The sequence below is a fragment of the Epinephelus fuscoguttatus genome, linkage group LG7, assembly GCF_011397635.1.
Source record: "Epinephelus fuscoguttatus linkage group LG7, E.fuscoguttatus.final_Chr_v1".
Taxonomy (NCBI): Eukaryota; Metazoa; Chordata; class Actinopteri; order Perciformes; family Serranidae; genus Epinephelus; species Epinephelus fuscoguttatus.
The window spans coordinates 4,514,346-4,584,502 of NC_064758.1; the positions used below are offsets into that span (position 1 = coordinate 4,514,346).

The following is a 70,157-nucleotide window of genomic DNA, read 5'->3' on the forward strand; positions in this document are numbered from 1 at the left end:
AATACATGTACAATACTTGTTAAAAAGATACGTTCATTATCAGTCCAACTCTGCACATGAGATTTGTGACAATAGAGAATTAGAATATATACACATATATAGACCTATCCTCTTAAAGACAGACTCAGAGCATATTTATTTCAGGTTACTGCCCATAAATATAGTGTGAACTATAAGCACCTCAACATAACTTAGTCATTGACCCTACAACTGTATGTTAAAGTTTTAGCGTGGCACTGACCTAATGTTACCTAGCATAATGCATGCTAACGTTTTAGCTTGTTACCTTCTATAGACTTTTTTTTTTTTTACGATGTTGGCTTTGTACTACTAACTTACCACTTCCACTTTTTTATGCTACAGTTTTAGCATGATAACTATCACTACACAGTCTATGCTAAAGTAAGGAGCAGGCTAATGTCTACTGATCCCACTCAGGACTACTGCAAAACTTCACTTAACTAGTCCTAATTCAACACCCAGTCCCTTATACTGGTCTGGTGTGGCTACACATTTTGACAAGGGCCTGTCTCAATTAGAAGCTTGGTCTGGTTGACAAGCAGTTCATTTTTATAAAATAAATGTTTACACTTTGTCAATATGGAGATGCTACATATTGTTAGCTTGATTAGATTTTCCGCGATTCAATTGTTCAGTTCATTTTACTTAAACTACACAAAAAAGTGGCAACTCACTACCTCTGAAGCAGTCATATAGTCAGAATATGTGTGCATTCTTTGATTACCCTCTAAGTTATTCATACTTCTTAATATTCCATCAAAAGAATCAAATATTAATCCAAGTTTTGAGTATTGTTTTAACAGGATAAAGTGTTGTGTCGATATGCCATGTAGCTACTTTCATCTTCAGGTGCAGTAAAACGAGTGTCGTAACTCTGTCTATCTGATGCGCTGTCTCTCGGAGCTAGACCAAATGAATGATTCATAATTGATATGTTTGAAGAAACAATTTCATTGTATTTCCCATCTTTGCTGAGCAACAGTTTTATGTAAAAGGAATTAAAGGCCTGTCCCATATAGACGCCTGTCCCGAATATAGGCCTGTTGAGTTCAGTGATTTAAGTCATTAATAACCTGGGCTATTGATTGAAGTTTTACAGTGTCTTTGAACACAAGAAATATTCACCCAGTTTATTAAAATAGCTGACCAATGGCACAATCTACTGAATACTGGATTTCTGTAATTCAGGTAAAGAATGCACACGCGTTTTGGGGTGAGTGTTAACAGTCTCAGTTTGAAGTGACACTTGTAGCATATCTGTGAAGGGCACTCTGTTGAGTGAATAATGAAACTGCTGTGTGCAAGGTGTTAGGATAATGAGTTGACTGTTGCAACATGGTACACCTGAGTTAAGTGTTGAATATGTTGCACTTTTATTGTATAGGCTAGGTGATCATTTATCATATAGGCCTGATTAAACAGTTTAAAAATTCTGAAAACTGTTACTGTTATGTCTGTATCATTCCCATTATGCAGATATGATTTATTAACTGGATAACCTGATGCTTAGGTCTACATGTACAACAAGATAAATAAAGTGGACATATCTGTGTTTGGGGTGGCACGGTGGTGTAGTGGTCAGCACCGTCACCTCACAGCAACATGGTTAGGGGTTTGACTTGGTTGGTGACTCTAAATTGGTGTGAATCTGAGCGTGACTGGCTGTCTCTGAGTGTCGGCCCTGTGATAGTCCTGTGACCTGTTTAGGGTGTTTCCCCCCTCTTGGCCATTGTCAGCTGGGATAGGCTTCAGCCTCCCAGCGACCCTTCACCAGGATAAGCGGTTATGGATAAAGAATAAATAAATATTTTATTGGGCCTGCTCTCCTCCTCCCCCTCGGCAAGTAAAAAACTGACATTCCCCACCTTCTTTGGAACCAAAGAACTGACCATTCCCCTCCTCCCCAGCATTAGATTAACTCTGATTTTAATATATATGTAAATGATAAAATTGTTTTAACCCTTTTTAGCATTGTGTTGTCTTTTGCCCTTACATTACTGGGTGTCAAATAGTGAATCAGCAGACCCACTGAAAGTATTGCAGTAGGGGTGTTATAACACCCCTAGGAATGAGGTGCCTTAAATAAGGTCTGTGGTTAACACGAGCTGAAGAGACTTTCATGTTTTGTTCCCTGACATAAAATTAGCCATACTGTGAACTGTGAAGCTTTTATGTGTCTTAAAAAAGATGATTGCTAACAAGTAGCTCAATGAGACTACAGAATGTCATCACGCTACGCTGAACACAACTTTACAGTCTTCTTTATGGTGGTGATGTTTATATCTTTTCATGGGACAACACTATAGAAATGACACTTTGATATAACAACAACAAAACATAAGGGACAGTTGTCTTGGTGCTCTTCACCAAGGTGCCACACATGCTGAAAGAACACCAAGACAACTGTCCCTTGCTTACAGTCAAGTATAGTGGTGGCAGCATCATGGTTTGGGGCTGCATGAGTGCTGCCGGCTCTGGGGAGCTCGGTTCATTTAGGGAAACATGAATTCAGAGCAGAGCATGATCGCCCCTCTTCAGAAACTGAGCCTCAATGCAGTTTTCCAACATGATAATGACCCAAAACACACCTAGTAGATGACAACTGCCTTGCTGAGGGAGCTGAAGGTGAAGGTGATGGACTGGCCAAGTATGTATCCAGCCCTAAACTCACCTGTGCACCTGTGGGCCATCCTCAAGCTGAAGGTGGGGTAGCGCAAGGTGTCTTCACATCCATCTGCTCCATGATGTCATCATGGAGGAGTGGGAGAGGATTCATGAAGCAACATGTGAGCTCTGGTGAATTCCATGCTCAAAGGGGTTAAGGTAGTGCTAGATAATAATGGCTGGCACACAAATATTAACACTTTAGGCACAATTTGGACATGTTCACTGTGGGGTGTACTCACTTATGTTGCCAGCTGTTTAGATGTTGATGGCTGTGTTTTGAGTAATTTTCAGAGGAAGGTAAATCTATACTACTATACAAGCTGTACACTGACTACTTTAAGTTATATCAAAGTGTCATGTCTATAGTGTTGTCCCATGAAAAGATATAATGAAATATTTGCAAAAATGGGAGGGGTGTACTCACTTATGTGACATACTGTACAAAGAATCTCTTTTATATCGAAGCCAAAGTCCAAACATTATTTGAAGAGAACAGTTCCTTCACGACAGCTCATGCCTGCACGACATTTCTGTCCACTCTGACAGTCACTATGTCACATTACGCAATTGTGGAGTCATAAAATCGTGCCGTGACTTGGCCGACAGACATGTCACACTACACGATGATCCACACCAATTATCCCTGGTTGTCTCTCAAGACGTGTGTGATGTCACTGGGTAATTCTTTTTTTTTTTTAAAGATTATTTTTGTGGGCTTTTTTGCCTTTAATGACAGGACAGAGAGTGAAATGCGGCGACAGAGAGAGAGTGGGGACTGACATGCAGCAAAGGGCTGCGAGCCAGACTCAAACCCGCGGCCGCTGCAGCGAGGCAGTGCCTCTGTACATGGGGCACCGGCACTATCCACTACGCTACCGACGTCCTGTTATTGGGTAATTCTTGTCCTATTTTTATTACTTTTACTATTATTTCAGTCACTGTGGCTGTTCGTGTTCCAGCGGAAATGTTGTAGCAGTAACGTGCGAAGTGCCACCAGATGGCAGGGGCTACATTTGAAGAACCGTATGCAAACATGCAAATCACTGAATCCTCCACAACAAGTTCCTGCAAATGTTTCACAATAAAAGCCTATTTAGAAAATGAAGGGATTCTCTCGACCGAAGTTATAAGGGGCTTTTAATTTGAAAGAGATACAGGAAGTGTTGAATTTAAAATGACGGCGCGATGTATTAATGCCTGGTACACACTACACGTCATTTCTGTCTGTTCTGAAAGTCACTATGTCACATTACACGATTGTGGAGTCATAAAATCGTGCCGTGACTTGGCCGACAGACACGACACACTACACCATGATCTATACCAATCGTCTTTCACGGCGTGTGTGATGTCATCGAATTATTCTTGTCCTCTTTTTCTTATTATTACTATTATTTCAGTCACTGTGTCTGATCTTGTGCCAGCTGAAATGTTGCCGTAGTAATGTTAAAAGTGCCACTAGATGGCAGGAGCTACATTTGAAGTACCGTACGCAAACAGTCACTGAATCCTCCACAAGTTCTTGTAAATGTTTCACAAAAAAAGCCTGTTTAGAAAATGAAGGGATTCTCTCAACCGAAGTTATAATGGGCTTTTAATTTGAAAGAGATACAGGAAGTGTTGAGTTTGAAATGACAGCACGATGCATTAACTTTATGAAGGCAAACGAGAGCGGAAAAAAGTAAAAGTACAAAATACAGAGGGAATAATAAATAACGGCCCATCTATAATGTAGTCTTCTTCAAATGATTTTCTTTTTGTTATTCACGACTGCTCCTGTCACAGCCATTACTTTGATCAATAAACACACAGAGCGATCTGCTGCCATGGATAACTGTATGACAACACCCCAGCCTTTTCGATATTTCCTGTAGGGACGTTACCACAACAGAGTGAAAAGGGAAAAATGCCGGCGTGAAACAACAGAGGCACTTTAGCAACCTGGTGAGTACTGCCATTAGCGTCAAGCTACTTGCCTGGAGGAGATAAAAGCATGGATGAAGTTAAATTTCTTACAACTTAACAGCTCCAAGACTGAAGCCATCCTTGTTGGCATCCCACACCAGGTCAGATCATCCAACCTCACCAGCATCTCTTTCTCCGGTGAGAACATCCCCCTGTCTACTTCAGTCACCAACCTTGGCATTAAAATGGACCCCCACCTTATATTCGAGACCCACATCAAACACCTGTGCAAGACTTCCTTTTACCACCTCAGGAACATTGCAAAACTCCATCCATCACCCAATCTGGCAGATGCTGAAAAGCCTTTCTACTACTGTAATGCACTCCTTATCGGGATCCCTAGTAAAAGCATCCAGAGGCTTCACTACATCCAGAACAGCGCTGCTAGGATCCTAATGAGGGCGCACAAACATGACCATATCATACCCATCCTCAAATCACTCCACTGGCTGCCTGTTGAACTCAGAATTCAATACAAGGTTTCCCTCCTCATCATCATCCTCACGCACCCGCTGCACTGCCAGCCTCCTCAACCCCCCCCAGGAGCAGACTCTGTACCATGGGAGATTGGGCCTTCTGCTCGGCTGCTCCCAGACTGTGACCTGAGAGCACAGCAGACTATGGACGCTTTTAAACGCAACTTAAAGACTTACCTTTTTACTAAAGCCTTTTCATATATTTTATCTTGGTGTCCGTTTTTAACTCGCATAGCATATCTACACTGCCTCCTGTAGCACTTTGAGATTTGTTTTTATGTAAAGTACGTTACAAATAAAATGTATTATTATTATTATTAAAAAAATATTTTATAAGCTAGCAAACAATGTTACTTCTTCATAACGGAGATGGACATGAAGTAAGAAATTCAAAAATAGTGGTAGGGCTTTTACTTACCACAACTGCAGACGCTACCAGTATAGGAACTGTAGGGGGCAATGTGGTTGGAGGTAGAGTGAGTGTGTGGTGAACTGGCAGAGTTTCTGTCAGAGGACATTAATATAGTATAGAGTGAGGTCGAGAAGGCAGGTTACGATGCAACACAGCTTTTATTTTACTTAAATTGAATGTTTCTTCTCCTTGTTCTTTATATCTTGTGTCTGGGTATCTGCGTGCTGCATTAAAAAGAGAAATAAACATACAATAGAGAGATACAAGTGATCAATTCATTAACGATCCATCTCTAACAATCAAACAAACAAATGAAACAAATCCTATTAAAGCTGATATTCCATATTCACTATTCAAACATTTCAACTCGAAAGTTGCCACAATGCAAATGTACACCATATACAAACAACTAAAGAGGCCATAATAGCCAAAGTCAATCAGAGGTAAATCAATGGTCAGGATCAAACAAATCACATGGCCCATGGCACATGTCTGGAAACAAAGAATATCAGGCAGAAGTGCACAAGAAGCAAACTATATGCAATAGTATCAAGAGTAACCAAAGTAACCAAATGTGATAAATTGAGACTTACGTTAACGTGAAGATGCACACATCAAACACCAGTGGACACACAAGGCTGCAGAGTGAAGGCGAGCAAAGAGTGAGAGATGAGTGAACAAACAATTTATGGTCTCCGGCCCTGCTACAGGGTTTACTGGGCAGGTTAAATGGACGTGGTTTAGAAAGGTAGCCTGCAGTTTCACTCTGGCACTTTCACCCCTTGTGGGCTGGTGAATCAGGAATAGGTGAAAACACATAGGCCTATAAATCGAAGTCTTTTCAAGTCAAGTCTCTTCAACTGGCTTCATTTGAAACAGACTACATTATAAATGGGCAGTTATCTATTATTCCCTCTGTATTTTTATACTTTTACTTTTTTCTGCGCTGTCATTTCAAACTCAACACTTTCTGTATCTCTTTCAAATTAAAAGCCCTTTATTACTATGGTTGAGAGAATCCCTTCATTTTGTAAATAGGCTTTTATTGTGAAACATTTGCAGAAACTTGTTGTGGAGGATTCAGTGACTTGCATGTTTGCATATGGTACTTCAAATGTAGCCCCTGCCATCTGCTGGTGCTGTTTTTTATTACTACAACAGCACTTTGGCTGGCACATGAACAGACACAATGACTGAAATAATAGTAAAAGTAATAAAAATAGGACAAGAATTACCCAATGACATCATACACATCTTGAGAGATAACTGGGGATAATTGGTGTGGACCGTCGTGTAGTGTGTCATGTCTGTCGGCCAAGTCACGGCACGATTTTGTGACTCCATAATCGCGTAATGTGACATAGTGACTGTCAGAACGGACAGAAAAGTTTTGTAGTGTGTACCAGGCACTAGACTTTCTGTCAGAACATCGTGAGGTGTCCCAGAGGTGATGTCGGTTGTTGTTAACTATGACACATTACACAAGATGAAATGATGGATTATCGCTTATGACACTCGTCATTCACGATCCATGCCGACACCGTATGTCACTGCGTCGGGCTATAATCGGGCTGATATCAGGCTGATATCATGTAGTGTGAACCAGGCATAGCCCTGCTACTATTTATAAATTTTCTTACTCTATGTCCATCTCCATTATGAAGAAGTAACATTGTTTGCTAGCTTGATGCTAATGGCAGTACTCAGCAGGTTGCTAAAGTGCCTCTGCTGTTTCACACCAGCATTTTTCCCTTTTCACTCTGTTGTGGTAACGTCCCTACAGGAAATATCTAAAAGGCTGGGGCAGCAGATCACTCTGTGTTTGTATTGGCCAAAGTGATGGCTGTGATGGGAGCAGTCGTGAACAACAAAAAGAAAATCAAACATGCTAGACTTTCTGTTGGAATGTCGGGAGGTGTCCCACACTGTATGTCGCAGCGTCAGGCTAGAATCGGGCTGATATGTATAGTGTGAACCAGACATCATCAGATCACGTTTCAGTTACATACATTACAGTTAATACATGCCAGTACAGTTTTTATGCCCTTTCATTGGTACACGATTTAGGCCTACTAGTATTTGTGTATTTTTTAAAATCTTTATAAAACGCCTCTATATAAAATTTGGCAAGAACAATAAGGAGATTTATGATGTCCGTTCCTCCGATTTCCTGTCATAGTCAAAGAATCAGAATATAACATACTATACATATAAAATAATGCAAAATCTCTATATACAATGTCAATAATACATTTGGAAACATCTTTCCATAATTTTCCAGAGTACTGACAATGCCAGAAAAGATGGGACATAGTTTCTGGATGAGTTGTGCAAAAAGAACAGTTTATATCAATATTCTGTAATTTCTTCAAAAAATACTTTGCAGGGTAAAACGTGTGTATAATTCCAAAGTGAACCTCTCTAATAAAGTAATAAAAGTAATAAAGTATTTATGGGGCAATACTAAACTTTTGTCCAAGGAATATTCTCAGCAAAGATATGCCAGTATGTAGTGGCGTACGATTTTGTGACGACCTCACTCTGTTTTAAGATACTATTTTGTTTCTTTTACATGTGTTGTCATATTACTGTTTTTTTTTTTCTTTACTGGCATTGTCAAAGTAGGGAAGAATCCCAGAATGTTAATCAATCTTAGATTCACGGATTCAATCAATAGTTCTGCGTTTGATTGGTAAATGTAGCGCATGCGCACAGCCTATTCTTCCTTTCTGCTAGCCTCTCCGCCATGGCGCCTGTTGTAAGTAAAGTCGCGTGTTAATAATTCCATTAGAATTGTAGATTTTGCGCTGTGAAAGCCAAAGAAAACGAGCGAGATGGGTTTACAGTGTTGTTATTGCAATCGTAGTCTCAGAACAGAGCATTGGTTGAGTTTTGAAGTGGTAATTTGAGCACGAAGGTAGCAGATTTTCTCTGGCCTATAGCAGCTGCCTTTTAGCTAACGTTAGCCACACAGCATCGGCAGGGACTGTAGTTCACCACGTTGTTCACTCAGTTAGCTTGTCCGGGTGGCTGTCTGACAGCAGATTATTTGTACAAGTTTAACAAATGTTGTCGGCTCGCTGTCGTAGCGGTTGATACGTGACGTGAATGATCCAGTTAGCTTGGCCCACTGGTTATTCTGTAGCTGGACGTTAACCAGCTGGATAAAATCGAGCTTTTGTGTTTGCCTGTTTTTTTTTTTTTTTGTTTGTTTGTTTTTTTTGGGGGGGGGGGGGACTTCATAGCTCGAAACTTCAAACCAGTATATTGGTTTATTATTGACTTCCTAGAAAACATGTTGTTAAAGTAAAAGATTGTGGTTTTGGCTCATCAGCTGTGGTGTTCTGTCAGACCGCTGCGTCTGTCAAGAAGCAATGTTGTTTAAATGGTGTCAAGTGGGGTGAAATGTATGGATTAGCACTGTGAAAGTTCTGTTATTTAGCCAACACTTCTGTACAGTCAGGTAAATGTGTAGTGTCTTCTCAGCAGAAGAAGCAGAACACCGGCAAAGGTGGTAAGAAGAAGAAGCAGGTCCTGAAATTCACACTGGACTGCACCCATCCTGTGGAAGATGGCATCATGGATGCTGCCAACTTTGTAAGTTATCTTTCATTAGATATTGTCAGTGTAGCTGTAGATGTGTTTTAGTCTGTTCATCTCAAATCAGATGCAAGCAACATTACTACTGACCGTCCATAGGCAGAAATGATACTGTTAAATGAAAACTAACTGAGACTTAACATTTGCTTGAACTAAATAATCCATCACAATGAACAGTAATGTGGTATTTGCCACACACTGCAGATCTCAGTATGGTGGCTGTGTGTGAAGTTTCTACAAACATGTTTTCAGGAGCAGTTTCTTCAGGAGCGCATCAAGGTGAACGGGAAGGCCGGCAACCTGGGTAATGGTGTGGTCTCCATCGAAAGGAGCAAAAGCAAGATCACAGTGTCCTCTGAGGTGCCCTTCTCCAAAAGGTAAGAATCAGTCACACACACATTTTAGCAACTGGAAGCGCTTTTTGTAATTGTTTTTAATGAGAATTAAGCTGTTTTGGCGCTGCTACGCTCCTCGTGTTTCTGCGTTCTGGGCACCTGGCATTTTTGCCAGAGCGCTCTGAACTTTTTTCCCATTGCCCAATCTGATGATTTGAGAGGCGGGTCTTCTGTGGTAGTCACGACAGGAGGGGGGAAACTGGTGGTAGTGGTTGCTGGATACCCAGAGCTATATGACTTGAGTTACAAACTGCCCCCATGTCATCCTTAAATATGCCTGGAAACAGCCATCAAGAAGGAGAAGCTCCTGGACCAACTGGTGGTACTCCCACAAAGATCTCCGTTTCCCTGTGCCCAACAAATTATTTGCTGACAGCTTCTCACCCTCAACCAGAGCTACAGCAAGTACCCTCTGCCTGTCCATTTTAGGAACTAGATACTAATTACTGTGAAATAAAATAATTTAATAAATAAATAAACAGTAGATTGATTACACAGGAAGGTTGGGGTAAAGGGTGGTTGCCTGGCAACAATAAAAAGGCACAGTTAGCCTTTTTTGTACTTGTGGCATTCAATTTTAAGAAAAGCAGTGTGGTGCACCTCTCATTTTGTAACCTGCAAAATAGAACACGGCTCGGGCCGCATTTTTCTGACTGAACCCAACCTGAGACAGTTTGTTACCTGACATAGTTATTGTTATCATGGTTACAGCATGTCTGTGTTCCGTGATCACACATGGACAGTGTTATGGCTATATGGCTATATTCACATGATAGGACTTAAAGCTGTAGTTGATCACTTTTATCAAAATTAACTTTTTTTCATATTTGGTCAAACTGTCACTGTAGGGTATGTGTCCACATTTTCAAATGTTCTCAACGAGCAGCAAGCACATGAGGCCGCCTGTAGAAAAGGTGCTGCGCCCAGTGTCTTCTTTTTTTTTTTTTTTTTTCGGAGCGCTTCACCTTTTTTGTACTGCAGCTGAAAATCTCTGAACTTTTCAGAAAGGCGCAGATGACGTCACTGCCATTTCTTTAGCTCGGCTACTGTTTACTTTCACAACAAAGAGAGAAAAGCCCATGTTTTGGGAACAGATCAGCCAGCACACAGTAGATGTTGCTGAGTATTGTAATTTTATCACCGTTCAGTTTGTGAGCTTGAAGTTAACTATGTCACCCCGCTATAGTGTTATGTTAGTGTCAAGATATTGCTGTCTTAGCAACAAAACCTATGCACAGCATATCATTAGCCCTTTTTTATGAAGTGCTGAGATGAAGCGCTCCCCAGCACCTTGCCACCCCTTTTCTGCTGAGAAACAAGAACCAAGTCACACTCTGTCAATGTTTCACAGCATTGATGTGTCAGGGCGTCACACCTAATTATTTTCCCTGATATTGCTACATTGTGAACAACAAATTAAAATCATAGAAACAGTTCAATCTTGTCACTTGATACTCGCAATTATTATTATGTTCATTTTATTGTTATATATTTATGATCCAGCACTGGAGTTCCAACTGGAATGTTTTTTTGACCCAGAACAAAATACCACCCACGATTGACCGGTTTTCTGCTGGGTACCTGTAGGTACTGGACCTGATGCAGCACACTGTCTCTGTTTGATCTGAAAAACAGCTTATTCTAGTTATATAGTAACTCCCATGCTCTTCCATTTGTTTCTTTCTACAGCATATCTTGTTTTCTGACTCACTCTTTGAGTGTTTAGTCAGAGTGGTTATTATTTGGGGTGTTTCCTGTCCTCTCTCTGTCACTCTTTTAAGAGCATAACCATCGTCTCCTCTTCTCACAGCAGTAGCTTTTAAGTTGTTTTCCCGTTTCATTCCCTTGTGCTGAATAGGGTTGGGTACCGAAAGCCAGTGCTTATATGGAACCGGTCCCTATACAACCGATACCTACTGGACCGAAACAAAACACACATTACGGTGCCTCCTGTCGGTGCATTGTCGGTGTATTGGACGTTACACGTAAAGGAATTATTCATTCCTTCATTTGTTGAGTGTATATTATTATTTAAAGGCACGCTAAGCACCGTTGGCGTCACTTGTGTTTACGTTCAACAATGTTAACAATGTTAGCGGCAGTAGCTCAGTCCATAGGGACTTGGGTTGGGAACCGGAGGGTCGCCTGTTCGAGTCCCCGTCCGGACCAAAGTATGGAGCGTGGACTGGTGGCTGGAGATGTGCCAGTTCACCTCCTGGGCACTGCCGAGATGCCCTTGAGCAAGGCACCGAACCCACCAACCGCTCGGGGCGCCTGACCAACGGCAGCCCCCGCACTCTGACATCTCTCCACTTTGTGCATGTATAGGTCCTGTTTGTGTATGTGTGTGTCTTTCAGACCTGTGTGTAATTGACAAGCAAGAGTGAAAACATTGAATTTCCCCTCAGGGGGATTAATAAAGTATATAAACTTAAACTTAAGCTTAACTTAAAAACACAACGGAGCTAGCTCGCCCCCCTCGTCCTCCGTGACTCTGTCATGAACAAGTGATAGCTGCTAGTTACAATGGATTTACACACCTGTTCAAAGGATAGTGCACCCAACATGAAAATTCACCCATTATCTACTCACCCTCATGCCGATGAAGGATCAGGTGAACTTTTAGAGTCCTCACAACACTTGTGGAGATCCGAGGGGAGAGGAGGTAACTTAGCAACAAAACTCCACCCCATGGAGGCTTACAGTGCCCCAGATTCAAACGTCCAAAAACACATAATTGAAACTACAAAATATCTCCATACTGCTCGTCCATAGTGATCCAAGTGTCCTGAAGCCCCAACATAAAAAGCTGTTTGGAAAAATGTCATTTGAACTCTGTTTTTAGCCTCATTGTAGCCTGTAGCTCTAGCTGCCTCTCTGGGCACTGCGTTCACGTTTGCGCGAGACCGTGAGACATGGGCGCTGCGTTCATGTGTGTGTGCTTGCTTTCGCTGGTCTTGCGCTGGTTGGTACAGCCTGGACCCAAATGTTTTTGTTGCCATTTGCGGAGCCTGGGCTTAGGGATGCACCGATCCACATTTTTTCACTTCCGATCCAATCCCGATACCTGAATTTGGATATCTGCCGATACCGATACTATTCCGATACTAGTGCTCTGTTTGCTTTAATATTATTATCATTATTGTTGATTTTATATGAGGCTATAATAAACTCCTCTCTACAGGCATGTATGATATGTACGTATGTATGCATGTATGTCCCAAAAGGCAACCTGAGGTAAGTATAAGGTCAGAAAAGCAGGAAATCCTGTTAACAGGAAAAATCCCATCCTGAAAACAAATATGCAACTGTAAGGGTTTCAAATTGATTGTCAATATTTATTAAATTCCAAGACAGTGTTAGACTACTATATATATTTCAATGGAATAAATTACTTATTGACTTATTCATACTTCAAAAACAGCATCAATAAGTGATTAACATAGGGGGGATCAAAATAAAATAAATAAATGCAATAAAAATCACCCAGCCACCCTCCTCCCCTGACAAGTAAAGAACAGTCCCTGAAGTGCAGTGAGGTTTGTGGAAATGTGAATGGCTCGTTTCTCCTCTGACACGTCACATACCTGTGTGCCGCCACGGCTCGGTTGTTCAGGTACTTTTGGGCAGTCATGACACTAATGAAGGCTTATTGGACCTGGACCCGGGTTTCTCCGTCGCCGGCAAGCCATTATCTTGCGCCGCGGAGCACTATGGCTGCCGTATTTGACAGGAATACGGCGGAGCCTCCACAACCGGCAGGATTCGCCTTTTGTTTCTGCTGCTGGTTGAAATCTGTACTCTCACAGCATGCTCCTGAATGAAGCGCAAAGCACAAAACTATTTTTAGTTGCACATGTGAGTAAAATGCTCGCACCGTAGAGCTCTGTGGAAAACAAATCACTGTAGCATATATAAACAAATCTTTGCCTACAAGTAAAAATAAATAATAACTTCCACTGCTTGAAGATACTCAATAGCTCAGAAATGTCAGTGGAAAACAAACCACTGCAGCCACATATCGAGTGCCAGGTGGCCAGCGCGCTCCGTTATTGGACGGCGCATGGACACTCACCCTCTTGCGATTGGACTTTGAACTTATCCCACAGTAGTGGTACCATGAGGTACTCCAACATTATGGTATCATACTGTCATGTTTTAGTACTGCAGTCTACCGTTGGTACCAGTATACCGTGCAACACTACTATGTAGCAATCATCATATCATTCCAGCAGACAATGTGAAAGCGCAGATAGGGCTGGTGGATCGGAAATTTCCGATCTGTGAATTATGTTGGTATCGGAACCCGATGCCGATACTGGATCAGATCGACCCATCCCTACCTGGGTTGCCTTCACAGACCTTACTTTAATAGAGTTAATAAAAAAAAAAAAAAAAAAAAATAGGTATTTTTTGGGGCATTTTTAGCCTTTATTTGATAGGACAGACAAGCGTGAAAGGGGGAGAGAGAGAGGGAGTGACATGCAGCAAAGGGCCACAGGCTGGAGTCGAGCCTGGGCCGCTGCAGCAACAGCCTTGTATATGGGGCACCTGTTCTACCACTAAGCCACCGACACCCCTAATAGAGTTAATATTATTGTAATCTTAATTTGTTAAATGATTTTTATTTTATTTTAACACTGTAAATAGTTCATATACCTATTTATTTCTATGTATTTATAATTTCCCTCAGCAATAAATAAATAAAAACATTGTTTTTAATATAATTTAAAATTGTTATACAAAATACTCACACATTTCTAGGCCGTAAGGTGAATCAGAAAAAGTCTCACAGAAACTGATTTCCGCTCCGACTTCTGGGGACTACACGATCAACGGGGACGCACGTCAGGCTGACTTTACCTGCTTTTCAGCGAACTCCTCTGGTAATTTTATTAAAAGGCATGGCATATAGGTCCACAGTAACTTATTATCATTATTATTGGGTCTTATAAGAGTGGGCTACAATGAGTACCGGGCCATCAAATCACAGTATCCGCGGTGAGAGGACACGGAATTGTGTGCGCTTTTATGCACGCGGGTCAAGGTGATCACGGATATTTGATGTGGGAAAGATGGAGCCAGATGTATTACCTGTTTTAGATACGTGGTTGTCTGTATGTCCGTCCGTCCGTAGCACGAGTCGTGCACCACTTCACCACCGACCCGTGCGTAAAAGCGCAAACAGTCCCCAAGGAGGGACATCCCTGCAGGCAGGGAGAGAGCAGCCCTCGCGAGCTGCTCTCTCCCTGCCTGCAGGGCTGTCCCTCCTTGGGGCAATGAATGAGGAAATAATTGCCCCGGCGTTTAATACGCAAAATGGGGTCAAACCCCCGGCGACTATTAGGTGCCCGGCGGCTATTAGGCGCCCAGCGGCTATATGCCACCGTGCGACTATTTGGAAATATACGGTATGTGACAATAATCATATGTGTATAATAACAGTAGAAGTGTGACGAATGATAACAGCAGCAGCAGGAGGCATCTGACAGGACCACGGCAGCTCTTGTAGGTTGAAATCAAGACGATCACGTTAACCAGTGTGTAATCATCAGACTTGACAATTATCATGAGAAAACAATCTTTGTTATATCGAGATAACGAGATAATTAATTCGTTATCACGGGAAAACAATCTTTGTTATATCGAGATAGCGAAATAATAAGTCGTTATCATGAGATAACAGTGCACACAAAAAAAATACATGGCCGTTCTCGTATTCCATACTGGACAGCTATGTTGTCTATGTAATAATACGTCGGTTATGCCCAGGTATCGAATCAAATGTGTTTTGACATTTTTGCTTAGTTCACCTCGATCTTTTTTATGAAGTAAAGATCGTGTAGTTCCCAGATGTCGGAACAAGATGAAACGATAACTGTGTTCACCTTATGGCCTATTCTGAAAGGTGGCCCATTTGTGCCACTTTTCAACACCCCCCCAACCGCACTGCTCGGTGGAAATGGGGCTATAGCAACCCTTCAGTTTGTAAGCCAAGACTCTACAGACTGAGGTACTGCTGCCGCTGCCCCTGAAGTTTTTGCAGGACACTAGTGCACCCACAATAGGCTTGTGTTGATGATCATATAGAACCCATTCCCACGTGGTAGTAACATGCAGTTTGCAGTGATGTTGACAGATTTCTGATGTAGTGAGTCCCTGAGATCTGGATGGTCATTTTAGTGAGTCCCCAGTAAAATGTGCTTTTTGACAAATGATAAAGCTGTCGTTATCAACATGAGTGAATACAGCATCTGCTGTCAAAGCAGACATTGCAGTGTAAGACTACAGGGGTGTCTGGAGTATTGTCCTACATATTTATAAATTCAGGTACAATTTATGAACCTAAGACTATAAGGTTATTGTCTGTCAGTGTTCCTTGAGGCCCTCTGTGCCACCCTGCTGACACTGCCGCCTTTTTGCCAGGCAACAGCTTCATACAGAGCTTCAGAGTAGAGCCCTGCTCCCGCTGAATTTCATTGATGCATTGACTTTGTGTCTTCTCTCATCCCGCAGGAGAAAACACGTCAGAGATTCATGGGGTTGTTTGTTTCGTTTCCCTGGCCTGCATGTCTTTTGACGCACTGGTCAGGAATAGCGCTCCTATTTCGTTGTTTTCATTTAGTTTTTAATGAAATAAAGGCTGTCCATATTCTATTCTCCTCCTCTGTATTTTATTTATTTTTCTACCTTTATATAATCATGCAGTGATTAAGGTTAAGGTCTCTTTTCTAAGAGAGACCTGAATAAGAAACATTAATGAGATAAAGATAAAGCCTATGCTCAATAACACCGGCATCATCACGCCTCTTTATGTAATTAACAAACAGCAACGAGAGTAGGCTGTGAGTGGCTCAAATAACACTAATAAATAACATAAAATAAACAAAGTTAACGAATGAAACGAATGAATTTAACAAATGAATCACTTGGCCATAATATTGCTGTGGAGGAAGAGAATGTTGCTGACTGACTGGTCCCAATCCCGTGCGTCTCTCTTCCAAGATGCGCCCACAGACACTAAAGGCCCGCTCTGAAGGCGCACTGGATGCGGGGATACTGAAGATGAAACGCGCCAGCTTTGAGAGCGCTGGAAAGTACAGTAGAGGGCTCAGTGCACCTTCAGACCTTGTTCTAGCTTCTTTTCCACAACATTTGTTAACTCCATCCTGTCGCTATAGGCTATATCCCGATCCCGCAGTGTTTTTTTTAGCCGCCCGTTCCCGCTCGCAGCAAAGTTCAGACTGCCTGCTCCCGCAAGATTCTCAGGCGAGTGGGCAGATGTCAGATCTGTGCAGAGCACCAGGACAAAAACAGACACATTATCGACATTATGATAATAACATCCAAAACACAAGTTTCAATTTTAGCAGTTTCTGTGACATGAGAAATACTTCAAAAATAAGTCACTTGATGCCACTGTTTCCATGATTTTAACACTGATTCTTTGTTGACAATGTAGCATTATTGGTGAAAACAATTTGGTGCAATCCCCTGACGCATCAATGGTGAGTTCACCGCATCCTCTCAGATTTGAATGCGCCAGGGATGCAGGGCACGTGCTTAGCAACATCTCTGGGTTTGTATCTGGATGAGGAAAAAAACACGTTAATACAGCATTGTGATTACATTTCGGCCAAGCGTAAATGACACGTATAAAGTTTGGACACATTGTTAAAGACAGTAACTTAAAAAAAAACAAACAAAACTTTTTCACATCTGCTGAAAGTGTCACTACATCCACACAAAAGTACACAACACAGAAAACTGTGGGGGAATCATGTTCTTCTCTCCTTGTGCTTCTAATTTCTTTTCTGAGAATCTACTGTGATGCATGGAAAACAACCAATCAGATGTCAAGGAACATACTCTAATTTACTGTTGAGCTGTAAATTGATTGTTTGCTGCTATGCTTCATTTTGGCTCGTCTGTTTTGGAGATGGCAGCCAGGACACATAGCAAAACCATGGCGCAAGCATGTTGGACCTAGAGTGAATACACAAAAGACAGCGCTGTGAGTGAGAGGAGACGGGGCTATTGGGGCACTGCAGTAGTGTGTGCCAACTCGCTGTCGAAGAGAAGAGGGCAAGAAAGTAGTGTTGATACTGTGGAAAATGAGGATTGAAACCATTTCAAATATTCAGAATGGATGTATTGATAACTCGGTACACTACACACTACATAAGCAAATAGTTGTTTGCTGCTAGGTATATTAATGCTCTGAATTTGGCATTCAGCTGACATGGGAGGTGAAATGGTGCTACAGCAGCAGAGCGGTCTGTGTCAAAGAGTAATTTTGGATATCCTTATCCCACTGTCCACTCATTCTACCTGTTGTGAAAGTGTGTTTAATCTGAAAGTGAATGTGACACACTGTTTTTGTCTTCTGTTGTGCAGATACCTGAAGTATCTGACCAAGAAGTACCTGAAGAAGAACAACCTGCGTGATTGGCTGCGCGTCGTGGCCAACACCAAGGAGAGCTATGAGCTCCGCTACTTCCAGATCAACCAGGATGAAGAGGAGGAGGAAGATGAAGATTAATTGACAATTCATCAGATTTTGTACATTTAAATAAATGTTGTTTACAGTACAGACGGGTGTGCCGGGTGTTTTCTTTGAGATTTTCTGTCAGTATGTCATAGATGCAGCTGCGGAAGTCAGCTGTCAAAAACCAGCATGGCTTACAGGTTAGCAGTCTGCTCTGATGACAGCTGGAGAACCTAGACTTCACAGTGAGTTCAGCATTGTGATGTTGTCAAGGTTTAATGCTTAAGTTGGCCATAGCATACATCTTTGTTAGCCTTACAGAAAACTTGGCAGAGATTTAAACTCTGCTGCAGTGTGGTTTACTGAGATTTTACAAGCTGCTCAGAGTTGAGACACAAAGCACAGATGACATCCATTCACAGATGAACTGTCCTGCTGATCTGTTGGTTTGTGTGGAGCTCTGCTGTCATCATGTCAACAGTTCAAGTGCAGTAGGAGAAATGCGAGCCTTGTATCTCATACAGGGTTCCCACTAGGGTTGCAGTGGTATATCATTTCAGGGTATACCGTGAAACTAAAGTCGACGATTAGTTTATTTAGTTTATCAAGGGACGGTGTGCAATAGCATTAATCATTTACAAGAGATGAGGAGATGGTTGCACCAGATCTAGCAATAACTGCTAATTTCCATCTGTAGTCCCAACATAATTTACAATATACACAGACCACAATCTGAAAAACAAAGAAACCTAAAATACAGATGAACAGAGGACAGCACAGAGACAGTACAGACATACAATTTTCCACATTTAAAATAACCAAGTTGTTACAGTGCAAGGAGGAACAACTTACAAAACACTAAAAGGCAGTCCAAGTAGCAGCTCCTGATATAAAGTGCAAGGCAGGAATGTGCATAGATAAAGTGCTGGTGTTGTTGGTAGTCAACAAAGTGCTTGTAGCAGCAAAAAAAAGTTACAGAGTTGATAATAGTTTAGAGTACAGCAATAAGAAACCTAGAAACCAACGATGGTAATTCGGGATTACAGGGATGATTAAATACCAGCAATGGTAATATGACAGAATTATATCTTTAACAGAGCTCAGATAAACAGCAGAAGAGAGAAACGCAAAACGAGACATAATGACAGAGAATCAGACAGGAAATCTGACAGCAACACCTAATGTTGGCAACATTGTTTACTCAGGAGCCATTTCTTTGTGGCAATGCAGAAACTGCGATAATTCCTGTTGATTTTCAAATCACTAGGGAGTCTATTCCATTCTCCGATGGCTTTGATGGAGAAAGCAGATTGACCAAAGGATGACTTTCTTTGTGGGATTTTACAGTCTCCTCTCGTCGCAGATCTTAAAGCTCTTGTTCTCTGCTCAGAGCAGGGGACTATGAATTTTTTTAATGGTGGGGGGGCTGCATTATTGATTATTTTATGTACTAAGCAAATGTTTGATAATTTACTAACATTGTCGAAGCTTAGTAAATTGTATTTGGAGAGAATGTTGCAGTGGTGGTGCTGTCTTAGTTTTCTGTCCAGAACCTTCAATGCTTGCCCATAGAGAGATCTGATTGGATTTAGAGTGGTCTGGTTAGCTTGTGTCCAACATGGCATGCAGTATCTCATGTAGGGGAGTATCATAGCATTGAAGTACATTTTTGCAGCATCAGTTGTTAAAGAGTTCCTGATATGACGAAAGTTCATGATGTTGAATTTCAAAACATGAGCCATTTTTTTGATGTGTTTTTTAAAGCTCAGATTTGAGTCAAGAGTAACCCCCAGGTATTTAAATTCCTCAACATTTTTTATCATTTGTCCTTTTACAAGTATTTCAGGATATCTACATTTCTTATTCTGTTTCTGAAAATACATAATCACTGTTTTGTCTGTGTTCAGTGTAAGGCATGACTGGTTGAGCCACTTTAATATTCTCTCCATAGCGTTTGATAATGTAGCAGCGACTTCATCATGGTTTTTCCCATTGGCAAATATAACTGTGTCGTCAGCATAGGTTACTGTTTCAACTTTGTCACAAATCTTCGGAAGGTCGTTGATGTATATACAGAACAAAAGGGAACCGAGAATCGATCCTTGGGGGACACACACTACAATTTTGAAAATATGATATTTCATTTTTGATCTTGACACATTGAGTGCGATCATCCAAGTAGGACTTCAGCCATTTAAGTGTGTTAGCTGAAAGTTTAAATTTAGTTAGTTTAGATAGGAGGACTGAGTGACTCACCGTGTCGAATGCCTTACGTAGATCCAGGAAGATGGCTCCTACTACACCCCCTTTGTCAAGCTTCTCTCTGATTACCTCAAGAAAATAACAACAGGCTGTTGCGGTGGAATGGTTTGTACGGAAACCGAATTGCATTGGGTGTAATAATTTTTCATTGTCAATGTGAAGCTTCAACTGTTCCGTAACCTCCTTTTCAAGTACATGTACAATTCATCATACCATGTACAATTGCTTATCTATACTTTTGGGGGGGAAATAATGCAATCAGATGGAGAATCTCAACTTCATTTAGTTCTTTTCAAAGGGAAGTCTTTTTACACACAATTCCATTTTTAGAAATGTTTCAAGAGGGGTTGCAGCAGTAGGCTAAATCTTTATTTTACTTTTTACACAAACTTTAATTCAAAGATGGTTACAAGTTTCAATTATATTGATAAAATGTTTGTTCAACCAAAAATAACTCCTCTGTTTTTATTCCTTTAAGGGTCATTCAGACTATTTTTTTTAAACTGATACCGTAAAACCACAGTATTTTCTGAGACGGTTATCGCACTGTGAAAATCTCATACTGTTGCAAACCTAGAAAACGTGGGAGAAGGTGATTGTTAAATTGCATGACTCTTCCACATTTTCTAGGTTTACAACAGTATGAGTTTTTTGTGTGTAATGAACTAGTCACATTACATGGAACATTTACTGTTATGGCAAATAAATTCTCGAACTGTTGATGAAATGTAGCTCTAATAGCATCGACTAGTAATCTCTCTCTTCACCTATGTTAGTGAGCTGAAATTATGTTTGAGTAGAGTTTGAAGCTGGTATGGTTAAAAAAAGGTGGGCAAGTGGGGCACGAAGAAACAAAAATATTGGTCCTTGAAAAGTCATTAAAAGTTTTTAAATGTCCATGAAAATGTGTTTGAACCATGGTTACAGCTCCTTATAGTTTGCTACTTGACTTGTCTAAGTGTCAGAGACCCAAAAGGAGAAAATAGAGGTATCAATAACTTCAGTTTGTATTTTAAGACTCCCGGCTGTTTGCTTTAGTTGATATGACAATAAATTTAACAACAATGGAGATGATCGCCTGGAATGCTGCAGATACCTGTTGAAAACCCACTTATGCTCCAAACAAAAAATATATATATTGTAATGGTGGATTTAATCTAATTACCACAATAGTAATGTAACTTGATTACTTTCCATTACTTTTGGAGTACTTCAGCTCTGTCTTCCCCTTTTGTGCAATAATTATATATATATATATATATATATATATATATATAATTATTATTATTATTATATTTTATTAAACATTGTGATATGGGGCATATAGAAAAAAAAATGTTCCAGTGTTTCATTCTCTTCAATCTTTTTTTTTTATTTTTTTTTTTAAGAAACTCTGCACATGGTGATCTGATTTACGAATGAAAGTCCTACAGGGACCTGTCATACCTTTACAACACATTTTGGCAAGATGTAAAGATGAAACTTGGGAACTCAATACTGCTGTTGTTTACCATATGTTGAATAGTTTCTTATTTATGTCCTCTGACCAAATATTCATACAATGATCAAACTAATAGCTATTAATTTAAGTGTCCATTTGCACAAAAGGGGAAGACAGAGCTGAAGTACCTAAAAGTAATGGAAAGTAATCAAGTTACATTACTATTGTGGTAATTAGATTAAATCCAGGTAAGGAGGGCTCTGAGCAGTGAATATGATATACATATATGCAATACATAATGTCACACAGTGCGACATCTGCTGGTCATTTTTGGTAACTACTTTTGGCGTCTTCGCTGTGGGATAATATGGGGATATAGGACATCTATTTTTTTGATAACTAGTGCAGTGCCCGTTGACAGACTGTCATAGTAGGCCTACATCCTGCCGAAGTGTTTTCATCTTCAAAACAGACATAATGCGTTATGGTCACTCAGCTGCACGAACAGGCAATAGCTAAAATAAAACGTTGCATTATATAATCCACGCAGCCAGCGACAAAACAAAAGGTTAAACGCTGATTTATCACGCCATAGTCCCCCAAACACTCCTTTTAATACAGTGGAAAGTCGCTGTTTAATTCTGCTATATGCGCAGCAAACCTAAATATTGAATAGAAAAAGTCACAAAGACAACTTTCTGTCATAATTTTAAAAATGCTACAGTAGTCAATAATGATCAATTATTAAAAGCTTAAGAATCTGCTGTCTATTACAGTAGTAGTGTCTATTTACAGTAATATTTTTGTGTCGACAGTGTCAAACGGAAGAACTTTTATTTTGAAGAGTACAGTGAAAGGAAGTACACTTGTCAATCGGGGGGCCCGCCCACCAATGAAACGAAACATGGAGTGGTAAATTTGTTTTGGGTTTTAGCACAGAAAACAAGGATTTGAGCTGAATTTCGGTTTATTCGTTTTTGGCAAAAAACGAAAAAAAGGAACCGTTTATTCGTTTTTGGTTTTTTTACCCAAAAACGAAAAAACGAAGTAAAGACTCGTTTCTGGGACCAAGAAATTGAGCTGAATTTCTGTTTTTTATTTTTTTTTGCCAAAAACTAAAAACAAAAAAACGAACCGTTTTTTTGTTTTTTGTTTTTCTCCCAAAAATGAAAAAACGAAATAAAGACTTGTTTCTATGTTTCTGATTATGTCAGTTATTCCCGGAAAACAAACGGTTAAAAGGTACCTCCGTCATTATAACACAGTTTCTGATTTGTGAAACCTTTATTCTATTTGTGAAAATGCAATAAAGACACATTTCACTGTTTTTTCGGCATATAGACCACTTTGGACCCGGTCCAGATCAAAAACCACTGTACCTAGACTTCTCAAACCTGGACTAGATTATCCTACAGAGGCTAAACATTCATTATAACACAGTTTCTGATTTGTGAAACCTTTATTGTATTTATGAAAATGACAAAAATGGGACATTTCCATTTTTTAAACATCTTTTTTTTTTTTCAGATTAAACCACATCTCTCCATCTCATTTCTGATGGACATGAAGATCTCTTCTTTCTCACTACAAAACAGTAAAAAAGTAAAAAGGGATACAATACACTGTTAGTACTGTTAGTATTACAACCACTGTTTAATGTCTGTTTCACTGTTGTTGAGTGTGCGTGTTGTCCCAGCTGTTAGTTGAACAGTGTACAGAGTGTAAAAAGACTGGGTCCAGCTGTGTTACCCAGGCTACACTACAGCGTCTATTCACAGGCGCGATCCCACTACTGAGCGGCACGAGGGCTTTGACCTGCTCCGTCTCCGACCTGGGCTGGGCCAGACAGAGCTTAGTGAGCTTCTCCACCTCAGACAGCATGGAGCGGGTTTGGGGCTGCAAGGTTTGCAGGATGGACACAACATCCTGGTTGCCAAGGCTACTGCATGTAGTCAGGCAGGCTGCATATCACATCAAAAGCATAGATCAATGCATTAATGATATGAAAGAGATAAATGTAAGTCAGACCAATTCGAATTTAAATTCAGATTCTTTATTTTTTTTAAAGCGTAATGCAGTGGGCAGGGAGGCAGGGGTGCGGATGGGGGGGCGCACTCCCCGCCTAGTTCCGAGGCTAGTTGAGTTACCAACTCCTTAGGGCATCACTGAAATGGTGAGATGCCACTGCAAAGGATATTGTTTAGGCTGACCAAACATCCTCTTTTGCCCGGACATGTCCACTTTTCACGTCCCGTCCGGGGCGTCCGGGGGTCTTTTATGAACTGATGATAATGTCCGGTTTTCCGTGTGTTTGTGTGTGTGTGTTAGAGTGCGGCACGGGCCGCATATTTCTGTCCGAACCCGAACCGAGCCCGAAATTATTTAATGACCAAAGCACTGAGTTTGTGCCACACAGTGGTTACAGGCTATTTAACAGGCCGGTCGTGCTCAGCGGAGAGGGAGACCTCCGTGTTTGAGACGGGAGCGGGAGGCGGGAGGTCCGACGCTTCTAGCAAGAGGAGAGGGAGACATAAAACAAAATAAGATAAAATAGGAAAAACCTGTCTCCCTCTTTTATTTGGAGGTCCGAGGCTTCCAGCGAGGAGAGAGGTAGAAACAAACAGCCAGTGTGTGTCTGTGTGTGTTATGTTCAGGTGTTGTCACGTAAATAACAGTACCCAAGCAATAAACAGGACAGACAATAGGATTTTATTTATTTTTACACTACATTTTCACTGAAAGCTGACCGAATCCGACCCGAGCGCGAATACAATTTATAGCTACATTTCTGACCAAACCCAGCCGACCCGGGCTCGGATCGCCACACTCTAGTGTGTGTATGTGTCCCCTATTGGGGCCTATCTGAATTTCTGTCTTTGAGAGATATTATTTTGTAATATAACTGAATATTCTATCCATACATATAAATTTTTAATATATTAAAATGATAAGGCATCTTTGAGTAAACTGCGAGTATCATTTAAGTAGGCTATGTCGTGGCCAGCCGAATGTCCTCTTTTTTGGAAATCAAAATATGGTCACCCTAATATTGTTCAACACAAACATGTCCCTGTAGGTCATGAGACTTACAATGCACTGACTCTTTCTTTTGCAGTAAACAATGTGAGAACGACCATGACTCAAGATGTAAAAACCAGGATCAAGATGACAGTAAAAAACTGAAGATGAAGACTGACATTATGAATTCACAGTGTGTGAAAACATGGATGCTCTACACACTGAAGATCTATACTATCAACACAGTTTCAAGATTAGAGTCACCAATTTGACCAAATGTCTCCCCTTCTGTTCCCGAGATATGATGCTGAATAATGGCCAGAAAAGTGCTTTTGCAGAGCATTATAGCTTCACAGTAATGTTAACCTTTGACCTTTTGGATAGAAAATGTCATCACTTCATCATTTTATCTTATTAGACATTTGTGTAAAACGTTAGCAAATTAATTCTTGCGTTACAGCTACGAAGATGTTTTATGAGGTCAAGTGACGTCAGGTGTTTTGAATGTTTGCCGTTTTTAAAATCCAAAATGGCCACCATAGTGAGTTTGAAAACAATGGAAACATCAGTTTTTATATTCTTCATGTTCTAACAATTCCAAAAATGTATAGTTTATAGACTCCCTACGAGTTTTGAACGAAACTACATTAGGAACTGGACTATTTATTAAATGTTGCTGTTGTCCCTGCTTCATGTGAGGAGAGGAAATCTACTCCAGCCTCTAGGCTAATTTATACAATGTAAAATGCCATAGGCTTGCGCTAATAACATTAGCATGTTGTATTTCTGGGGAAAATGTGTCCACATTAAGACAAATTGAGCCGATTTGTGTACTTGTGTTTGAAATTGTTGCTATTAAGCAATGTTTAATGTGTGTGTTTGAAACAATTAAACTTTACAGCACTTCACAGATACTCCATTGCCGACTAGTGTTTTAGAGGTGTAACTGCAGAGCGACACAGACACACCACTGCACAGGTATAAAAGCTCACAATGACATAGGCACAACATAAATATGTATTTAGAGTCCCGAGGGTCAAGTTTAGATTTTGAGGAAGAAGGTGAACAAGGATAATCTCATCACTTTCTGCAGTACTCTAGGCTGGACAGGCATAGACTTAGCTGGTGTTTTAGTGATAAGATATACTACTTGCAATTTAGTATGCAGGAACATAATGGTTTACTTTGCATGGACAGTAATCACAACCCAAGTGGTTGTGCAAGTCTTAGTGTAAAGCCACTGCAGTATTTTCCCCACTGCTCAGGTTGCGTAACATTATATTAAAAACCCTTTTCAATGTTTAATGATTTCTGGTCAGGAAAGTTGTTCTGACTGACCCTTTTTCTTCTTCTTCTTCCTGCTCTTGAAAATGACAGGCCCAGACCCATTGCTGTGCAGCAGCTATAATCATTTCATTTCATTTTTATTCTTAATGTTAAGTAAACTCTGCAGTTTTACTTTCAAATCCTTTATTTTTAAAATCTGGACCTACTGTCACCTGTAATCTACCAGACATATAACAGTGAGAAGAGAATAGTTATAAAAGCCATTTACATGTACTATTAGATTCCTTCAGACCAAGACGCCATACTGACAAAAGGAAACTCTTTATGGGGCCAAGCTGTGGTTTATTTTGTTTCAGAGGGTTAGGGGAGTAAATATATGTGCGTATGCTAAATTACTCTCTATGGGTTTCCAAAAAGCAGGCTAACAGAGTCAGGATTAAGCCAATCTGATAATGGTCTCACAGAACTGCTGGTAGCAGCTAAAAACCATGAAGCAAAACACTTCTCTCAATTTCCAACAAATTATGCATGAAAGGACTCAGCAACTACTAAATCCCACCATTATTTCTTATATTCATCTTTGCTGAGCCATGGCTACCTTTCAGTATTCATCCTACAAAATATTTTCACATACCACATCAAATTAAAATAACATGAAGATCTGAATGATTATGGACTATCTTTGTTTAACATTAATAATATCAATGAACACTAACTACCCACAACCAACCTGTGGCCCCTGGTGATGTGAATCTAATTTCAGACAACCCTCTGACTATTTTCAGGTCAACAACGTGCAGCGAGTCTGCTGTGAAAAAGATCATGCAGGACACGAAAGATGGATAGAAACTTCAGAAGAGCCTGGACAGCTTCACAAGAAGTCACAAATGTCGTTCACTGTCACGCGCTTAGGGTAGATATCGTCTGCATTTCCTGCTACATTCTCATGTTCTCTTGGGAGACATCAAAAGGTCATGGTGATCTCAAATCCTTCAGTGCCTTTAACTCCAGAAGAATCCAGCTCAAGCTATTCAAAGACCCTCATCCTACACTACGGTTTCTATTTGACAGAAAGGTTTTCAGATGTGTGCCGTACACCTTTTGTCACATCCCCTCCGAATTCATTTCTACAAGGCTTGAAGGTCTGCCCATTGCACAAGATATTTTTTCATATTTAATTGTTTCTGAAGGAGGACCATTACTGTCCAAAAATAACTTTGAGAAACAGATTCTATATTTGTGAAAAATGTGCAGTCTCTGCCACAGTGTGAATCCTACTGTCCAGGTAAATCTTTTTCTTACTTTTGTTAGTCATAGATTTTATCTGAGAACAACAGATTATGATTGGTGTTTGATGGAGGAGGAGCCAGTCAGGACATTACTGACAGTCCTCATTCTCTTATAGTTGGATGGAGGTCTGCAGCAGAGGAGGAGTGAGTGAGGTACACATCAGATCTTTGACAGGAAGAGACGGCACAGTGTGGTCTGAGAAAAACTGAGGTGAACATCACTCTTTGTAAATCCACAGAAACCTGTACACTAGTGTACCCCATACTGTTGATAGGCCCACTTTACAACACACACACAGTCACATGATTTTTTTAAAATATTTTATTGTAATTGTTAATTGTTATAATAATTGTTATTTTCATGCACTTTGTGAAGCACCTTGTAACCTTGTTCAGATAAGTGCTATACAAATAAAATTATTATTACTATTATTATTATTATTATTATCACTATTACTTTTATTACTGTTATTATTATTGCTTGTACTCGTCGTCCTCCGCTTATCTGGGTCCGGGTCGCGGGGGCAGTAGCCTCAGCAAAGAAGCCCAGACAGTCTTCTCCCCAGCCACTTCCGTCAGTTCTTCTGAGGGAACCCCGAGCCGTTCCCAGGCCGGCCGCACGATGTAATCCCTCCAGCGTGTCCTGGGGCGGCCCCGAGGTCTCCTCCCGGTTGGAAATGCCCGAAACACCTCAGGGAGGGAGGCATCTGGAAGGGATCCTTACTACATGCCTGAACCACCTCAACTGGCTCCTCTCGATGTGGAGGAGCAGCGGCTCTACTCCGAGTCCCTCCCGGATGTCTGAGCTCCTCACCCAATCTCTAAAGGCTCATTTAAGCTCAACGTTAAATACAAATCCGGATATGGACGGAGCCTTCTGTCTGTGCTCTGCGTTCATTTCGTCCGTATTTCTGCACGTTTTCATAAAGCTGGAAATGGAGGCCAAATGGAGCAGTACCACCGGAAACCGTGGGGGCAGTGTTGCTGTCACTACCCGATATGGAGCTCTAGTGAGACACCAAGAAGAAATAACAATTCAATTTCATTCATCAGCAGTACTAGAGAAAAGAATTCTCCATCCTTCAGTCATGATGTATTTAACGGCCTCACCGACCACCGCCTCCTACAACGCTGCCTCTGTTTTTGTCTTTTATGCAAGAGGTACATTATCAATATCTCCTCCACAGTCGCCATGTTTGTTCTTGAGTTTGTTGTTGTCATAAACTTTTGACGCTGGGCTGCCTCCTGGTGGATATATTGGTTAACATCCATGCCAACGTAAAGGACGCATGGAAGCATGTGGGCAGTGACAGTAACATTGTTTGAAACGGACGTATACATTTTCGTAAGTAAAGGGAGCATAAATGGGCCTTAAGGCTGAGCCCAGCCACCCTGCGGAGGAAACTCATTTCAGCCTCTTCAACTTGCGATCTCGTTCTTTCGGTCACTACCCAGAGCTCGTGACCATAGGTGAGGGTTGGAACGTAGATCGACCGGTAAATCGAGAGCTTCACTTTCTGGCTAAGCTCCCTGTTCACCACAACGGACCGGTTCAGCGCCTGCATCACTGCTGACGCCGCCCCAATCCGCCTGTCAATCTCCCGCTCCATCCTACCGTCACTCATGAACAAGATCCCGAGATACTTAAACTCCTCCACCTGAGGCAGGACCTCCCCCCCCGACACTGGAGTGGGCAATCCACCCTTTTCTGGCTGAGGACCATCGCCTCAGACTCTTCGCCCAGAACCAATCTGCCATGGGAAACCCTACCAGGGGCAAAATGTCCCCGACAGCATAGCTCCTAGGGTCATTAGGGCACTCAAACTCCTCCACCATGATAAGATGACGGTTCTTGGAGGAGTAGGCCTATTATTATTGCTACTATTATTATATACTATTAATATTGCTATTATTTAGCACTGTCTCCTCACAGCAAGAGGGTTGCCGGTTTGATCCCGGGTGTGGGAGCCCTTCTGTGTGGAGTTTGCATGTTCTCCCCGTGTCAGCGTGGGTTCTCTCCGGGCACTCCGGCTTCCTCCCACAGTCCAAAGACATGCAGATTGGGGACTAGGTTAACTGATAACTCTAAATTGTCCATAGGTGTGAATGTGAGCGTGAATGGTTGTCTGTCTCTATGTGTCAGCCCTGTGATAGTCTGGCGACCTGTCCAGGGTGTACCCTGCCTCTTGCCCAATGTCAGCTGGGATAGGCTCCAGCCCCCCCGTGACCCTCAAGAGGATGAAGCGGTTAGAAGATGAATGAATGAATGAATATTGCTATTATCATTATTATTACTATTACTATTTCTATTATTACTGTTATTATTATTATTATTATTATTACTATTATTACTGTTCTAATTATTGTTATTATTATTATAATCATCACTATTACTATTATTATTATTACTATTATTACCACTATTAATATTATTATTACTTTTATTATTATAGCTATTTGTGTGTGTTTGTAGGTGCATGTGAGGAGCGCCATGAATCCACCAGTACAGAGAGAGCAGTCACTGACAGCGTCCTCTGAGCTGGTGGGGACAGGACACTTGTTGAGTCTGGTGGGTGAAGAGGGTGGTCTCCTGGGTTGAGGTGGAGGTGCAGGGACATTCTGGACTCACTCGAGTGCTGAGAGTGGGTCAGTGGTTTGCTGTGGCGTGGGGTCTACCTGAGTTGATTGACGTCCACTCTCAGCTGCCCCAGGAGCACCAAAACCTCAGAGGAGTCCTCCTGTCCTATAAAACAGAAACACAAGTAATGAAGACTTTTGAACTCAACTATACATGGAATGATATTATAATCAATGAATAATATTCAACAAGGCTCCTGTAATAAAAATAATTCACATATGTATAGTTAATGTTATCTCAGCACCGCTTTATGTCACTGTTACTTTTGTAGTCTTAGTGAGGGGATTACTTACTGAGCCCACTGAATGAAAGATGCCCATCATTCTCCATCTGGTCCTGGAGTCATCCATTCTTCTCATCTGGTCCTGTCTTGGTCTTTCGCGCTGTCGCATCTTGTGTGTGGGGGACTACACTTTCCCTCTGTTTGTTGTATCCACCTCCACCTGAATACACAGGGCAATGCAGCAGAGTGAGCAAAAAAGACAATGTGATATTATTATACTGGTCAGTGACAGAAATACTTGTGTCGATGTTGTCATGAAGTATAGACTCACCTTTCTCTGGTATAGCCACCTATACTTTATAAAGGAAAATAAGAAGGAAGATAACAATAGTATGTTTCACCTGTTAACTGGACTCAACCCTGACATCCCAAGTAACTTCAGGCCAATCTCCAACCTACCCTTTCTGTCCAAAATACTGAAACGTGTTGTAACCTCCCAACTAAAACACCACCTCTCTGTCAGTGACATGTATGAAACAGTCCAATCCTGATTTTGATCAAAACATAGCACTGAAACTGCCCTGCTTAAAACCCTAACTACCTCTTTCTCTCCTCTGATGTCAGAAACCTCAACATCCTCATCCTCCTCAACCTCAGTGCCACCTTTGACACCATCAATCCCTCCATCCTTCAGACTTCAGACAGTTCATCTCCATCAATAACTGCAAATCCCCCACTACTCCCCTCCTCCAATGTGTCCCCCAAGGTTCAGTTTGGTCCCCTCCTCCTCATTCTGTACCTTTTCCCCCTTGGTCACATAAAACGCCATCATAGTGTCCAGTTCCATTGCAACGTGATATCGTGATGATATCCAGCTCCTAATCTCCACCAACACAATCTCCACTGCCACCCACTCAACCCTGACAAACTGCATCACTGAAATAAAAACCTGGCTTCAAACCAATTTCCTTCAATTAAACTGCAACCCATCTGAAATTATCATCACTGGACCAAAAGCAGTCACCAAATCCACCCATAACTTCACCCTCAACATCAACGGCTCCACAGTATCCACCTCACTCACATCCGAAATCTTAGCGTCATTTTCGATTAATTCCTGTCCTTCGACTGGCACATCAAACACATTACCAAAACAGCCTTCTTTCACCTCAGGAACATCGCCCGCCTCCGCCCATCCCTCTCCTCCTCAGCTGCAGGACTTCAAAACTCTCCTTATTACATACAAATACCTGTCTGAGCTCCTCCACTATCACATTCCAATGGCACACTCCACTCTGCCGATGCCAACCTCCTGTTCCTCTGCCATCAGGAACAAAACACAAATCTTGGGGGGACAGGGCCTTCTCCATTGCTGCTCCCATCCTCTGGAACTCACTCCCCAAATCCGTCCAAGACTCTCTCCATATTCAAAAAAATCACTCAAGCCTCACCTGTTTAATGCTGCTTTTATTAAATCGCTGACAGTTTCTTCTTCTCATCCCTTATTTGTTCTCGTTTGTTCCTTGCCTTTGTTTGTTTTTGTTTTGTCCCTGAATTTGTAAATCGTCTCTGAGTGCATTGGAAAGTGCTATATAAGTATAATGTATTATTATTATTAACTCAGCACTGGAACATCCATCCAGTGTCATCAACTATAATGGAAAAAGTAAAATATAAATAAAAAGCCCTGGTGCAAGACGCTACTGAGTGCTGTGTTAGCCGTGCCAGACGGAAAGGCTGCATGGGGCTTTACCCAATCACTGGTAAACGCATCCACCACCACCAACTATTACTCATAAGTAAAATGTAATTAACCAGCTCTGGTGCAAGGCGCTACCAAGGGCTGTGTTAGCCTCGCCAGATGCAAAGGCTGCCTGGGACTTTATCAGTCCTTCCAGGCACAAAGGTTTCCCAATCACTGGTAAATGCATCCAGCAATATCAACGATAATAAAAGAGTAAAATGTAAATAAAAAGCCCTGGTGCAAGACGCTACCAAGGGCTGTGCTAGCCTCGCCAGACGCAGAGGCCGCATGGGGCTTTACTCAATCACTGGTAAATGCATCCAGCAATATCAACCATATTAAAAGAGTAAAATGTAAATAAAAAGCCTTGGTGCAAGACACTACCAAGGGCTGTGCTAGCCTCACCAGACGCAGAGGCCGCATGGGGCTTTACCCAATCACTGATAAATGCATCCAGCAATATCAACTATAATAAAAGAGTTAAATGTAAATAAAAAGCCCTGGTGCAAGACGCTACCAAGGGCTGTGCTAGCCTCGCCAGACGCAAAGGCTGCATGGGCCTTTATCAGTCCTTCCAGACTAGGCTGACCAAACATCCTCTTTTGCCCGGACATGTCCACTTTTCACGTCCCGTCCGGGGCGTCCGGGGGTCTTTTATAAACTGATGATAATGTCGGTTTTCTGTGTGTTTGTGTGTGTTAGAGTGCAGCACAGGCATTATATTTCTGTCCGAACCGAACCGAGCCCGACATTATTTAATGACCAAAGCACTGAGTTTGTGTCACACAGTGGTTACAGGCGAGAGAGGGAGACCTCCGTGTTTGGGAGCGAGAGGCGGTTACGGCTTTGATCAGCGAATATAATGTGACTTGGGATGTACGCCAAACGCTGGCTCCGTTCTGCAGCAGATCCAGCTGTGCCGCCGTCATCAGAAAAGGACGTCGCTTTACGTGACGCTTCAGAGTAGGGCCGTCTCATGTCTCTTATCAGCAATCCTTGCTCTTCACTCCTAACTCCTGACTCCTTAAATGTTTTCCTAAGTGGGAGGGACTGAACAGTTAGGTAAGGTGGCTAGGTTAGGTGGTTAGCAGTAAACTTGGGACGTACCCATCCATGGCCTAGCCTCGCGTCACCAGGCTCTTCACGTACGGTGAGCGAAGAGCCTGGTTTGCATGAATTTTGTCTGGATTCTGGTTCCGGTCTAGAGAGCGGATCCGGAATTCACCAAAGTAAAAGTGTTCACCAAAGTAAAACTTTAAATTCTGGCACACCATCGTCTTGTCGCATCCTCTTTCATCGTTTTGACAGGTGTAACATTATCAGGCAGCGATGTTGGCGATGCCATATTGTTGTTGTTGTTGTTGTTGTGGTTGATAGAGCATGCTACATGGCGAGCATCATGCAGTTTTCCTCTCTTCCGCCCCCACCGCCCCAAACTTTATCGAAAAAATGCATTTACAAACTACAGGTATAATGTACAAAACTAGGATCAAGTGCCTATTAAATAAAACAGACAACTGAAATAGACAATAAAGTGTAATACAATTAAATATAATAAAAGAAAAAGGTTAACTTAATGGCTTGGGGCTTTTCTTGTAAATTATATTCTTTAAATTAAAAAGTTTCACCGCATTTTTATTAGCTTGGTGCTTTTATTTTGACGGAAAGGCGCATCCATCGAATTCTGGATCCTGTCTCTCTCGCCCTGGTTCCGGATGCTTACCAAAACGGCCAATAAACCATAGATATATATACATAGATGCCGCACCCTGGCTTGTGGGATGCGTCAATACCGCCGCCATCTTGCCTAGGTGCTCTGACCGGTTCAGACCCATGTCAGACGCGGCAAAAATGCCACATTTTTGCTCTGCATTTGGGTGTACGAACGAAAGAAGTGTTAAAACCAAGCAGAAGGGAATAACATTCCACAGGTAAGAAGTTGTTTTACAATATTTTACTGTTACGAACATGTTTAACGAGATATAAATCTCAAAAAGTGATCCTTCTTTTAAGCTAATCAAGTAAAGCAACTGTCCTGTTCTGGTCCTAATGCCAAATTAAGCTAACGCTATGTCACACAACTTAAAGAAAAAAGGTTAACATTTATATAATATTACTTATAAAATTATGATGCTTTGTCAAACAGCTATGTCGGTGTATGTGTTATTCCAAATTGTCAACTATCTGTTTCATGGCACCAACGTGACATAACGCAGCATAACGTTAGTAGTTAACCTGTGGCCTGAATTGTAACTACTAATTATGTGGAACTGCGTTTTTCTGACACTTGTTTTGTGTGTAGTTTCCCAAAAAACACAGATAGGAGACGGGCATGGGTAGCAGCAGTGAGGAGAAAGGACTTTGTCCCGAGTGACTCCTCAGTCATCTGCAGCTGTCACTTCACACCTGAGGACTTCGACAGGACTGGGCAGACTCCTAAAAATAATACTAGCTACTGTACACTGTATTTTTTGTAAATATGACCTAATAATGTAAACAGTTATGTGTCCAGGCTCCCATGAGCACTGTGGTGTTATACATATGAGATTAAAGCAAAATTTTGTGTAAATATGCAGCTCTAAGTCATTTATTTTCACTTGTACAAAACCAACATTTGTTAATCAGAATCTACACTGCAGCTCAGCACAAACCTGCTGATACACTATTTTTTTGCACATTGTGTGAAATGTGAATAAACATTTATAATCAAAATTAATAATTAAATGACATCATGGTGGGCATTGTACATCTAGTAAGAAAAAGGAATATTTATTACATGGGGAAAGTTTAGTTTAAATGTGTTGTAGAACTATTACTGTTACTTTATCTACATAAGATCAAATATTTTGGTATGAAAAGCTGCATTTTTCATTTAACCAAGTATCCTGTATCATAACTACATGTCTGACAATTGTAACAAACCAAACTGCATGAAAATCGGTTGAGAATTCAGCGAGTAATGATGATTTTAATCATAACTAATCTCCTGCCATAGACATACATGCATTAGGCAGCGCGGCTCCACCTGGGCAAGATGGCGGCCGCGTTGACGTATCGCTCCAATGAGGAGCACCGTTGAATGCGGCATCTACGTATATGTATCTATGCCACTAAACGGCCTCAGTCTACCATGGTCAGACTGATCTGCGGAGCAAAATAAATGAGCTCGCGAGATTAGGATGGTTTCACCAGGATACAGGACTAAGGGAAATGGTACAGAAATAAAGAGAACATATCAGTTCACATGGATCTTTATTTAACCATTTCAATGAAAAAAAACCAAAGTAACCCAGAGAAATTTCACCATAAAAAAGAATGCAGTACAGGTAGGAGGAAAATACCTCTGCTGTTTTAAATCAAGGACATGCCTTCATTTCCAGCAGACCTTGATGTATTTCAAAACAGTGCATTATCGGTTCTAAAAGTTCTGACCTGCTTGTGAAACCGCTTTAAGCGTTAGAATAGCTAATATTACTCAAATTAGCAAAGACAAGATCTAGCAGACACTGTGGTCTAAAAAGGACTGAGGTGTGCATCCTTGATGCAAACACTGAACAAGATAACAAAAGGAATGTAACCATTGAGTGGAGTGCACTAACTCAGAATATCACATACCAAATCCTGATTGTAATCTCTGGCAGCTGCACACTCAACTGCTCATGCTGCCATATACACTAAATCAGAGGGATCGACTGATCCTCTGAACACTTCCATATCCTGAACATACACGTAGAAAAAGGCACAGGAATGGAGTATTGGTCTTTGAAAAGCCCTCAGTAGGAAAAGACTGAGGGTCCTGTTGTAGCACCCGTAAATGTGACAAACATTTCATATACTGCAACAAAGAAAACAACAACAGAACAAGACATTAATGTTTGGCTGTAGTACAAATTGGAAAAGGGGTTTTGGGAGGCACGACTCTACTAGGTGTGAAGTGCATGGAGCAAACTGTTGCAGGTTCACTCAAGGTGGGAAGTGATATCTTGACCATTCATTGGGAGACCTGGACCATCCAGAGAATCTGTCCGTCTCCAGTCTCTGATTTCAGTGTCCAAATTGGTGTAGAGCCAGTGTGCTGGTAGTTGAGATGTTGGCCATGTGAGCGCCTCCCTCCTGAACTCAACCATCCTGCTAATACACCAGCAGTGACTAAACAGGCCAGGTGTTCCTGCTGAGCATTGCTGGTCTCTGCTCCGGTGAAAAAGGTTGAGGTGTTGATGTTGGAGGCCAAATCAGATTGTTCGGGGGTTGTACTCAGGCAGCTTTTTCAGTCTCTCTTGTTCCTGCTCAGTGTCCTGTCTGGCAATAACCAGAGAGTGAGAGTAGCCCATCACCACCTGCAAAAACAACACGTTGCTGGGTAAGCTTTCCACAGGACCAGCACATTATACTGTTCAACGTTCACCTCTGACAAAGCATCTGAAACACCATGACAAATGACATACACACAGACCTTTCTGAGTGAAATCAATAACCACTGTTAAGAGATTTGGCAATACTACCATTAAGATGATCTGCCATTATGCTGTCTTTGCTTTGTTACACTGAACTTAACATTCCAGAAGCAAAAAACACAACAAACAGGTGAAACATGACAGTGTCAGCATCTAGTGTCAGTTTATACAGACGCCAATTCAGCGGTCAGATTTTTACACATAAGCATGTGCAGGATAAAGACTGCACACAGGAAAATGACATTGGAGTAGCTGGATGAAAGTAGGGATCATTCATGCAGCAATACTTGTGTGATCACAGTGAAATATCTCAACACCATTTGGCAGAGTTTGTACTGACATTTGTGATGCTGAAAGCAACACCCTGACTTTTCCTCATTATTCTTTCCCTCATTTCCAACCCATACTGTGGCTGAAAGGCAAAAAGCATTTGAAAATGAGGAGTATGGACAAAATTCACAGTTTGGTTTGATCCGATACAGTGTTGTCACAGTCCGTTACCTTTTTGAGACAGCAGAAATACCAGTTATTTCCTTGATTTTTACCATTTTAAATGTGATGTGATGTTATATGCGATGAAAGTATTCTGATGCTGTTGTAAGGCGCTTTATGATTGTATAGGTTTTCCTGTGTTCACTATGTTCCAGGTAATGTGTTTTTTTATATTCTAGTATTGTATGACAAGACAAGAATGGCTTCCATTTGTATGCCTACAGTTTGCCATTCAGTACTTACAAAAAACTACAACACCCAGGAGGTGGAGCTTCTGCCACCAGGGTTGTGTTGCATACTGCCAATGATTACACTGAGACTGGTTACTTTTACCTGCCTGTCCATTGTTGCCTCATGTGCACTCTGATGAAGGCCTAATAGAACGAAAGCTCAACAATGAAGTCAAACACTGCATGGATGTTAAGTGTGCAGAAATCTTTTCTACCAGTTTGGACACACTGATGTTTCCAGCACCTTGCCAAAACTAAGCTGGATCGAGCAATGGTTGTTCTGTGTCAAATTTTAAATGTATGAAAACAAAAATAATTTGAGCTTTTGTTTTTTTTGGTACAAAGCAGGAATTACTGTCTGGCTGAAATAGGCTCATTAAAGTCTGAGTAAGAGCTCTCTGAGCTCTTTCAGTCTAATAAATACATGAATAAACATCTCTGTTAAATGCCACAGTCTTATAAACACAAGCTAAACAGCAGTTACTAACAAACCTTTTAGTCTTTCTGGCCAAATTAGCTACCCAGCCTGCCAGCAGTTAGTGCTCACCGCTGTGGGTGTGTGCTTCGTGCCAACATTAGCGACTGTTAGCGAGAGGTCTGGTCACACAGCTGCTCTTTCCCTGGTCTAGGCGAGGTTTGTGCGGCTGACTTGGCTGCTAAAAAGACTGTCCCTGTGCAGCGACTGGTGTTTTGACTTGAGGGTTGTGCATGTTACTTTGCTACTGGGTTAGCTGCTAAGGGAAGTCTGTAGCTGTGCAGCTGCTCATTCTTTGGCTCAGTGTGCGTGTAGGGTGGCTGTGGCTCAGAGGTGGAGTGGGTCGTCCACCAATCAGAAGAGCAGCGGTTTGATCCTCTTCCAGCCTCAAGCGCACTCTGAGTGGTCAGATGACTAGGAAGGCGCTATACAAATGCAGGTCCATTTATCTACCACTCTCTCACACTTAACACCCTTATAATTCACAGTGAAACCAAAATGGCTCCAAACACCAGACCTGTGATGAACCATTGTGCAATAAGCTAGCTAAGCGTAGCTGCCTCCCAGTGTGTCTCACTGGACGAGGATGTTATGGTCTCGGGGTGGGAGGGGCAGACAGCATGTTGCCTGTTCCGTCCTGTGGGCTGCCTTGTTGAGCACAGTGGCATGAGAACATTATATTAAACACAGGTTAGGCTGTACATGTGATATTCCAAGTGTAATAGGATAGATTACCCAAACTTACTGTAATGCGCACCCAACCGAATGACTTGTATCAAACAGTTTGATACGAATACATTTACTGTTACACCCCTAATGTATGATGTAATGGTTTCACTCATTAGTGGCTGATCAGACCCTTTGATAGATATGTCCATTTACCTGCTCAACATAGACACCATCCAGGGTCTTGACCTCCTGAGCAGTGGTGGAGGATTTGGGTTTGTTGTCTCCATATCCCTGAAGGACAAATGACAAAAACGTCATCACCACAGCCACTATTCAGTATCTGTTGACAGCATTCCATTGTTGTTGTATGAACAACAGTGTGTCCTGTATGAGGCAGCCATGGCTGAGGCCTCAGGTCTCACCAGCTCTCCAAATGTGGGCGAGGGGCCCCAGCCGATCGTACTCTCATCTGCAGCAATAATGGTGCTGCTCTTCCTGTTAAATTCAAACACACTCAGTCAAACTCTGCATAGAGAAAAAACACTACTGCACATCAATGTAGAATTACAAATGGGGATGGGAAAATTAGTAATCACTAGCCAGCCCCATAAGCACTTAAAGTACTAGTATGTAATTTTCTGAAGCTATGAGTCTCAATCAAAACAATAACAAAAGAAGGCGCAATGCCATTGCGTTTAGTTTCTTCTGGTTAAAATTACTTCAGTGTTCAAGAGGTTTTATCCGCAGAGATCTCTGCCTTGCCAAAACAAACAGACCCAGTGATTAAAAACTGGTAAAAACACAGAAGTCTCAGGTTAAAAATGATGCTGTTCATCTTTGTCTACGTAACGTGCTATATTAAATAATAGGGCACTCAGACAACGTCAAACAATGTCAAAATACGCCCACTAAAAGTGCATTTTTTTCACACAGATAGGCTCGGATTGTTAGTATAATTATCTGACAACATAACGGAAAGGAGAAATGAACGTCTGTGTTTACCTTTAGCTGGATTCGGACATGTTCCTCTGCCTGTTGCTGCTCCCTCTCTTTCCTCGTCCGTGCTTCAATTTCAATGAGCTCTGCGTCCGTGTACGTCCATGTACGTGTTCAAATAAATACGGGTGGTCATCAAATTCAAATGGCTCATCCAGATCCAGTTGGTCAAAATCAGGTAAAAATTCAGTCATGACTACTCCAAAGAGAGTACCTCCTCGCGTTTGGTAAGGTCACTCCAGCGGCAATCTGGAAATCCATCGGGGGGAAAAAAAAAAAAAAAAAAAATGAATAAAAAAATAAAAATAAAAATTTTCTTCCTTTCCTCTACAATGTAGATTGCAAAATCTGTCTTGAGAGATTACTCCAGCAGTAACTTTCTGCAACAACTCAAATCTTGTTGAGTGAGTGTTTTGACTTGCCACAACAAACATGTCCGAATTTTTACCCGATTTTGACCAACTGGATCTGGATGAGCCATTTGAATTTGATGACCGCCTGTATTTATTTTAACACGGAGTACACGGATGCGGAGCTCACTGAAACTGAAGAGCGGACGAGGAAAGAGAGGGAGCAGCAACAGGCAGAGGAACATGTCCGAATCCAGCTAAAGGTAAACACAGACGTTCATTTCTCCTTTCCGTTATGTTGTCGGATAATTATACTAACAATCTGAGCCTATCTGTGTGAAAAAAATGCACTTTTAGTGGACGTATTTTGACGTTGTTTGATGTTGTCTGAGTGCCCTATTATTTAATATAGCGCACGCTCACAGGCTTCAGACAGGTCAGCCCTAGCTTTGTACTGGGGAAGTGTCAAATATTGAACATCCTATCACTCATTTAGACAAAAGTAGATTGGAAAATAGGGCCCAGGTTGAAAAAAAAACATTAGTCCCCCTTTCAGATACAGACAACTGATGACTAAAATCCTTCACCCAGTTAAAATATATAGTTAAAAATGGCCAATATCTGGGGCGCCCAGTAGCTCACCTGGTAGAGCGGGCGCCATGTGCAAAGGCTATGTCCTTGCCGCAACAGCTTTGGGTTTGATTCTGACCTGAAGCCCTTTGCTGCATGCTGTCCCCTCTCTCCGCTTTTAACATTCAACTTGTCCTATCTAATAAAGGCAAAAAAAGCCATAAAAAATTACCAAGATCTAAAAGGTGTATTGTAAAAATGTGGCTTAAAACTAGGTAAAAGTCAATTTATGACAGCCTCTGGTAAACAGCCACGACCCAGACACATGCGCAAAGAGGATATGATGCCACTGACAAGGCAACAGCGACCAAATGACACGGACCGTATACTTGAGTTTAAACATTGTTGGAAAAGTTTGGGATACTTAAGTACAAAACTCAACAAAATATTGTATAACACTGGTTTAGTTGTTTTTTGACATTTTAATGCAGAAAAGTTACATATTATACCTTTAAAAACAATTCTCTTTGCCCATTACACACTTTGTACTGATGAGGGCACAATCAGCTTGTATACATATTACAATGTCTGCCAGTACCTAGAGAGAAGACTATGTGTGTGAACCATGTCAGTATGTTTCAAACAAACAGCTTTCCAGATTGTCTAACAGTGTCGTCTGAACCACCCATGAATGATGTACTTTGTTTAAAGCTTCAGAAACTCCGAGGGTCAGACATTTGACCTTGTATTTCAGGGATCTTTAAGGAAAGACAATAAAATGTCCTCTGCACAGAAGGAGAAACACTCACCATGTCACAGAGAGAGGAACAAACAAGTAATGTCGGCACTCACCCGCATGCCAAACTGCGGATCTTCCAGCCACACAGATCCTGCACAGCTTTGGGGTACATGGTTGAGTCTCTGGAGGTATTTGTCACGCCCCAGAAAAACAGCACACCTGCAAATACAACACTTCTACAAGCACTGCAGCACACAAACAGCATCATTTATCATAGACTTACTTTGACCTGACTTCACATTTAGTAAACAGTATTTGAAGCCTTTGGCTGAAAATCAGCAGTCACTTAAATCTTCTGTAAATCTGATTATTATAAAGTTAAACAATATCACTGGGCCTATTTGAGTTAGCCTGTGTCCAGAAATCTTTTTGCACTGTGATGTGCTCTCTTCTTACCCATTTCACTGACAGCAAAGGAGCACTGGTAGCCTGTATAGATCTGACTGGCACCGCGTCCAGGAAAGTCAAACAGTTTGACCAGTCGGGGAACCATCTCGTCCTTCTGCTCCGTGTGACCCAGACGCCCGTAACCACCAAAACCCCAACTGAACACTCGCTTCTGAGAGTCCAGCACCAGCTGCAAGCCCACACACTAGTTTTAATGCTCAGTGTAGAGGAGAATGGTATTAGTTTGTCAACTCTGTTTGACCCATCACTGGCCATCTATGGAATGACTACCATATAATGTGATCTGCTTCTAATCAAACTATTAAGTTTACTTCCTCACCGTGTGGTTAGCCCCACAGGCCACATCTCGCACCACCACATTGGGCACAGGCATGATTTGGCCATCCTTGGACTTCTCAATGAAAATGGCGACACGGCGAGGAATGAGTTCACAATCAAACTCAATGCGCTGGGCACGAGCTATGAACTTCCCATCACTATTGTGACCTGCGATCAAAGAGATGACGAAGTCATTATTATACAATTATTTCCATGATATAATACAGAATAACCCATTCAGCACTATTTTTTTGAGTTTTAAAATTTTGTCATGAAGGCCAATATTTTAAATACTTCACATAAAAAAATGGTGTGAAAATAAACTTGACAATTCTCTCTGGTGGACAAACTATGAAATGGAGACACTGTTTCTAAATTATCTCACACATATCTTTGACATTTCTCTTCTGCCAATGGCTTCAATAAGGAGGTGATGATACCTATATATCTGTGATACAATCTTTGTAAAACTGCTGTCAACTTCCCACATTGGCCTCCATCAGCTATAAGCAATACTGCTGACACAGCAGTACCAACATTCTCCCACTGTTTTACAACAGACTTATTTAAACACACTTTAAACAAAGCTGTCACGTTAAAGGGATTGTTTGGATGTTTTGAAGAGGGATTGTATGAGGTACTTATCCATAGTCAGTATTACCTATAGTACATAACCGTCAGCACACCCCCAGATTAGAGAAGCAGGCAGGAAACTGTCACAAAAGCTAAGCAATGAACTGCTGTGGACAGGGGCTGCAGCAAAAACGTATCTTCACTATCTAATAAAATCATTATCAGTTTAAGTGGACCTGAGTGAATAGAGAATATGTCCATAGATGGGGAACGGAAGCCATTAGCGGCATTCCCATCAGGACAGGCTGTCTAATGCTAAGGTGAAGCGGTAAAAATAACCCAAATATAGTGCACACTTAAACTGATATTGATTTTTTTTAAAGGTGGTTATGTTTTGCTGCTGCCCCCCGTCCACAGCAGCACATTGCTTAGCTTCCATGTCAGACTCCAGCCAGCTTGTCCAAACTGGAGGTGTGCTGACTGACATCTACTGTAGGTTAAACAGTGACTATAGATAAGTACTTCATACAACCCCACTTAACAGCAGGTGTGTTTTGAGCATACCAAGCTGTCCGTACTCTGGGCAACCGAAGGAGTATAGGTTTCCTTTGCAGTCGACCACCATGCTGAATTCAGCACCACAAGCCACCTTCACCAGGGGCTGGCCATTGTAGGAAATCTAGAGGGAGCAAGAGAGAAGGAAGATTATTAAGAAGGCACATGAACATCTAGTCTACTTTTGAGTTACCTCAAGATAACTTTCTGCATTCTCTCTGATCCATACAGTTCTCTCTGCTGGCTTCTGGCATGGTTGTGATTGTTACAGGCTGGTATGGGTGTAGCTTTGGAGTTGCTATTGCTGTGAGTACGACTGTGATTGTAGCTCTGGTTATGGCTGTGGCTCTTATTACAGAGGTGTTACGCATTAGTTAATCATGGGTGTATCATGGCATGTAACTACATGCAGGGTTATTGAACTGACATGGCTATGTTGTCCTAAGAGTTGCTGTAAATCTATTCCCACACTCCTGAGAAGTATAAGAACACTTCTGTCATATCTGATACAGGTTCAGCAGGATCAAAAAGTTTCAGAATTTACAATGCTATTTGTCAGTGGCACTACCTCAGGCTCTGTAAAGAAAAGATGAACTACAGGCATTGCAATGGCTTTAGCTACAGCCACAGTTGTAGGCCTAGCAAAAACCACAGCTGTAGCCAACAGTAACCACCACTGCTGTATCAAAACCCTAACTGTTTCAGTGCCCAACACACAAATCAACGTTTCCTGAGATAGCAAAGGCATGGCCCACCCTACTCTCCCTCTTATCGATTAGTACTTGTTGACTTTGTTGGTTCAGGTTAGTTAGGTTTATGCAAAAGGAGTGAGATTGGTTAGTGTTAAGGTAAGAGTGTCAGGGTAAGGAGTGAGGCAGAGTAGGGCAGAGCAGTTCATGCCCTCACTATCCTACAAAATGCAAATTAGTGCGCAACACACATCTAGACAAAGCCACACATAGTGAGCGCCCACTAACACTAAGGCAATGGCTGTTGCTCCTGTTGTTACAACTATTGCCACAGTTGGGCTCTCATAAAATATCAACCCAATAGAAGACAAAAAAGTATTGGCAGAGAAGATTTGGCAGGTTTTTCATGGATAAAAGTAAGGAAATTTGTATTTGTTAGATTATATCTTTGTTGTAACAATGCTTCTTTGCAATAAATCTTATACTGTTGGAAAGCCTGTTTACTTCCCTTTTAAATGGTGCCATATTTGTAAGGAAGATGCATTTGTGGGATGAGCAGCAGAGCTGAGTATGTGGGTTGCGCCCATGAAAAATTTGCCAAATCTTCTCTGCCAATGCCAAACAGCTTTTTTTGCTGTTGCTATTGACTCTTGTTTTGAGCTTCTGGTACCCCCAACTGCCGACAATCAGGTAAGGGCTGAAACGATTCCTCGAGTAACTCGAATAATTTGATTACTTAAAAGCCTCGAGGCAAATTATTTGCTTTTATAGTACAACTATACAGCGCACTGAGTTTCTCATAAATGTTTATTTCTGTTAGACAACCTGCTTATGTTACTTCCGCTGTAGAGCCATAAATTAATCATCAATAATCTGTCTGACGTGTTATAATGAAATTTGAAATATCACTGCCATGATGGTTTGCAGGTAGGGCTACATGTGATGAATTAGTGGCATGGTCGCTATCAACAGCCACAGCCGTGTGTAATGGTCGCGCTTAATGACAGCTGTTCTGTCAGAGAACCACATTGGTGCGAGACAGTCTGTAAAACTGCACTTCTTCTCTAGTCGTATTTTTAACTGACAGATCTAATGAGTGGTGGACTGGGCACTGATATCGATATGCAAACTGATTGAAGGGTGTTTCTGCATCAATTTGTGTCTCACTGTGTGAGAGTAAACAAATCTCATGTATGTGTGCCCAGCTCCACAATGACTGAGATGTAAGTGCACGTGAGGCTTTATGAATCCATAAGCTCCATAAGTTTAATATCCAGGCGTAAAGGGACCCTCAGATAACTTTATCAAGCAGCCAGCGGGTCAGTGAGCGGGCTAACAGTGGTCCTGAGCGGAGTCTCCGTAATTATGGCAACAATGACACTAAGTGACAGACCTGCCATTATGTGACATTCTCTTGATTTAATATTTCTCCAATATGTCTCGTTAAACTCTTTCCACAGAAATACAGGACAAACTGCATCCTGTACTGAATCGGTAAGGGACAGTACATTTTATTTTTCAATATGGGACAAGGGGCAACTCTGTCGTCTCATGCCTAGGTGTGGCGCTGGCGGCAGTCACATCACTTATCCTCAGTTTTACTATCCTTACTTTTATCCAGACTTCCACAAGAAAAGACTTGCTGCATTTCAGAGTTTTTCCTGGGGAAAACAAGTTTGTAAGTTTTATGAACGCTACCGCGCTACTCGGTCAATTAATTAACTTCACTACTGAAAAACTATTTGACTGAGAAAGAAGTGACGTCACCACGACACTAGTGAGAATGCTGTTAAATTCGTAAGGTCACACCTTGTAGTGAGCTATTTCCTAACTGATTATTTTTGACAGTGTGAGAAATACTGGAAAAACGAGGCTTGTCATCATTGGAGGCAATCTCAATGCAGAGAGATATCGAGATGAAATTCTGCAACCAGTGGCAATCCCATATCTCCACTGTCTGGGACCAACCTCTATCCTCCAAGATGACAACGCTCGCCCCCACAGAGCGGGGTTTATCAGAGACTACCTCCAGAATTTGGGAGTGGAGAGGATGGAATGGCCTGCCAGCAGTCCTGACCTCAACCCCATGCTGTTCGTGCCAGAGTGACCAACACAACCACGTTGGCTGACTTGTGACAAATGCTAGTTGAAGAATGGGATGTAATCCCACAGCAGAGTGTGACCAGGCTGGTGACCAGCATGAGGAGGAGGTGCCAGGCTGTTGTGGCTGTGAATGGTTCTTCCACACGCTACTGAGGCTCCTGTTTGTTAAATGATTAAATTGTTAAATTGACAATAGGTCTTGTTTCTTCAGACTTCAATCATCCAATCAACCAAACAAGAGTCAACAGCAAAAAAAGCTGTTTGGCACTGGCAGAGAAGATTTGGCAAATTTTTCATGGGTACAACCCACATACTCAGCTCTGCTGCTCACCCCACAAATGCATCTTCCTTACAAATGTGGCTCCATTTAAAAGGTAAATAAACAGGCTTTCCAAGAGTATAAGATTTATTGCCAAGAAGCATTGTTACAACATAGAAATAATCTACCAAACAAATTTCCTTACTTTTAGTGCTTAGTTTAGTTGCATGGGTGTGAACTGGCAAGTTTTTAGATCAGTGCACTGCAAGTAGTTGATTTTTTTCAACTCATTTCTTTGCTAACCTTTGGTCTGAACTGGGCTTAACATTAACTTGATAATGCCTCCAGTGGAGTTCTTACACAGCAGATGACCGCATATTATACTACAACTCAGACTGACAGTTACTTCTCATTCTCAGCAGTTCATCCACTAATGCATTCTGTATTCATCTGAATATTGTAGCCCTTGGCATATTTATATCTTAACTGTCATATTATTTGGACAGATCTTTGACCTTTACATCACCACACAGTCAGCTGAAATATGGATCACATATTACAGAATGTGCCTGTATAAGCCCATCTGCAGACCTGCCAACCTTGAAGAAAGGTTATGAGTACCACCTTACCAGACACTTGTGCGTGGTCATGAACATATGCGGACACGGCGGCACTTTTTTGTTTTGTTTTTTTTACCATAAAAGTCAATATGCACATGTGGCAAACAGAAGAAACGAGCGTACGTTTACATATTCATATCTATAGGCCTAAGCCCCACATACGTCCATAGACACCCAATATTTGTTTTATGGCACAGATCAAGGTCAATTTCATCAATCTGATGGTAGCATTGATCATCTGCTTAAAAATACAGTAATATGTCCTGTTGTGACAAAAAGAAAGATTTCAAGTGGGATTCGGGGGGTTCTCCCCCGAGAAAATTTTGAAACATCACATGGCAAAATCCTATTTTCATGCAATTTCATACAGAAATAGATAATAGATCATAGACAAGTGCATTACATTAGCATTCCTCATCATGTTCTTGTGTAGTACGACACCTATTAGAACTACTCTTTTCTTATTGCCTTGTTTTTTTCTTATAGAAATTCAGCAGACTCATCAAACAAAACGTCTTTTTATCATAAGTGTGTTATAGTTATTCAGGCAGGGCACATGGTTTCATAACACAGTTGAATGTAAATTTGTCTGCAATTTGCTTACCTTGGTACAATTCTCACCAGCAATGTATCGACGACAGGCGACTTTGACACTATTTACTTCAGTGTTTGCCCTACCATTTTATTAGGGGGGCACCCCGCCCTGCCCCCCCTTGAAGGTCAAGTTAATTTTATTTAATTTTATTTTCTATATAGTGCCAGATCACAAAGAAGTCACTTTAGGTAACCTTTCCTATAGAACAGGTCTATACCTTGTCCTTTTATTAAACAAACTAAATAGCCTTATGTTATTTATCTTATTTACAGACCGCGTGTCATTTCTGTCCCTACATGGCACACACGTGCCCGCACACACACACACACACACACACACACACACACACACACACACGAGTGAACACACTAGAGGGCGTAAAAAAATAAATAAAAAAGGACTCGGTGGTGGAGTGAGATTTCTTAAACGGGCGTGAGAAGGTGCTACCGTCTACCGGACTGAACACACGGTAACTCCGGTCTGAGCTGACGGTGAGGAGCTAATAAGAGCTAACTGCTAACAGACAGAAGCTAACTGCTATGAGACTGTAGTTAACTGCTTACAGACAGAAGCTAACTGTTTACAGACAGAAGCTAACTGCTAAGATAGAAGCTAGCTCTAATACACACAAGCTAAAGTTAACTGTTTACAGACAGAAGCTAACTGCTTACAGACAGAAGCTCTCAAAGCTCTCAATTTTTGCATTTCTTACGTCATTTTACCTGTCAGCGTTGTCTGAATTGATAGAGTCATCACTGAGGACTACCCAGAGGTGTGGGCGAAGAGGGTTCATCTATCTTGACGGTGAGGGCGACAGTGCACTGTCTAACTGGATGGAACTGTATCAAGCGCATCTTTCTTGGTCAGCCGTGAATGGGAGGGCAGGGGGCAATATGCAGCAATCTGATTGGCCGAAATCTTTTCGTTCCGCCTACGCACCTATATTCACCGGGTATCAACTTGAGTGACATCTTGCATAGACAAATACACTGAAACCGGCGAAATGCGCGATCGAGTGATATGCGTACTTTTAGAGCATCAAATCGTACCAGCGTACTTTGATGTCAAAATGCGTGCCTGGTACGCAAAATGCGTACAGGTTGGCAGGTCTGCATCTGTTCCCTGGCTCTACAGTGTGTGTTGAGTGTGACGCTAATGTCTTACTGGTGCTGGGCTGAGGACTGCATCAGTCTGGTTGCCTTGGCCAAGCTGGCCTAGCTTGTTCTCACCAAAAGAGTATGCAGTGCCATCCTCTGTGGACAAAGAATGACATCAGCAAACAGAGCAGCATATACCAACCCTCACATTCTGTCTACTGTTGTCTACAGCACACTTAAAATATGCAGAGAAATGAAAACTGGATAAATAAATCAAACAAATTTTGTGTTTAATTAATTATTATTAACACCAGGGTATGCTGGTTCTCATTCCAATCAATGACAACAACACATGACCAATCAAAAGAAATTAAATCACTGAAAACGGCTGCTGTAGTGTTTGGCTGGAATGAAAACAAAGAAACCCCGGATGATAATGCACATCATGGCTCAGCCTACCTGTGAGTGCCAGGGTGTGATTGCGTCCACAGGCCGCAGCAACAATCACATGATCTGCCAGCGCCTCAATTAACTTGGGAGCCTCCAGACGCTTGGTGTCCCCGTGACCCAGCTGACCTTTGTCATTACGACCTACAGAGGCCAGAAAACCAAGAACTCAGTGATGGACAGATAACCCTTTCCACTCCAGACTCAAACACTGGGACACAAACCTCAACAGATTTCTATTTACAGTTGCATGCATAAGTTTGGGGCAACCCTGGTCAAAATTTTGCGATTAATAGTTAAGCAAGTAAAAGATGACCTGATTTCCAAAAGGCATGTCATTAAAAATGACACATTTCTTTAATATTTTAGGCAAGATTACTTTTTAATTCCAATCTTTTCCTGTTTCAAAATAACAAAAAGGAAAAGGGCCTGAAGCAAATATTTGGTCAGCCTGCATGGTCAGTACTTAGTAGCGCACCCCTTGGCAAGTATCAAAGCTTCTAAATGCTTTCTGAAACCAGCTAAGAGTCTTTCAGTTCTTGTTTGGGGGATTTTCACCCATTCTTCCTGCAGAAGGCTTCTAGCTCTGTGAGATTCTTGGGCCATCTTACATGCACTGCTCTTTTGAGGTCTATCCACATGATGTTTAATGGTGTTGGTATTAGGTCGGGAGGCTGTGAGGGCCATGTCAAAACCTTCAGCATGCGCCTCTTGAGGTAGTCCATTGTGGCTTTTGAGGTGTGTTTAGAATCACTGTCCTGTTCAAGAAGCCATTCTCTCTTTGTCAGCTTTTTTACCGATGGTGTGATGTTTGCTTCCAGAATTTGCTGGAATTTAACTGAATCTCTTGTTCCCTCTACCTGTGAAATGTTCCCTGTGCCACTGGCTGCAACACAAGCCCAAAGCATGGTCAATCCACCCTGGTGTTTAACAGTTGGATAGGTGTTTGTTTTATGAAATTCTGCACCCTTTTTCTCTCCAAACATACCTTTGCTCATTTGGTCCAAAGAGTTCCATTTTAACTTCACTAGTCCACAAGATTTGTTTTCAAAAAGCATCAGGCTTGTTTAGATGCTTCTTTGCAAACTTCTTCTGTGGTGTGGACACAGGGAAGATTTTCTTCTGATGACTCTTCCATGAAGGTCATATTTGTACAGGTGTTGCTGCACAGTAGAACAGTGCATCACCACTCCAGAGTCTGCAGAATCTTTCTACCTTTCCTAATGATGATTGTGAACAAGCCAGAGCCCTAACAAGCTAATTAAGGTCTGAGACCCTGGTAAAAGTTGTCTGAGAACTCAAATGTATTGGGGTGCCAAAACTTTTGCATGGTGCTCCTTTCCTTATTTCCAATCTAAAATTGTACAAAACAAAAATAATACAGTAATCCTGATTGAAATGCTGAAAAGCATGTTCCATCTTCACCTTTGTGCCTTTTGGAGATCAGTTCATCTTCAACTTATTCACAATCCAAGACATTTTGACCAGAGGTGCCCAAACTTTTGCAGGCAACTGTACTTAGAGTCAATGATGCGAGCAGTATTTGCTGGGTATAAACTCATAACTGTTGGGTGTGTGGCTTATACAATGTTTTTAGCTGGAAAATCATTTGCACCAGAGGAAAGCATGTTACTTACCCCAGCTCCACAGCTTGCCCTCAGTGGTCACGAGAAGACTGTGTGCAGCACAGGGACCTGACACCACACAGCTAACCTGAATATCATTCAGGCAGCCATAGCGGTGAGGACCCCATAGATTTTGGCCCAGGTTGCGGAAAGCAGCTGAAAACACACCAAGACCACACATCAAAACCCAATGGTATCATTTTATTTATACACCACCTGTCAACACCTGTCCCATGTTATTGTTTCCCCCCTCTTTTGTTCCTTCACTACTGTATAAGAAGGAAGAGTACAACATGAATACCTTATAATAAATGCATCTGCAAAAATAACCTCAGCCTCATAAAAACCACTCATCTGACTTGTCCTTTAAAAAGTAATTTCGGCATTTTTACATCTAAATGACTAATGGGAACAACAATTTTTGAAATTGGTCCTATATTGAGAGACCGCTGCAGCCAGCAGCAGTGTCACGGGCTGCAATGTAGTCACTCGGGAAAATGAGTACCACCAATTTGCATCCTATATACAGTACAGGCCAAAAGTTTGGACACACCTTCTCATTCAATGCGTTTTCTTTATTTTCATGACTATTTACATTGTAGATTCTCACTGAAGGCATCAAAACTATGAATGAACACATGTGGAGTTATGTACTTAACAAAAAAGGTGAAATAACTGAAAACATGTTTTATATTCTAGTTTCTTCAAAATAGCCACCCTTTGCTCTGATTACTGCTTTGCACACTCTTGGCATTCTCTCCATGAGCTTCAAGAGGTAGTCACCTGAAATGGTTTCCACTTCACAGGTGTGCCTTATCAGGGTTAATTAGTGGAATTTCTTGCTTTATCAATGGGGTTGGGACCATCAGTTGTGTTGTGCAGAAGTCAGGTTAATACACAGCCCACAGCCCTATTGGACAACTGTTAAAATTCATATTATGGCAAGAACCAATCAGCTAACTAAAGAAAAACGAGTGGCCATCATTACTTTAAGAAATGAAGGTCAGTCAGTCCGGAAAATTGCAAAAACTTTAAATGTGTCCCCAAGTGGAGTCGCAAAAACCATCAAGTGCTACAACGAAACTGGCACACATGAGGACCGACCCAGGAAAGGAAGACCAAGAGTCACCTCTGCTTCTCAGAATAAGTTCATCCGAGTCACCAGCCTCAGAAATCGCAAGTTAACAGCAGCTCAGATCAGAGACCAGATGAATACCACACAGAGTTCTAGCAGCAGACCCATCTCTAGAACAACTGTTAAGAGGAGACTGCGCGAATCAGGCCTTCATGGTCAAATAGCTGCTAGGAAACCACTGCTAAGGAGAGGCAACAAGCAGAAGAGATTTGTTTGGGCCAAGAAACACAAGGAATGGACATTAGACCAGTGGAAATCTGTGCTTTGGTCTAATGAGTCCAAATTTGAGATCTTTGGTTCCAACCGCCGTGTCTTTGTGAGACGCAGAAAAGGTGAACGGATGGATTCCACATGCCTGGTTCCCACTGTGAAGCATGGAGGAGGAGGTGTGATGGTGTGGGGGGTGTTTTGCTGGTGACACTGTTGGGGATTTATTCAAAATTGAAGGCACACTGAACCAGCATGGCTACCACAGCATCCTGCAGCGACATGCCATCCCATCCTGTTTGCGTTTAGTTGGACGATCATTTATTTTTCAACAGGACAATGACCCCAAACACACCTCCAGGCTGTGTAAGGGCTATTTGACCAAGAAGGAGAGTGATGGAGTGCTGCGGCAGATGACCTGGCCTCCACAGTCACCGGACCTGAACCCAATCGAGATGGTTTGGGGTGAGCTGGACCGCAGAGTGAAGGCAAAGGGGCCAACAAGTGCTAAACACCTCTGGGAACTCCTTCAAGACTGTTGGAAAACCATTTCAGGTGACGACCTCTTGAAGCTCATGGAGAGAATGCCAAGAGTGTGCAAAGCAGTAATCAGAGCAAAGGGTGGCTATTTTGAAGAAACTAGAATATAAAACATGTTTTCAGTTATTTCACCTTTTTTTGTTAAGTACATAACTCCACATGTGTTCATTCATAGTTTTGATGCCTTCAGTGAGAATCTACAATGTAAATAGTCATGAAAATAAAGAAAACGCATTGAATGAGAAGGTGTGTCCAAACTTTTGGCCTGTACTGAATATATATATATATATAAAACAACATAACAAAATATATCATATTAAAATAGCCTATATTATTATTATTATTATTATTACTGTTCCCTAACTGTACAAACCGTAAATAAATCTTTATTCCTGACTATGTGATGTCGCCATTAATGTGTTTCTAGTTAAAATAGATTTTTTTTTTGTAGACTGGCTTATGGGGTGATTTTGAAGGAGTAATTAAGTTAATGTAATATGTAGAGATGCCATCTAGGCCATTTTTCTTCGTTTTTTTTTTTTTTTTTTTTAAAGTCTATATTTTGCTTTACAAAAACGTGAAAAAGCAGCTGTGACCAAGCTATCACGAGGTGAGTAGCATTGTAAGCATAATTAATAGCGATATACTTCAGTTTGTCTGTGTGTTTTTGTATGCAAGCGGGTCTGCTATGGTCTGCTGACAGTCCAAAATGGCGGCGGTAGGACGTAACCATGGGCGAATCTGTTGTTATGGGGCGTTCTATTGAGCTTCGGCTCTTGGTATCCATGCTCTTTGCCTTGGCAGAGCCCAGGAGGTGAACTGGCACCTCTCCAGCTACCAGTCCACGCTCCATATTTGGTCCAGTCAGGGACTTGAACAGGCGACCCTCTGGTTCCCAACCCAAGTTCTATGTTTTCCTTATTATTAACTTATTTCAAAACTTTTATGTAAAATGAAATGAACACTGACACTGCAACATGAAAATGAAAAATACCAAAGTTACCCTTTAAATATATATTTTTTAAAATATAAAATGTGTTTCACTTTCTAAAGGGTATCATAAAAACTTTATCTGAACTCTTTATTCTTTATTTCAATAGCACTATGATGAGTGTCATTGTCAAATCTGTTGGTTACTTGAACCAAGCTAGATCACTCACAGATAAAAATGAAAAAAAAAAAAAATATATATATATATATATATGTATATATATATATATATATATATATATATATATATATATATATATATATATATATATCACAACAAAGATACAGTCTCCATTCACTTTTGGTGAAGGTGGTTCAATTTAAGATTTACTACTGCTAAATTTCCACAAAACTGCTAAAAATACCCAACTAAACCTTTGTATATGTAAGTGCACTACAAAAGAATTTTGAATGTGTTATTGGTGCTCTGGTGGGCGCATCTTGCCCACAAAGACCATGTAGAGATGGTCTTTGTCTCTGCAGCTGCTCCTGCTGACACCCCTACCCCCCTTCAGTCTCAACAAAGCAAATTTATCAGCGTGTACCAGAGTGGAGAGGCAAGGATGGAACAAGGCAGTGCACAGCTCGCCCCAGGCATCAGAGCGCCTGCTGCAGGGAGGCAGCACAGAACATGCATACATATGAATAGACATTACTGTCACAATCAATTAATGGAATCTCACTGGCTTTAACCCATATGTGGCAGAGCCCCAAACAAAGAGACACATGTACACCTAACATGTGGTCATCCTTAGTCATTTCATTCTCTACTGCAGACACACTGGAAACCCTTTATTGATTCTGTCTGGCTGTACAACTGCCTATATCTCAGCTGCACACCACAGTGAGGGGTCAGGTAGAGAGTAGAGTCCACATGTCAAATCAGAACCCTCACATGGTGTCTTATATCAACTATACACTGTGTCACAATGTATTAGTCTGTTAGACAAATCTGTCTACAACTATTGAGCAAACAATTCAAGACTCATTTACAGGAACGCGTGGGGAATGTAACAACACAACATGGGCTACGGTTACATGATGGCTTCTCATTCGGAATGAAATGAATCTGAATGAAATCATTCAGAATTAAAGTGTTTCCAGGTAGTTTACATTGGAAATATTAATTCCGAATGAGGGTTTACATGGGAGATCAGTTCAATCGCCTTTATTCAGGTTTGCGCAACGTTTGGGGCAGGGAAGGATTTTGATTGGATAGGGGGCGGGGCGGATGTTACGTGTTTACGTTTACCGGAAGAAAACACTGTGGTCCTCGCTCCGGATAACAAGATGCTTGACGACGCCGTTATTACTGCCTTTTTCGGGTGTGTTTTGCTTATATTCTTAAAGCAGCAGTATGACAACAACCTTGTTCTGCTAATGCTTCATCTGTTGAGCAGGAGAAGGGAGGCAGAAGACCGTGCTGTGGTGAATGGAAACTGGTGAGTGCAACGAGTCCGACTGCTCTAGCTCAGCCCGTTGCTATGCAGTCCGTTGCTATGCGCGCTATATACGTCATCGCACCAGAAGGGCAAGGAAAAGAGCATGCGCAGAAAGACCGGAATGAACTCAAAGAGGAATGAGTGTATACATGCACACAAAACGCTTTCATCGGAATGACAAACGGAATAAACCACCCCCTTTAATCGGATTTAATTTTCAATCAGAATGACCATTTTTCAATCGGAATGACTGTTTTTCAATCGGAATGACCGTTTACATGACCACTTTTAATCGGAATGGCCGTTCATTCCGATTAAAAGTAGAATTAAACTGTCCATGTAAACGTACTGATGGTCAGTGACTGGTTGTGATTAACAAGATGTTCAGTGCAAGTTGTCCTGCTACAAGTTTCATTAAAGCAACCCTTTCATATTCAGGAAAATACACTCTTTCTTTCTGATAGTGAGATATTAACATCATGTCTGTGGTCAATACAGAGCAGGAGTCAGGATGTGGTTAGCTGAGCTTAGCATTCAGGCTGGAAGCAGCGGGGAAACAGTTAGCCTGTCTCTGTCTTAAATTCAAAAATACACCACCAACACCTCCAAAGCTCCTTGTAACACATATCTTGTTTCTGCATACCAATGGAAATGGAAAAATTAGGAGCCATCCTCCCTTTGCCTCTGTACAGCATCCAAGGCTACAGCGTGGGTTGCCAGATAGGGTCATTGAGCACAGGTTTGGGTTTTGGTTTCTGCGTGAGGACAATGGTACCAAATGTGACAACCTCACGGTGACAGCAAAATTCCAGGAAGCTGCACACAATAACAGCACCGAATGTTATTTGCCAAGAAATTGTAACTGTGTGTAAGGCCCTGCAAAACTTGTCAACAAGTTGATCTGTTTAAAAGGTGACGGCTGCACTTGCTTTAGTAAAGGTATTTCTCTCACTATACATCTCTATACTGCTAACACCTTTCTTCCCTTGCATTTAGAAATAATAGCAGCAAGTTCAAATTACACTTATGATAGACAATGATCACTTATTGTTAAAGTCCATGCAGTAATACAGTATGGTAATCAAATAAGAGATGCTTCAGTTATCAGCCACAGGTATCCATCCAACAGTAGACCCAATGAAGCTATAAAAATATTCTACCTTGTTGTTTGGGCACCTCCTTTCTTCCAATCAAATCCCAGTTGGTTGCTCCAAAGATGAGCAGTTGACCTTTTACCTTTGAGCCCTCAAGTTTCTGTAGGAAGGACACAATGAGGTCAGTAACAGAGAAAAAAAAACATATGTTGTTGCCTAAACTCAGAAAATAAATCACTTCAACTCGGGATGTGCCATATCATCTCATTCACAGTAATACTGGTATAATTTTAACATATGAAAAGTTCACATTGTGATATTCAAGATATTTCATTTTATTGACATATTGATGTCATACTGTTACCCACAGCAACAAAAAGCATGGCTGAAAGCAAAATGATTACAAACTCCATGGTGATTTCAAAAAGAGAAGCCGCTTCAGTAGTGCGGAGTAAACTGTGGCGTCACTAGGCCTGGGCGTCCTGCATGTTTCATGAACAGCCCCGGACTTCTCAGACCCTTTTAGCGACTTACCGCCCTGCATAGGGGAACTCATTCTGCAACTCCGCCGGCAGCAGCACAGCATCTCTCCCTCTCCTCGTGCACACACGGGAGTCCGTGCCATCAAGTGATTTTTATCATAAACCTATGTGACGCTCACGACTCGACAGAAAACTACATATATGTGAATGTGCAATGATTATGGTGGCATAACAGCCTGTCACAGGTTTACAGTGTGATGATTAGAGGAGAAATGGCAGAGCATAAAGGTCCAGGTGGAAACAAAACAACTCAGTCATTCAGGATTTTACTAAAAGAGAAGGAAATCACATTTTGACATAGATATAGATAGATCCCAGTGTACATTTTTTATATTTGGGAACTGTTTAAATATGTAATTTGTGGTAGATTTTATTTTGTTGTACTATTAATATTGTATACAGAATCTTAATCTCACTCTGAGTCACTGTTATTTACAGACTAAAGAAATAAGAGATTTGTTTTTTACTGAATATTTGAAGGCAAACTTATGTTAACATGTTAAAGTATATCACTTATTTTGTTGCAATTCTATGTTCATATATATATATATATATATATATATATATATATATATATATATATCTAATATATATACTAATTTCTCATATTTGTCATAAAATATCATGATACAATTTTAGGGCAATATCACCCTAACTGTAGCTGGATCACAGCACCTGTGATTTGAAGGAACTTCCTGGCATTTGGGAAATAACATTTTGTGTCATCTTGATTACAAGGTTTGAAGACATTTTTCTGAACGTTAAACCAGTTACTGATGAACTATATCGATTTTTTTTTAATTGTCAATATACATAAGGTAACAATCCTTCTGCAATCATATAAAGAATCCATCATTGCAGACACTGTAGACATAAGAAGGCTTTTGGAAGACACTAAGTGTAAATGAAAACTCTTCCTGCAGAGAATATTCTCACTAATCAGAAAGCAGACAGAAGATGTTGAAGAAAACTAAATTCCATGTCAAGTTCATACTGTCTACGTGATGGGGAAAACAAAAGTAAATAAGTAATACATGTGCAGATAATGTTGAAAAAGAGTAAATGACTGAGTTGCTGGCTGAAAGTCATTTTTAGGAGTTACTTTTTCCATAGTGTGACTTCTTATTCTTTCAAAAAAATCATGAACTACTTGTGAGAATTTAATGTTTGTCAGTTCTTTTAATTCCCCATTGAAACAAAGAAGCATTTTAAATTACAAATATAATTCTGGCAATTTTCTTAAAATAACCAATTGGTTAGTTTTCAGACAGTGCATCAAACCCACTATTTTCTCTTTGACGTCATCTGCCACAGTGACAGGCTGGAGACCAGACTTGGCAGCAGGCTTGCCAGGTTTCTTGTTGTTCTCCTGTTCGTAGTCAAACTCATCATCACTGCTGAAGTCCCTCTCTTTCCTTTTGCCACTGGTCCTCTTTTTTTTCATCCCACCATTCCCTGAGACATCTGTCACCTTCTTGCGTGGCATTTTTCAATCAGAGCTGTTTGTGGGAAAGAGGCAGTGGTCAGTTTATACAGAGAGTAACAATGGTGTGTTATTCAGACTGTAACTGTACTTTAACTCGAATCTACCTGGGAAATACAGGATCACAGCAAAGAAAAATATTAAGGGATAGTTCAACACAGTGGTGTTGTGTGGTGTACTTGTCCATAGTCAGTATATTACATACAGTGGATGTCAGTCAGCACGCCCCCAGTTTGGAGCAGCAGGCTGGAGTTTGACATGAAAGCTACTGCTGTGGAGGGGTCAGCAACAAAACAAATTTTAGCCACTTAAAAAGTTCCAACTAAATATTTTAACATACACTATATTTAGAGTATTTTCACTGTCTTACCTTATTGTCAAAGAGTGATTTCCAGTGGAAAATGATACCGTTGTACCACCCTTATCAAAGCCAGACTTTGAGAAAAACAGTGATTTAACATTGCTGGTCAACATCTGCCTAACACAGTTGTTTTGTTTGTGTTATTGCATGACTTTGCCATTTAAAGGGGTTAGTTCAAATACACCAAAGTCACACAATAACACAAACTAACTCACTGGTCAAAGCAGAGGTAGACCAGTACTTCCCGTCTTCAGCAAGCTAAAATTATTGTTTTTGTCAATGGAGCCGGTGGCTTTGATGAGAGCAGAGATGGAAACTGAAGCCGTCAACAGCTTTCCTTTTGGAACTGGTTGTGTGACCAAAAAGTAACACAGTTACAATACTCTTAATACAGCATACAGTTAAAACATTGATTTTTTTAGGCGAGCCTTTTTTATGTGGCTTAAAATAGGTTTGGTTTAGGACATTGCTCAGCTTCTGTGTCAGACTCCAGCCTGTTTCTCAAAACTGGTGGCGAGCCGACAAAAAAAATTACTGTATGTAATAAACTACGGATAAGTATCCCCTACAACCCCACCTCAAAAAAATCTGAACTATCCCTTTCAGAACAAGGCAAATGAAAGATTATATATATATATATATATATATATATATATATATATATATATATAATGTAACACAAACATAATTTGAGAATCTTTGAAGTAGGACAGCATGTCTGCAAAGTATTTAAAGTAACTACGAAATCGTCCCATTCGAAGACTAGAACACAGTGATAGAGTGAAGAAATAAACCACAGCACTGTCTCATTAGCCAACATGCTGTTTATTTTCCACATGAAACATGTCAAATAATTCAGTCACCAACTATTAAAACTCATGTGCAAGTTGTGAAAAGATGGCCATTACTGAAGGTATAATTTTCACACTTGTGCTTTTTGTTAAATTAACTTTGAAAACTTAATCGAGAAAACATTTCAGACTTTACTCCCTGTAACCCCCCACACACTCTCACACACATTTCAACTGCTAACGTTACCGACAATAGAACGCTGTGTGACTAACGTTATAATAAGAAAGTTTACAATTAATAATTCGAGTAGCCCCGGTCGCCTCTACTGTCTAACGTTAGTGCCAATCACTAAAATTAAAATGATGGCCTTTTTTCTTAAATTGTCTTCTTCAGGAGCTGTCTCATCAATAGCAAGCGAAAAGTATCGTCACCAAACGAAAACCAACTGCGAACTAATTCATGTACCGGTGTCTGCCTCCTAGCTAGCGTTAGCTGCTAGCTTCATTAGGCTAAGCAGCTAACCACTGCCGTTCTTTGTTCACATAATGGTTGGGAAGCAAGCTAGCTGACGTGCTAACGCAGAACATGTGAAGTTTTATAGTTAGCCGCTACACAAACGAGCTCGGCAAAGTTTGCATGTTATACAAAAATAGCGAATTGTCAGAGGCACAGAGTGAACTAAACTTGTATGAGATTTGCAAACAAGCTGACTGATAGGGTTTATTAAGCTAACGTTACCTCGCTAACGTTACTGTAAGCTAACATGCACTCTAAATAAAGACATGAAAACTAACGTTTCAAGAAACGATGCGATAACTAAAACTTTTTCCAAATTTTCTTAACGAGAAACATTATACGTTTAGCGTCCGTGCAATTTGCGTGGTTTCGAAAAAAATGTTATTGGTAATTTCATAAAGCTAAGAATAAATAAACGTACCGGTGATTTCCTGATTCAGCAGCTCTCTGGCCGTCTCCGGTTTGATTGATTTGAACAAAAGAAGCTGCAGTCTGCTTTCACACCACGTGGTTTGCATTAAGTATTCATACAGGAAACCAAGCACTCACCAATTCATACAAGTTGACGTAGAAAGCCTCAGGGCTGTGACGCAAACACAGGCAGTCCAGTAAACAGCTGCCACTGAAACCAGTTCAGCTAAACTGGCACTGACAAATGTGGGTTACAAAAAGTTGTATAGGCACTGAAGAAAAGTTCTTCTGAGAAATAAAACATTGGCATAAAAATGACCAAAACCTGGAGCAAACAACGAAGGTGCTGACTTGACTCTTGGTCAGTTTTTGACCATGCACTTAAAGTCTATCAAAACTTCAAACATGCTGAGGAATGAAGTAATACACTGTTTTGCACTCATACAATCCACCAAAAGCATTGCTTTACGTTTTTTTTTAACGATTTTGCCTTGCAGTTCATGAAGTCTTTATTTCTACGTAATTCTTTTTAATTTACCATTGGAATTAAACTTCTAATAACACCCCCCCCCCCCCCCCCATTCCAGAAGAGTGACAGAAGACCATAACAAGTGGCTTCAACAACAAAACGAGCTTGTAAAAAAACTTTGTTATATTATTAAGCCTTTTAATTCTATTTATCACATTTGCATTGTTTTTCAGAAATATATTGTAAATATTGCAGCCTAACTTTTTATGACACTACATTTATCTGACAGCTGTAGTTACTGGAAACTTTTCAGTTCTGATAAAGCAGTGATTCTCAACTTACTGTATGGTCCGTAAGCTAAATCTGGCCCACCCACCAGTTTCCTATTTATAATGAAAATAAATTGATTCAGACCAGGAATTTCTTTTTGTACTAAGAATGTAAGGTGCTGGAGTGCATATAAAGCATCAAAATAGAGCCTGTTCAAAAACGATCTGGCAGAGGTCTGGGCTCAGCCCCAGATGTCCTCAGACCGTAGTAACACCCCTGCCGACAGCAAGTGTCGAAAGGTTCAAACAGGCAATTAATTTATTGTGCATACTGTTAAATATTATCAATGTTTCTTTTATTAACTTGCCCTTTACCTCCTGTCATTTTGCAAAAGTGGCCCCAGGGCAAAGCTGGTTAAGTCCCCTGTGATAAACCTATAACCTGGACTGACTCTCTCACAATCTAACAAATTAAAAGAACAGAGCCTAGAGCTTCATCTTTTACAACTGACAGATAAACCCAGACCCAAATGTCAAACATTCTTTTACTTCCACGTTAATTGATATCATACTTAGTAACAGACCACACAAATACCCTGCCTCTGGAATTTTAGCCCTTGATATTAGTGATCACTGTGCTGTTGCCTGTCAGGGACACTAAAATCCCTCAATCTTAATCTCAATTTATCACTACAAGAAATTATAAACACTTTAATTTTCTGTGTTTTTAGTCTCTGACATTGATAATATTTTTTTCTATTACTGATCCTGCCACGGCCCTGGAAAATGTCTCAGAGTCTTTTAATGTTATAGCTGACAGACTCGCCCCTTAAAAAATACACCAAATTAAAATAATAAAAACAGATAGTTCTTGGCTCACAGCACAGACAAAGCCTGGTCCAAGACTAGACCCAGTGGTCCCTGAAGACTGGTCCAGGAAACAAAGAAATATCTGCACCGGCATGATCAGGAAGGCTAAATGAAATAATTCTGAGTCAGCTCTCTCTGCTTGTAGTTCCACTAAATGTTGGAACACTATAGCATCTCTAAAGAACTCATCACTGTCACACTTCCCACCTCAGATCTAACCAGTATATCTTCATATTGCAGATAGATTATCCATGGTTGAAGCTTTTAATCACCATTTTCTCACCTCTGGGGTTTCATTAATAAACACTGCATATGCACAAAACAAGGCCTGAAAGAGGTGTACCCCACTTCCACGCAAAAGTTGTGATCTATAAAAACAGACTTGATGGGAGAAACTTTGCCCCATGCTCACAAACACTTTGGAGACGGGAAATTGGCAATAGAGATGGATAGGTGGAAGCCCGATGTTGTCGAAAAAAATTTGGGACACGTCATTTTTGGCTACTGTCCGCAAATAAATTTTTAGTATGGATCCTATGCATTGTTTAATGGATAAGACCCCCTTCTGCAAGTTGGACTGAAGATAATTCTCCTATCTGTCCAGCAGAGGGAGTCCCAATGCGATAGCATCCTCTGACTGCAGGTTTTCTTTTAGTTTGGTAGGTAGTGAAGACATTTCCAAAGTTCTGCTCAGGTTAACAGCTTAAAAACACTAGTGCAGATAATCCTGACTCATACCTTGTCCATCTAAGTGCCCCCATCATCTGTCCACTTTTAGTCCATATTTTAATCAAACATTTTTAACAGGCATTATTCCAGCTTTGTGGAAAAGTGCCAGGCATTTCACACAAACAACTACTGCATTACCTTTGAGCAATTTTTATGAGAACACAGTCACCTGCCTTATTTCACAGCAAGATCCAATCCAGTCAAGCAGTGGATGCAAGGGGTGTGCCACCAAGTTCTGGGCCCTTCTGTCTTTTTTTTTTTTAAGATAATTTTTTGGGCCTTATGACCTTTATTTGATAGTACAATAGTAGCATGAAAGAGGGAGAGAGATGGGATGACGTGCAGCAAATGAACCTGCGGCTGCTGCAGCAAGGACATGGCCTTTGTACATGGGGCACCTGCTCTACAAGGTGAACTACTCAGCGCCCTGTCAATTTCCTTTCTTTCTCTTTCCTTTCTTAGGGAAAGACATGAAAGAGTGCGTTGGTGGTGCAGCAGCTAAGCAGTCAGTCCCTCGGCTATAATACTTTTATACCTTAAAGGGGTAATGGGGGCTTCAGAGAGCTTCAACAATTTTATTTTATACAAATTTCTCTGTCTCTCTGTCTGTCAACTGATTATTCAACAAATTTTAGTTTAATTATGGCACTGACCTAGAAATAAAAAAAAACAAAACTGCAAACTAAACTAAACTTTTCATTCCAGGCTTTTTAAGGGCCCCCCTCCCATCAGGGCCCTGGGTAATCACACTCACTTTCCCCCCTACTATGAAGCCCCTGGATGCAAGGAAAAAAAACAGAGTTCATTTGACATTTTTAGACCATTTGTTGTTGCAAATGATTGTCATACATAATAAAAGTTATCAAATATGTCAGTCTGGATGCCCAAGATATTCACAATATTAGTTCAACCACACCCATCATGTTAGTAATTTCCCTCACAGACACATACTGTATGGACAGGGCTGATTTTGAATTTACCAAATGTCTGATCTAAACTGTAACTTTTGTGCCTAACATATCTTGTCAGCCCTTTTCAAAGCCAATAAGGCAATTATTTTGGTATTGGGGTATATAAATGAAATTGACTTGACTTCTTGTCTCTCTGACATTGTGATGGGTATCACTGCACTAAAACAAATCTAATTCAAAATATCAAAGTGCTGTCTCATTGTATGCTGTGCAAAGAGACTTTATAATTTTACTCTCACCCATCTATTTATAGAAATGTCAACAAAATGACCACTTGATGTTCTTTTCACGGGGGAATGATACTTTGGTTGACTGCTTTGATTTGATTTGACTGTTGGATTCAGCAGGAATATTTGTCTGGATTTTGAGCCTGAGACATTTTTAAAAATCTTTTATTTAACCTGAAAGGTCCCATGAAGATATAGTATCTTTTCTGCCAGGGAGTCCTTGTCAAGCTGGGGAGCAAAATAAAATGTACACAAAAAAGTAATGCTTGGAGACACATTTTCAAGATTAACTGCCTCATCTGGCATTTTTGCTTCCAGTTTATACATATCTTCATCATTTGGGAGCCCAAACCTGCTCTTTGTCAAACTATCCGGTAATACATCTGTCTCATCAGCATGGGTTTCATTTCAACATTGGTGGAAGCACATATGATGCAGGGGTCTAAAGGCCTTCCCCTAGCAAATTTTAAGCATCAAACACTTCAATTCTTATATTCTAGTGAATTTTATGCATCAATTTATGGTGGAAATATCTTTATTAATGTAAAGGAAAACAACATTTAAGCACCAAGTGACATTTCAAAATATAAAAATATAATGGAATATAATGCAGTAAGGTGCTCAGTCATAATATTGCTTTGAAATATTTATTCTCCTAGATCAGCTTTTCTCACTGAATGTTATCTCTGCTCAGTCAGCACACAAAGAAGCATATTTTACTCTTTAGACCTCTTTTGTGTCTTTTGTTTGGAGAAGTAACCTCTTTCATTGTGCATGTGGCACCTGTTCACATCGAAACACATAGATTTATTTGAATTCATTTACAAAACCCTGGACTTAAACAGCTCATATGTTTCAGCAAGGTTTCTCCTCATTTTTAAAACTTTCTGCACATACAAAAACATACCCCACATATCTGTTTTGAGCAGTGGCGTTGTTGTGCTTGGACATCTGAGGCTTCAATCCCAAATGTTTTATGAATAGCCCCGCAACTAAATAGGCTGTATATATTAAAAAAAAAAAAAAAAACATATTAAAAAAAAAGAATAGGCAGAATAATAAATTTAAAGGATCTAATAATGTGTCATGTTGTTCATGCATTAAAGCTTCAAAAAATAATATGATATTGTTGATCAAGAACAAAAGTTTTTGGTCCTCAGTATGATAACATGAAACAGAGAGAGTGCACTGGTAATTACAGTTAGGGGAGGCGCTGACATTGTGTATGCAGGCTTACTGGAATGGCTTACTGGAAGCTTTAATGGAACTGAGTCATTTATAGTCTTATCACTGTCACCTGTGCTTATCTAAAGATATCAGGTCAAAATGTCTTCTGTCAAAAAGATCTATTCCTCCCACATTCCAGAAACTGGAGTACCCAGGGAAAACCAACACCAACACAAGGAGAACAAGCAAACTCCACACAGAAAGTTAACACTCCAATTTCTTCCTGTGAGGCCACACTGAGCCACTGTGCTACCCTCACTCTTGAAAAGGATGTTGTTAAGGACATACCAGATGCATTTGACATGTTAGAGCTGAAACTCAAAAGCTTCAGCTTGTCAGATTTGTGAAAATTTCGGTCTAGCCTGTACTTACATCCTTTTTAAGAGTATGTATTCATCTAGAAAAAAAGTGATTTTTAAATTGTACATTTATTTATACAAATGAAAAAGTGAGGACAGGAGGGACACTTGCGTTTTCCATCTCACAAAGCCAGTTCAGCGAAACCCTGAGTCCGTTACTATGGCAACATACTCCGTGATGTAAAACAGCATGTAGCAGGAAGGAGAAACATGGCGTGTCCTTTTTTGAATGAAGTCGTGAATGTTGAGGCACAGTTTATTCAGAGGCTGTTGTGTAAAGAGAAGGTGATTTAGACCACATCTGGACGTCTCTCCAGAGGAGTGTGTGTATGAAAAATACAATTTCACCTCTATCATTTATCTTAACAATCTGTTCCACCCACATATATCAAATATTACACATCGTGGATTTACATTATCATCAGAGCAAATTCTATGCATTGCCCTTTGATTCTTATAGGCAGCAGCAGTTTTCCTAATAAGATAAGTAACACTGAACACATTAGTGAGACAGTGGTTTGTCAGGCCATAAGAAAAGTGACTCTGGCTCTGAAAAGACTTTTGCCTGTTTGAGTGGTTTTCCCTGGGCATATATCAGAACGTATCATATATATATATAAACATATATATAGCAGCTGGTCAACAATGTCCTTTTATTTATTCGGCACCGTGAAACTAAAACAAGCAAAAAATACATTCCATTACAATCCATCAAAAACACTCATTTACATGACTCGCCGAAGGAGCATTAAAGACAAATTCACATTGCTTATCCGGCAGGAACATTTCCAGCATCTTGACATCACACTGCCTGAGAGCTTCTTTGAGTTCATTTTTTGCCCCCATAAAGTTTGTCCCCTGGTCGCAATAGAGCTGACACACCACTCCCCTGAGACTGATCAGGCACCGGAGCGCATTGATGAACGCGTCTGTGGTCATATCTTCCAGCATCTCAATATGGTCCGCTTGGGAAGATAGGCAGGTGAAAATGAGTCCATATCTCTTGTACTCCTTTCGACCTCGCTTAACCGCAAAGGGGCCAAAGCAGTCCATGCCACAAAATGTGAACGGGGCTGAAACTTCACAACGTTCTGGAGGAAGCGATGACATTCTTTGCTCCTCAACTGGTCTTCAAATTCTTTGGCACTGCACACATTTGTGTATCATTTTAGCGACCGCCTTGCTCCCACCAATAACCCAAAACCCATTGGCTCAGAGTTCCATTAAGGTTTGACCCCGGCCCTGGTGGCAGATCTGGGTATGGTAGTGAGACAAGATGAGGTTGGTAATGTGGCCATCTTTGGGGAGGATAATAGGGTGCTTCAATTCTGGCCTGAAGGTCGACCCCTTCAGCCTCCCGTGGAGATGGACGAGACCTTCTACCAGAGTGGCATCGAGGCAATACAGAGGGCTTGAGCTAGAAAGACTGCCTCCTTGGGGATTCCTTTGCAGTACCTTAAACTCGTGGGGGAAGGCTTACTGCTGGACGAGCTTAAAGACCGCTTCAGCAGCTCTCCTGCGTTCCTCCACAGTCACCAGGTCACTTTGTTCTCTTGTCCTTAACCTCCGGATTCTTGCCACAGTCTTGACGAGCCTTGTCCAGGTGGAAAACCGATTCAGACGACTTAAGACATCCTGCTGCTCATTAATTTGGGTTGTAAATGATTGGGCAGCCTTTACCTCAGGATCACCCACGAGCAACTCACTGGAGGGGCTAGGTGCTGGAATGACCTCTTGCTCCCATAGAAACTGGGGCCCTGAGAGCCAGTTGGATGAGGAGATGTCTGAGATGGAAAGACTTCTAGAGGCATGGTCAGCAGGGTTTTGTGCTGTATCAACGTAGCGCCACTGACTTGGGTCTGTGCTCTCCCTTATCAGTTGAACACGGTTGGCCACAAACATGTGAAACCTGTGTGCTTCATTGTTGATGTAGTCTAACACCACCTGCGAGTCAGTCCAGAAGAATTCCTCATCAATTTTCATCTCCAGTTCTGACCTTAACATGACACTTATCCTGGCAGCGATGACAGCGGCTGAAAGCTCCAACCTTGGGATACTCGTAATATTTGTGGGTGCCACCCTTGCCTTTGCCATAACCAAACTGCAATGGACCTCATCCTTATTATTCACATATCTGATATAGGAACATAAGCCATAACCAGTGTTACTGGTGTCCGAGAAATGGTGCAGTTCCACTCTAACAATGGCGCCAAAATTGCAGGGGTGGTAACATCTGGGAATGGTAATTTCCTTCAACCTCTGGAGACCGTCCTTCCACTCCTCCCACCGTGCATGCAGGGACTCAGGAACTGGAACATCCCATCCAGTACCCCTACGACACATCTCCTGCAGGACACACTTTCCACTTAAGGTGAATGGAACCACAAAGCCAAGAGGGTCATAAAGGGAGGCAACAACTGAGAGGAGACCACGGCGCGTTGAAGGGTGCTCTTTTGCACTGATGTTGAAGCCAAAGGTATCGTTCACCACTGACCACTGGATACCAAGAATGTGCCCCACTGGTGTCGTATTGGGGTCAAAGCCGAGAGCATCGATGGTAACTGCTCTTTCAGTGGGGGCTACGCTGGAGACGACTTCCTTCCGGTTTGAGTTGATTTTATGCAAACGGAGACCTGCCATCTTGCAGAGCTCCTGAGCTTCAACAATCAGTTCCTTTGCCTCTTTGACTGTTGAGACGCTGGTCAGCCCATCGTCCACATAGAAGTTCCTTTCAATGAAGGCTGCGGCTGACAAGAAATGAGTCTTTTGTTGCTGAGCCAGGTACTTCAAACCGAAGTTGGCGCACCCAGGGGAGGAGCTAGCCCCAAAGAGGTGGACAGTCATCCTGTAGTCCCTTGGTTATGTTTCCAGCTGTCCACCCTCCCACCAGAGGAACCTCAGGTAATTGCGAGCTTCAGGTGCAACATGGAATTGATGGAACATTTTCTTGAGGTCGCAAACCACAGCCACTGACTCCTTCCTGAAACGGCAAAGGACTCCCACCAATGAATTAATCAGGTCTGGGCCTGTCAGTAGAGTGTCGTTCAATGAGATTCCCTGAAACTTTGCTGAACAATCGAAAACCACTTGCAGTTTGCCCGGCTTCCTGGGATGATAAGCGCCATGATGCAGGATGTACCACAAAGCCTCTGTGTCCGCTGCTGGGGGGGCTGGCTCAGCATCACCTCTCTGAAGTATCTCCTCCATGAAGGCCAAGTAATGTTCGTAATACTGTCTATTTGCCTTTAACTTCCTCTTCAAATGTTGCAAACGTACAGTGGCCAACCTCTTGTTATTTGGCAAAAATGGTGGTTTACTGCCTTTGAAGGGGAGGGGCATTTCATAATGTCCATCTTCCTTCTGTCTGATGTTGTTGCTCAGCAGGTGTATTAAATGAACATCATCTTGGGACACCAACTTGTCTCCATGGCTCTTTTCATTGAAGTCTGATTCCAGGACCTTCAACACATCAGCAGCTGGTGGTTGTAACTGCCTCACGTTGTCAGTTAAGTTTGATTTGTTTATCCTCCCGTTTTTTGGTTCCTACCTGTATGCTGTATTTCCAGGTCGGAACTAATTACTGCCGACCTAGCGCTCCGCACGTCATAATTAATCAACGCACCCTGCCAGCATAGCGCCAAAAAGATGCAAAAAGTTGTATGAGCGTTCTACCTAAGTGTAAATGTACAGAAGACGAAGGAAGACGAAGATAAGGAAGAAGCAAGCAAGATTTAGCCCCTCCTTACTAGTAAGCAGCCTACGAGGTGTGTTTGGTTCAAGTTTATTTTCATATGGTGAAGAAATGTGATAATTATATGAGCATAATGTCACAACTACGTCTTTCTGTGATATATAATACAATGATGTGCATAATTTATATGTCATGTAAGTGTAGTATGTGTGCAAGTTGTGTCACATAAGTGAAACCTTATAGTTAAGCTGCAGGCTGTGCTGTGATGTGTGTGACTGTCTGCCTGTTATAGCTGCAGGGACATACATATGTGCATTTTTGTTTGTTGTATTTTATTTATTTTCCTTTTTATTCAGTTCTCACGGGTTGGTCTGTCCTTGGAATAAACCCAGTTTTTAATCATGACCTCAGGCCTCGTGTCTACTACTTGAGGGAGCTACAGTGCTGGCACTTCCTTCAGTGAAACTCAATGTACATAGCTCCAGCTTCCTTGTCTGTCAAGGTGGGGGTTTGTTGACCCAATGATACTCCAGCCCAGCACTGTTCTTTGAGTGAAAGGTTCACTTTTGCCACCTGTTATAACCTCCAAAGGAGCAAGAGCTGATGGGCAGTCGTAACCAATCAACAGACCCACCTCACAGTCCTGGAGCGATGGTAATTCATATTTCAGATGTTTCAGATGTGACCAGTGAAGTGCAGTGCTCTTTGTGGGAATGAGTGATTTGTCCACCGGGATGAAATCTCGCGTGTAGGCTTGCTGTATCCGGACTTTATGGTCAGAGTTGAATCCCCGTACTTGTAAACCTCTGGCCATTTTGCTCGTTATCAATGTGTTAACGGCTGTCATTGTGCTGAGTTTGAGCTGCACTGACTGAGTGTTGGCGTCTAGCTCAGCAGCTAACTCTTCCAAAATGAAAGTAGAGTCGCTCTGCGTATCCAGTAAGGCATAGGTGAGGATCTCTTGTCGGGGTTCTGCCATCGATGACACGAACACTGGGATGATGCTTGAAGTAGAACAAGTATGTTGTGTCAATGCATGGGCCTTTATCTTGTGGATTTCTGTGTCTGTAGATTCTGATGAATTTGCAAGATTGTTGCTTGTTTCCCCAGGGCCTTCGTTTTTTGCTATGTGTAAACAGGTGGGATGGCGTCGGCTACATATATTGCAGGTGTGCCGCCACTTGCAGTCCTTGGTAATACAGTGGTGGAAAAAAGTTTTCGGACACCCCATGCATTTGTGAAATATTGCATTAAGAATCACTCTTAGGTCTTCAAGTGCAATTTCTTTTAGTACAGCCACAGCCAAAATACTAAATAAATCCTAAAAAAGCCATTAAAAACTTAAAATTGATTGGTTCCATAAAAATACATAAGAAATTTTGAGTACTGGGCCATTTTGGTACCAGTGATGAAGGTCGTTCTTTTTATTAAAAGACACAATTTTTGTTGCCAAGCTTCGTGTCTACATAAAGCCAGCACATTTGAAAGTTCTTCAGACACAAAAATGTCACAGTCCCTGTCTCTCATTCCCCTCCTGTCACTCTGCTGCAGTGATTTTCCACTCTCCCTCCCTCTGCTCCAC

The 70,157-nt window shown here is 41.3% G+C and overlaps 2 protein-coding genes across 5 annotated transcripts; one reads left to right on the forward strand and one right to left on the reverse strand.

Annotated features, from left to right (window-relative positions):
- Positions 1–8,212: 8,212 nt before the first annotated feature.
- On the forward strand, positions 8,213–18,127 carry LOC125892063 (60S ribosomal protein L22). 2 transcript variants are annotated; one of them, XM_049581812.1, is made up of 4 exons: positions 8,213–8,299; positions 9,028–9,138; positions 9,394–9,518; positions 17,934–18,127. In XM_049581812.1, exons 1-4 carry the CDS (start codon positions 8,288–8,290, stop codon positions 18,076–18,078), a joined length of 393 nt encoding a protein of 130 aa, XP_049437769.1. In that variant the 5' UTR covers positions 8,213–8,287; the 3' UTR covers positions 18,079–18,127. The 2 variants fall into 2 exon arrangements, with proteins under 2 accessions (XP_049437769.1, XP_049437770.1); XM_049581813.1 differs by having other exon boundaries at positions 8,263–8,299; positions 9,031–9,138.
- A 17,034-nt stretch (positions 18,128–35,161) lies between these two features.
- On the reverse strand, positions 35,162–59,908 carry rcc2 (regulator of chromosome condensation 2). 3 transcript variants are annotated; one of them, XM_049581698.1, is made up of 13 exons: positions 59,774–59,908; positions 57,486–57,699; positions 55,725–55,818; positions 50,263–50,406; positions 48,638–48,769; positions 48,246–48,334; positions 42,825–42,939; positions 41,689–41,855; positions 41,358–41,538; positions 41,015–41,120; positions 38,669–38,741; positions 38,460–38,537; positions 35,162–36,263 (listed from the first exon to the last, which is right to left on the reverse strand). In XM_049581698.1, the coding sequence occupies exons 2-13, from the start codon at positions 57,684–57,686 to the stop codon at positions 36,159–36,161; spliced, it is 1,485 nt and encodes a 494-aa protein (XP_049437655.1). In that variant the 5' UTR covers positions 57,687–57,699; positions 59,774–59,908; the 3' UTR covers positions 35,162–36,158. The 3 variants fall into 3 exon arrangements, 2 of the variants coding, with proteins under 2 accessions (XP_049437655.1, XP_049437656.1); XM_049581699.1 differs by lacking the exon at positions 59,774–59,908 and adding an exon at positions 57,889–57,939; XR_007449672.1 differs by lacking the exon at positions 35,162–36,263 and adding an exon at positions 39,249–39,491 and having other exon boundaries at positions 38,499–38,537.
- Between the last annotated feature and the right edge of the window lie 10,249 nt (positions 59,909–70,157).

Bases quoted from the DNA above. Each gene is read 5' to 3' on its own strand.
- LOC125892063 (XM_049581812.1), top strand. The intron at 9,139-9,393 runs GTAAGTTATCTT...ACATGTTTTCAG, and splicing joins TCATGGATGCTGCCAACTTT to GAGCAGTTTCTTCAGGAGCG. The intron at 9,519-17,933 runs GTAAGAATCAGT...TCTGTTGTGCAG, and splicing joins GAGGTGCCCTTCTCCAAAAG to ATACCTGAAGTATCTGACCA.
- rcc2 (XM_049581698.1), bottom strand. From the start codon at position 57,686: ATGCCACGCAAGAAGGTGACAGATGTCTCAGGGAATGGTGGGATGAAA. The intron at 48,770-50,262 runs GTAAGTAACATG...TGGCCTCTGTAG, and splicing joins GGGCAAGCTGTGGAGCTGGG to GTCGTAATGACAAAGGTCAG. The intron at 41,121-41,357 runs GTAAGAAGAGAG...TTGTATTTGCAG, and splicing joins CTTTGCTGTCAGTGAAATGG to GTGTGCTGTTTTTCTGGGGC.